Source organism: Dipodomys spectabilis, unplaced genomic scaffold, assembly GCF_019054845.1.
Source record: "Dipodomys spectabilis isolate Male_0828 unplaced genomic scaffold, ASM1905484v1 ptg000455l, whole genome shotgun sequence".
Lineage (NCBI taxonomy): Eukaryota > Metazoa > Chordata > Mammalia > Rodentia > Heteromyidae > Dipodomys > Dipodomys spectabilis.
Genome location: NW_024871132.1, coordinates 915495 through 987583, shown reverse-complemented (window position 1 = coordinate 987583; position 72089 = coordinate 915495). Strand labels below are relative to the sequence as shown.

General features: G+C 38.5%; 1 protein-coding gene across 1 annotated transcript; it reads left to right on the top strand.

Moving 5' to 3' along the window:
• Nucleotides 1–24983: 24983 nt before the first annotated feature.
• Nucleotides 24984–62772, top strand: Cdh20 (cadherin 20). Its single transcript, XM_042668546.1, has 11 exons — nucleotides 24984–25373; nucleotides 32313–32607; nucleotides 33134–33253; nucleotides 35903–36070; nucleotides 39092–39279; nucleotides 42026–42279; nucleotides 49058–49194; nucleotides 51738–51859; nucleotides 53159–53276; nucleotides 58176–58427; nucleotides 62183–62772. The coding sequence occupies exons 1-11, from the start codon at nucleotides 25131–25133 to the stop codon at nucleotides 62680–62682; spliced, it is 2397 nt and encodes a 798-aa protein (XP_042524480.1). The 5' UTR covers nucleotides 24984–25130; the 3' UTR covers nucleotides 62683–62772.
• Nucleotides 62773–72089: the final 9317 nt, after the last annotated feature.

The following is a 72089-nucleotide window of genomic DNA, read 5'->3' as shown; positions in this document are numbered from 1 at the left end:
TTTTTAAATTTTACTAATAATATCATTATATGCATTATGTTAAGCTCAGAGTTTTTTTGCTTATGCAGCACGGTTATCAGTTACTAACTTTTAAGAAAGAAAAGCTCAAGGGAAATATCTGAGGAAAAAAGTAACAGTTTAGTGGTTTAATGAGATATAAAGTTTAACAACTTCCTACAATGTAAAGTATCATTTGTTCATTGCTCTTCCTGTTCAAATCAGCCCCTGTCCCTTAACCATGGTCTTCCCTTGCAATAGAACTCACCTCCTCCACCTGACAAAGAACACTGATACTAGTATTTCTCCCCCCCATTGCCTCCAATTAAAAAATTAAAAATCTTAATTTCAACTTGTTACTTGTCACTACTAGCAAAGCCCAGGTAATCTCCAGGAAGATCCCCTTCCATCTGTTTTCTGGATGTTCTAATGCCCTGTACAGTCTGGGAACCCCAGAGCTTGCTACAGGAGCCGACAGTTCCCTGCCAAAATCATCCTCATTCCAGAATCATTGATCAAAACACTAGCTGGTATTAAACGTGAGCTGTGACTTAAAAGCCAGGAGGAGCTGAAAGCAACCACACCCATTTATCAATATCCTGAACTAGTAGAAAACATTAACATCAGAATGAAAAATAGCCAGACCTCTCAAACTTGAAAGCAGACATTAATGAGCAAGCATGGAGCTGAAGTTAAACTCAAGGCTGTGTGGAAACTAGCTGGAACTCTCCATCATGGTCCTGATAGAAACTATTCATATTTTTTCATTTAGAAAGCTGTTGACCATAGTTAGAATATCCTCAGCTCTATCCCTGGATAACAGTCGTCTTAACTCAGAGAGATTAGGAACTGACAATATCTACAAATGGAGCAGATTGATTTGAAGTAAGCCTTGTAATATCAAGCACCTTCAGATCCCAGTCCTTCCTGCAAAATATTTTAAGTATGTTCATGAAGGAGTTTGCTGGAGTTGACTCAGTAAGTCTAGTTGCCTAAGAATACCCTTTGATGTTGTTTGAAATTGAAATCTAAATTGAAAATAAGATCACTGTCCAAAAGACATTGACAGTCACAAATACTCCTACAGCTGCTTAAAAGAAAATCCAAACAAGCAAAGAACAGCATCAAGTATATTAACTCTAGACACTCTCCAACCCACTGGACTCACTTAGCCATAATTTCCCATAAGATAGTCACTACTGCCATGTCTAGGGGCACATCTTGTCCATGTATACACTCTTTGCCACGAGCACAGGTATTTTCTGTACACTGAAGAAAATAAGAGAAAATAGAAATAGCAATCCAAATCCTGGAGTTGGTTAAAGTTAAGAAATTTAATAAATGAACTGATCTACAATTACAAACAAATGATCTTGCAAACAAAAATCTGATGCTTAAGTCTCAGTAGGAATTACCTGGACTGGAAATTTGTTGAAACAAGTAAACCTTAATTATCCATTTAAAAAAATTAACATTGAAATGAAACAGTAAGTTTAGATGGCATAGCAAAGTGTCCGGAAAACACATGGAAGGGATATTTATGAGATATAATGTCAGTAACAAATATTCTTATCCTGCCTTGGTTCTAGAAAATCACAGTAACACCCCAGATATGACCCTGTCTTAAAAAGCCAGGTTCCTAGTCCCATAAACAATATAAAATTAAAGAAAACTGTATCACTAAGGAGAAGCAAATAGTGTCCTTTCACTATGCAGTGAACATTACTTCTTTTAAGTTAATGAAAATTCAATTAATATAAGAGGTAAATAATTCCAAATAATTCCTACTCTTTTTTTTACAAAAACAAAAGTCTAGCTCAGTTATCTTAGCTGTTTTAAGCTTACTGTCTAACATGTGCCATAGAAAATTAGTGTTTTACTTAAACACTCTGTACATAGTTCTTATCCTTTAAAGTTAGAACTCAAAAGTCCATTCATGACACACTCTTCTAGGCATGTAGTCACTGCTGATAATTCATCACCACACCCTCAAAAGCCATCTTAATGAATACCTCTGAAGCCTACCTCATTAATAAAGGTGTTCAAAACAATCTAGAAATCTGAGAAGTCATTCTTTACAATTTTGTGAGGCAGTTTTTCCCGGATCCACAACTCAAGGCAAGATCTCCATAGAACAGATATAACTTCTTGGTGCAAAGTTTGATCTGAGGAACCAATATTTTCACTCAAGCTGGACTTAAAGGAAAGGAAGACATTAATGCACAATTGTACCAATAACTGCCAGGATTTGAGAACAGGAAGTGCAACTCTGCAGAGAAAGAGAAAGAAAGAGAGAGTGAAACAGAGAATAAAGAAACAGAGAGAGAGAGAGAGAGAGAGAACCTAGCTCTTCACCTCTTGGCTCTCCTGCTCCTAGTGTCCCTTTTTCCACTCCAGTTTCCCACTCTACTTTTTCAGTGTATAGCATGAGTTGGCTTGTCACAATTTGAAATCGAGTTCAAGTGACCACCAGCTTCAGAACTGCTGTGGCCTGGGACAGCAGGTCAGAGGCAAAGACCCTTATTACATACAAGGCTTCAAGGTTCATCTGTTGGGGAAGAGGACCAAGACCGGACTATAAAGGGCAGACAGACATCCTTAAGTGCCTGATACAATCTCTCAGTCTAATATACAAATGAGATTATTGACCCTGGGAACACATTACTCAGACACCCTCAGCTAGTTTTTCACATCAAATCACATGTAAACTACTTTAGTAAAATACTATTCTATCTTCAGAGACTTGTGAGGCATAATCTGCCATCCTTTTCTCTTGAAAACTTCACCATTTCTACCTAGTCATGATGAAAAAGACGTTTGTCCCATCTAGGAGTTTTCTTCAAAATTTATAAGGAATAGTGTGTTCTTGTGACAACTGATGTAGAATTTCAAATCCCATTACTAAAGAGCCTCCCACTACCCCAATATAGAATTTGCAATTTCAATAATGTGGAGGAAATGTGACCTCTGGCTAATAATGGATATGAAATCCAAGCTGGAAAGACCCATTCCTCAATTTCTACAATGATGAAGAAAGTCTAACATTACAGTTTGCCACATAAAAATACTGCCTTCCTGACTTTGGGGGGAGACTGAAACTTGTACTGAGCATCTACTATCTTCTACATATGTCGCTTTGCCATTACATATATTTCACTTAACTTTACAATGCTGGGTTTTAAAAACTTTCTGGGCCCCAGAGTGATTAAATAAATGACTTGCCAAAAAACAAAGAAGCAAAATCTAAATCTAATTCTCCTTGAATCCAAGCTTATGCTGTGGTGCTCTTTTTAGTGCTAATAGCTAATATGTATCAACCAGTGACAAGTATGCCAATGATTCATTCCTGTGTTTCACGTGCCATGACTTACATAACAAAATTAGGAATGAGACAGTGTAAGGTCCATTTTGCAGATGTAAAGGGGAAAACAAAAAGGGATTAATTTACCCAACTTCACAGAGCCTGTACACAAGACAATGGAGAGCAGATTGCATTTTTCCTTCCTTGGTGGTTACTCCCCTAGGAAGTGAACAGCCTCAACTCTGTCTTTCAGAGCAACAATGAGTCCATCACAAGTTCAAAGTGAAACTGAGTTTAAGTTTTGTTTTTACATGGCATGCATGGAGAATTCAAGTGAAAATCTTTGTAAGCAGGATTTTTAAATCCTTATTTCTCCATAATACACTCATTTCTTTACAGTCCCTAAGGATTCAAGACATCAAGACATGCTAAGGGTGTTATGGTAAAGGAATATTCTGTAGGGTTGTGTATGTGTGTATATGTATGTGTGTATATGATATATAAGTGTATATATGCATGTGGAGTGTTGGTGTGTGTGTGTGTGTGTGTGTGTGTGTGTGTGTGTGTGTGTGTGTGTGTGTGTGTGTGTGTGTGTGTGTGTTTAGGGAGGAGGACACAGTATTAAAGTACCAAACAATATTGATTAACTTTTTCTCAAAATATTTCTTTTTTTTAATATTGGAGCTTCAACTCCAAGCCTCACGCTTGATAGACAGGTACTCTACCTCTTTGGTCTCCCCCTCACCCCCTCCCCCCACCCCCTGCCCAGCCCTTTTCCGCATTAGGCATTTTTCAAATAGGGTCTTGTCTTTTTGCCTATGGACAGCGCTCCTACTTATACCTCCTATGTAGCTGGAATCGGCAGGGCACACTACCACACTCGGTTCATCTGTGGAGGCAGGGTCTTGCTAACACTTTGATGGGACTGGCCTCAAACCACAATCCTTCTGATCTCTGCCTAGCAAGCAGCTGGGATTGCAGGCATTGTCTATCAACTCCAGGAAGAGTATTCTTTTATTTTACTTTTCCCTTTAGCATATTTACTGCTCAGAACTTTTAATGAACTGTGTGGCTCCAGTATTTTCCCCCTCTCTGAATGTACTCTTAAAAGTCTTCCACTTTCAGAACAGTACCACTTGCTCTGAGAATATGCTGCTCTCACACCTTATCCATTGTCTAGGGGACACACCTTAATGTAAGTGTCACTTCAATTGCACTGAACTAGCCACAGTCCATGAGCTGTAGGGCCCCATGCTGTTCACTGTAAACTACAGCTTATGGATGAGGCTAATAAAGTTCTTTAAGAAGCCACATTTACATGATTCCACATTTTGCTATTAAAATATGCTAATTAAAGGCTTACAAGCTGTTTTTCATTCCTTTTTCCCTTTTTTCTTCTTGCCTTCTTTCTACCAAGGGTAAACCACTTCTATTCAAACACAAATACTACCAGAAAACCAAATATACCTTCCCCCTAAATCAAAAAAAAAGATAAGCAAATGTGGTAACTGTCTCCCAGCTTTGGAGCTTAACATGTAAACTCTGTCGCATTCACAGTGCTAGGAAAAAACAGCAATCACACCAAGCTCCTGGAAAGATGAAGCCAATTTCAGAATCCAATTTTCAAAAGGAAATGCCATGTTTGCTTCATGTCAGCCTCTGCTTCAGATCAGAACAACAACAGAAAAGAAAGGGTGGGGGGAGCACGAACAAAGCAGAAACCGTTGGTCTGGCTAGTTGTTTCCAAGCAAAGCAGAGGGCAGATGGAAAGTCTTCAGTTGGCTGGAGCTCTTGTCTTATCTGTGTCTAGTCACCTGGGAGGCAACTGAGTAAAGTCTCGGGCCTGCTGCTAACAGCACATTAACACACACACACACACACACACACACACACACACACACACACACACACACACACACACACACACACACACACACACACACACACACACACACACACACACACACACACATTTCTAAATGAACACACAAATAGAGTTATTTTTAAAATACAGATTAGCTGTCACAGGTGGTCTGGCTGTCTTTATAATTATAATTCACTAAGCTCACTGCCCAGTTTGGCAAAGGCAAGGCCCTGCCTCTTCTTTCCTACCAACTGTCCTAGAGCTACGAACAGCGTAGCATTGGTTTTATATATGACATACAGCCCAACCCACTCTCTCATTAAGGCAGAAGGATTTCTGGAAGGGATCCTGTAGTGTGTTATAGATTAGACTCAATTTTTAGAGAAAGAGTGTGAGTGTGTGTGTGTGTGTGTATGTGTGTATGTGTGTGTGTATAAGAAAAAATTGCCTGTGCTATTCCATTTATTTGCAGTCACCTGCATATGTGTATTATTGTTTCCAGCTATCTGCATATATATAAAATTAATGAACATGTAAAAACACGTGGCTACACAATGTCTGCATATACACATGTACATAAATATGCACAAACATAAAGACGGATAGGTAGATATGCCACAACTATCATATAGAAGATATGTCAAAGATTCATGGAAATTCTAATAAAGATATATAGAGAAACTATGTAGTAGAATGCTTGTGGGTGTGCTACCAGGTTTCGAGCCCAAGGCCTTGTGCACATTAGGCAGGTAATCTACCACTGAGCTACATCAGCAGCTACATGATAAGGATCCTCAAATAAGCTTCTTTCCCCTAGCTTCAGATTTCTTACTAGATTCAGATTTCTTACCAAAGATCATTTTCTTCTCAATGCTACCTAGTGAAAGAGCTGAGTATGGTTTTTTCCTGGTCTTCACCAGATAAAAATAAGCAAGAACCCTGTGCCTCACATCTCTTCATGCTCCTCTTGCTGGCTGGCTCTTTACTTGAATAATTCCCTTGTCAAATGCTGTGATGCAGATGCCCAAAGACAGGTGGGAAAACAGCTCCAGCAGCTGATTGACTGTGTGGCTACCTCCACCTATCCTGTATAAACCTGTCTCAACTGACAAGGTGACACAGTTGGGCACTGGCTTCCTCCAATTTATTTCTATGCCATTGGTCAAAAAATGGTCATTTCCTTATTCTCCCCATTTTCCACCTGAAAAGAGAAAGGAACTGTCAAGCTTAAGCTCAATTTGTCCTGGCAATTCTTGCAAATTTCCTAATGTGAGGGAGGCCAGGTCCTTCAATTCAGGATGACAGACAGCCATACGAGGTCCACACAAAAGGGAAACCCTACTTTTCTCCAATGTACTCAGCCATGTATAAACATACTGGCTGGGGTGGCTATCCATTCCCATTTTAATGGGAAAAGCGAGAAACGAGAATCTAGGAGAGGTAAGGAAGATTATCTCATGACACCAAATAAGGGAGGGATATAAAATTGAGATTTGAACTTGATGAAGAGAAAGTAAACCACTGACATATCGCGGATACAAGCATACATACACATGTGTTTTGTGTTCCATGCTATTCAGCTAAATTATGTCTTTTTTGAAATAAAGATCACTACTGTGATGCTGAAATGTGAAATGGAAAGTTACACTTGGAGGCTGGATTCTGGGTCCTTCTCTCACTCTCTTCCCCTCCTCCACTAAGGCACAGCTGCACATTAATTCAACCAAATGAAACTGTTAGGATGAAATACCACCGAGATGCATGCTAAAGTATAATTCCTCTGAAACAAGTATGTAACTTTATTAAAAAACCAAAGTACCCGTCAAAAGGTGAAAGAAATATATTACATTATGATGAAAAAGAGGTCATTTAGGAAAAGGCTGAAATAGCACTTCTCTTTGAAATGGCATATGGAGGCTTTCCTAACACTGAGGGGAAAGTGACTTTTTCTTAATACTTGTCCTTAGTCTCTGTTCATGAACAGAAGGAAAATGTTTGCAGATAAGGTCACTTTCAATTCTAGGCTTTGGCACACATTCCTTTCTGGAACCAAATGCCCTCACTGTTCCCCCTCTTTCAACTAAGCCTAGTGATAATTATTCTGTGCATCCTATACTCCTGTCTACTATGAAAACAGCTGATGAGACGTAATGCCAGAATCAGTTTGGTGACACATTTGAAATTATTTCTCCCAGCAAAAGTCACTTATTTCAAAGAACAAAAAATAAAATGACAGGAGGAAAGTAAGTTAATTTTACAATCTATTATTAGTTGATTCTCTTTAGCCGTAATGGAAAGGGGGGTGATTACAAATTCAATAAAATATGCATGATCTATTCAGTAGATGAGCCATTAACAAATAATCCCTCTGGCCTTATAGAACTCCACACATAGAAGCAGAAAGAAAAAGTTTAAGATATAAAATATGCTATAAAATTGTTGGGAAAAGTGAACTACAATCCCCAATGAAATTACCTCTTATAGCAATTAAGGGACTGTTTGTTGGAGCATTAACAGCCTCAGGCAAACTCAACAAACCCATTCCTGGCTGCCGGTAATGACAGATTTCTTAGGGAGTATTATTTAATTAACAATAATCTGAAAGAGCAGCTCAGCTGAGAAACTGCATTTACTTACTGGAAACACTGAGGAACAGTAAGTGAAAAAGACATGCAATTTGTTAGCCTCCCCATTATCTTTTGTTTCTGAAATACGTAAGTAGCTGATAGGTATTTGCTACTGGATATTCTCAGCTGACTCTAAGTCCCACATGTCCAAAGAACTTTAGCTCTAACTGTACTAGGCTGCTAATAGTCCACTGCAGCTTGATTCCGTTAAGAACTCCCCCAGGGCCTCAAATGTTCAGGGCCAGTATGCTTTGTCCTTACCCCCTCCAGACAAGGGCAACTGCCAGCTCCCCTTCCTTGTGTACCACACTCCCTCCCACTCCCATACATCATTTGGTGCTAATCACCTAACGTAAGTGATGTCTTTTGTTCTCGCTCCCTTCCCAAGACACATTAGGTTGCATCAGCAACTTGGTGGCTGGCTGGGTCTCACCTCCCCGCTGGGGACACGTTCAGAGCCCACTGGTACTAGCAGCAGGAAAGCACAGCCTTCTCCCCTCCAAGTTATTGGACTAAATCTCTCCATCCAACAGCCTCCTTCAAAGCTGATTATAATTTAAAGACCAATTTCAAACTGGCAAAGGGTGGCCCACTCTTGAGTTGTTCTGACATCCAGTGGGAGCTGGCAGCAGGAGGTGAACTCCACCACTCAAGTGGCAAGCTTGTGGGAAATGCAAAAATAGCCCACTCCGTGGAAGAAAGAAAAAGTAAGATATAAAACTTTTCATCTTGTCTTATTTCTGTGATATATCTTCATAAACTATTCAAGACTGGTGGGTGAACTAGAGAGATTGTCTTGGGAGATAAATATGTTAATTATGTTTCTATGGGATCCAAACAAAGCTATTTGAGAAAGTAATTTTAAATTATTATTGGGTGACTGTTAATTGTAGCCACTAATGCCCACTAAAATTCCTACCAACAGAAAACCTTTTGCTTGATTTATGATAAACTTCTAAAAGACAAGTCTGAAATCCTCCCCAGTTCAGTCTCGCTATGTTCGGTGGAAGATTGGGGTGGAGTGTGTACAGAGCACTAACTTCCACAGCAGATTAAGATTGATTGCAGGAGTAAATGATTTTTCCCTTTGACTCTTTCGAACCAAAGTAGCTTTCACTCACATAATATCAAAGGCATCTGATTAAACAGATCTCCCAGCAGGATTTTATCGTCAAGCATGCTTTATTATGTACAGTACAATCAGGCTGATGTAGTATCACATCAGCCATAGAATGTCTTGTTTGAAAACAACTTGTAGAAATAGATTTTTATCCCTTTCTTTACTTCTAATTTGATGCTGTTAACCAATTCCATTATTTAAATTGACCGAAAGATTGAAAACAGTTGGGTTTATGAGGAGATAGTTCCCATGAATATGTCTATCATTTAGCCCCCCTCTTTAACCTTCATTTGCTTTTAATACTTTGCAGAGAAACATGTACAAAACCCTTTTTTTTAATATGGATTACAGGTAGCATGGAACTGGTTTCTGTTAAAAGCTTACCACATAGGAGCAAAAACTTGTGGAGTTTACATGGGTTTCCTTTAATAATTTTTATTGTATAGGAAAGACTTAAAAGATTATAAGAAAATACTAATAAATTTTTGCATAAGAACAGCCCAAATTTTTATAGTGATATAGAAAATAAACAGAGGAAATTTAACTGCTAATGTAGTTTCTACTAGTAACATCTGAACATCTCTTTGTGGCACCATGAGAAAAGAAGAAAATGTCTTGTAAGAGCTGGACAAGCAGATTATAATTCCCAAGTAACAGTCCTGTTTATAGACAGCAGAATAACAATCCTTGCCTGGCACATGTGCTACCTGAAATCAATCAGAAGGCCATTTTAAAAAGGCTGCAGTTTTGGTTTTGAAATGACACTTTACACAAGACTTAACAGAGATAGGTGTGGTGGTACACAACCTGTAATTCCTGCGCTAACAAAGCAGAGGCAAGTGGACTGTTAATTGGAAGCCAGCTTGACAAAAACTTCTTAGAATCAAATATCATCATGAATTGAGTTTGCTTTTTTTTTTAAAGAAAGTTCATTCTGTTTTGCTGTATGCTTGTAAATTTAACATTTCTCATTGGCAACTATGAGTGAAATGCTATGAATGCTTGGCAGTAAGAAAATTATGCTTGATGTCTAGGGTTTGTAGAAAGCCTGAAGACCCTTTCGTCACATCTCTCGCCTATAGCAGGTTCGTTTAGTTGGTGGGAACTTCCTCACAGCAGTCCCCTGTCCCCTATCAGGAGGACAGGGCAGGAGGTTTCTTCATCTCCCTGAGCAACCTGTCCCAATATATAAGCCTCACAGTCTGAAAACCTGTCGTTTAAATCTCTTCTGCTCCAATTAAGGATGTATTCCAAGTTCCTGGTTCCCAGTTCCTAAGAGATGTCTAGCTCCTGTGAAAATGAATTTTACCAATCTGGATATCACTATTATTACTCCATTCACCTCAACCTTTTCTTCTCAGGCTCTAAAGAATTCTTTTCCTCAGTGACTTTAAGTTTCTTCTTTAGGGCTCAGTGGACACCTTTGAGACCGCTCCAAGGTTCAAACCATCTTCTCTGCCCAGATTCCAGTTTGGCTGTAGTTCTCAGAAACTGACATGTTCTGGAAAACCCCAGTCTCATCTGCTGGTTCCTTGAATGCTACTCTTTTCATACTGCCTTGCAAATGCCAACATTCGCTTTGAATGAGGACTTCGAATTTCTACCCACTTTTTATTTAAGTCTCTTCCAACTACTATTAAATTCCTGCTTGTTACTGATACTCTGCTAATTCTCATTAATGCAGAGATGACAGCCCCCATTCTCAGGGAATTCACAGGCTAGTGAGGAAACCAAATCACAAATGTAGGCTACTGTCATAAGGCACCGTAGACAGGCCTGGAGAATTAATAATTGCTCCTTGAGGGGAAAAAAGAGTTTGTCAAGCATAGAAGGGGCTAGACAATGCCCCTTCAAATACAAAGCATGTGTCTGAACACATGCATGAAGGTGCTAAAATTCAGGTCTTGTAGTTTATTTGAGGGACATAAAAAAAAGAAAAAGAGAAAGAAAAGAATCAAGATTAGGAGATGCAAGAGAATGATAGGAAGGATTCAGCTATGTCGTGTTTTATCAAGAATTTTAGATTTTTATCCATTAAGAAACAAGAATAGAAGAGAGTGACTGGACAAGATTCTCCCTGGATGATTAGAGGAAACTAGATCAGGCAGGGACCCTGTCAGAGGGCTGCTGCAGGGTGGTCAAGATCTGTAATGTGAATATCAGAACTACAGCCATGCAGTAAAGAGGTTAGCAAGTTTTCAGAATTTGTTAGGTCTATGTAACCAGAAATGAAGTTGGAGCTGGAAATGAAGGAATCTCAAACAAGATTTTGGATTTCTACTTAGATGGCTTAAAGTGTTCCATAAAGGAGAAAAAAAAATCACAATTCTAACAATTACAAGCCTCACCATGCTATTCACATTGACCTACCAATCTTATTTCTGTAATAAATTTCTGATACCCACAGTTTGCTGCATTTGATTGGATTGGATTTATCACTTTACCTTCAAATTCCTCTCCAATGATCCATGTGTCTCAATCCAAACCACCTACTTTCCTAACACTCACTGCTTTTACTTGCCATCTTTTGGAAAATTTCAACACATCATAACTTTAGACACTCTTAGAATTATGAATAAATAGTAAATACTTGATGTAAAAATGTCTACATCAAGTATTTACTATTTATTCATAATTCTATAATAACTCTATAATAACTCCATAATACTACTTGCTACTGAATTAAAGTTAAAAGTCATTCAGAACTGAAGAGTGACATCCATGTTTTCTTGTCATGCCTTAAGAGACACATGCTGTATTTATAGCTCACATAGAATTTCCTCTTAACACCCATCTCTGCCCCATCATCAGTAGACATGAAACAAATCTACACCAGTTTTGTTTTTTAAAACCAAATATGTTAAGCCCCCCCCCTCAATCCTTTCTAAATGAGAATTTGGGTTTCTTTTTTTTTTTTCCTTTTTTCTTTTTTTTTTTTTTTTTGCTGTTGGAACAGTGTTTTCTGTGTCACTCAGACTGGCCTGAAACTCAAGATCCTCACACCGAGTCCTCCTCCTAAATGCTGGGATTATAGGTGAGCACCACCCTGGGTTTGACTTTTAATAGGGACAGCAATCCTTTTGCTATTATGAAATTACAAAAATGCTTTTTAGATTGAACTCAGTGGCCCTGGACAGCCTGGCTCATATTCCAAGTGTGGCAGAGTGTAGTTTTTTAAATTAACTACAACAATATCTCACCTCCCACAGGATGTTTTGAAGTCTTGCCAACCCCAACCCCTTATTCCTGTTAGGAAATAGGTTCTATCTAATTTACTCATTTGGAATGGCTATTTACGTGCTAGGGTCTCATAACCAATAGAATATGAGGAAGTAAAACTGGAGGCATGTTAATGTTAAGACTATAGAATGTAACATACTTTCTGCTTTAAGAAAAGATGCAGTCCACTGCAGCCCTTGGTCTGACTGTTTTCCCAGAAACCTTCATAGTATAAAGAGCTAAATGAGTGCCCGTAGAAATCACATATCACAGTCCTAAATGAGATCATGTGGAGAGGCAGAAATCCGCAGCAGCCCTAGGTCCAGTTACCATTTTGACTGCAAATATCTAAGAACCCACATAAGAACCTGCACAAGAATCACTGAGAACTCTCACACTCCTGACCCATAGGAACTGTGAGATGATTTCTCTTGAAAGCTTCTACATTTTAAAGTGATTTGCTTCACAACAATGGCTAGTGATAAGAGAAGACTCATTGCCAAGGCAATCCACTAGAAGATCAGACAACAGAGGCCCAGTATATAGAATCTGCCTTTCTTTTTCATCAATTGTTGCAAATCTAGATATGATAATTTCTTGCTCTAAAATAAAATAAATGCATACATATAATCATAAGTAATTCCTTAGGTTCAACTACATAGGCATTTTATAAAACATGATGTGTAATGAAAAATTGCTTTTCACAAAGTTTTTCTCAACCTACACTCCCATCTGAAGATCTGAACAACATATGCTCAGCAATACTGGTTAGCTTATTTTTTAATGCTTGCCAATTTAATAAGTTGAAATTATATTTGTTTACTTGTATTCCTTAGCTAATTGTGAAAGTAAAAATGATCCATATACAGTATTCACTGTTCATTTCATTTCCCTTGTTGTAAATTTCTCTGATTAACATTTGATCATTTTCTATTAGATTGATGAGATTTTTTAACATTGAGGATAAAGATTCTGGATTAAAAATAATAGGCTTGTTTTCTCATGCTTGTTAACCTAATTTTATACATAAAACATATGACAACTTCTAACAATTATTTAATTCAGACTATCAATATTATCTTCTTTACTTTTAATAATATTTTGGAAAGAATTATAAAAATGACACTCACTTATATCTTCTCTGTAGTTTTTTTTTGTTTCTCCATATGTTCTACTAATCCATCTATGGTTTACTTTCTCCCATTTGACTTCACTAAAGAGTGAATGGTATTTGGTGAAGTACTAGGTGATGGTCTTCATTTTATTCACTGTTAATTAACTTGCTGAAGAAGTTTTTCTTACAAAATATATGATACAAGTTGAACTGGAGATCATCTCTGCCTCTCCACATAATCTCATGAATAAAGAAGAAATAACAATAAAAGAAGGGATAAATAAGAAAATAGGAGAGAGACTGAACAATGACTCACGTCTGTAATCCCAGCTACTCAGAAGCTGGAGATCAGAAGGATCGTGGTTAGATGCCAGCCTAGGGAGAAATGTAAGCAAAACTCTATCTCAAAAAAAAAAAAAAAAAAAAAGATGGGCATGGTGTTGTCTATCATCATAGCTACAAGGGACATGTAAATATAAGGATCACAGAAATGTGAAATCCTATCTCAAAAATAAGCAAGCAAAAAGGGATGAGGGTATAGCCCAAGTGGTACAGCACTTACCTGCCTAGCCATCTGGTGGTCCTCAGTTCCCTCTGCAGTTCTGACCAAAGAATCTAGCAAATCCATAGCAGATCCTGAGAAAGCTTGTGAACTTCTATACTAAAGTAGGTAAATATTTGGGGAGGGGAAGGGAAATAACAAAATGCTGAAATAAGGATACAGGTTGACCCATTATAACAATGAGATGTACAGACACTATGTTGAAAACAAACTTTACAGCTTGGGGCTGGGGGGGAGATGGGGAGGTGGGGAGGGAAGGGATGGTAGGGAAAAAACAAAGGAGGGGGTAACAGCTCAGTAGGGAATGGACTCATTACCTTACTCATGTAACTGTAACCTCTTTGAACACTATCTTTACAATAAAAAATACATATTAAAATAGTAAGAAATAAAGTAGGGAAATTCCTTGAGCCATGCTTACAGTTGAATACACATCCTAAATTTAACAATTTCTGGAAAGAACAAAAGTAGTAATATGTAAGTATGTACACTGATATAAATTTCACTATTCCCTCAGAAACCCTTAAAAGCTAAAAAAAATATTAAACCATAAAATGTACTCAGTAAGTCTGTAAGCTTTCTTTTCTACTCAATTCATTTGCTATGTTCATTTTATTATCACTTATTAACTTTTTTAACCAAATCTTATTAAAAGTCAAATTTGTACAGGTAAAAAAGCAAGCAAAAATAATGAAACAGAACAAAAGGAAAAAAAGGCACTGAAAGACATAATAAAAGGAAAAACAACTCCCTGCCCCAATCCCAAAACTTAATACTAAAAGACCAACTTGAAATTCTTTCTGTAAATATTTTCCAATGTATTACAAATAACTATATAAATAGCCCTTTTTCATGTGTGCACATGTACATGCCAGTGCCGAGGCCTGAACTCAAGGCTTTACTCTCTTACTAGGCTTTCTTGCTTGTGGCTGACATTTTGCCACTAGAGTCATGCTTCCATGCATATTGCTGGTTAATTGGAAATGGAGTTCCTAAAATTTTCCTGACTAGGATGGCTTTAAAATGAGATCTTCCAGGTTTCAGCCTCAACCACTACTGTCTACCTAAATAAGCATTCTTGATTTTAATGGTTGAGTAGTTAAAGATTTAGTTCTCTTTAAATACGCCCCAATCCACTCTTCCCTACCTTATCCTCTCAGCAAAACTGTAGTCAATGCTTATCTACTGTGCACAATGTTTTCTATTGAGCAAAGTAGTATGTCAAGATTTTAGCTCCTTTATTGTAAAACTTTTTATCTGGAGATGGTTAACAATTTCCCAACGTTTTTTTCTTATCTTTTCAGTAAACATCACTAATTTTTTTCAAATACTCAAAAGATCTCTTCCATGCCTACTAATATTTTTCCAGGTAGTACAAGATTTTTCTCAGTCATTCAGCCACTTTGTTTCTTTGTTTTCTGGGCCCTCTCTCCCTGAGCCCAAGCCAGACAACTGTGAGCCTGAGGCTTATCTCCTTGCCAGTTCCCTACACTGGATCCCTTTCTCTTGAATCCAGTATCTTTCTCTTAGGTTGTTCTACAATTTTGCAAAAATATACACTGCATTTCCCAACAGTGACAGTGGATACTGGATAAAAAAAGAGTAATTCACTGCAGAAGTATATCCCTAGCCAAAATCTCAATTAATATGGGGGTAAATTTTAAAATTTTTATATGGTGAGGAATGGACTAATGAAGAGAACTATGAGGATATTCAAGAAAGAGGATTGCTAAAGAACAGTGGAAGCTGGGCACAGGTGGCTCATGCCTGTAATCCTAATTACTTATGAGGTTGGGATGTGAGGATCACAGTTCAAAGCCCACCCAAGTAGGGAAGTCCATGAGACTCTTATCTCCAATTACCCACCAGGAAACCAGAAGTAGAGCTGTGTCTCAAAGCAGTAGAGTGTTAGCCTTAAGCAAAAGAAGCTCAGAGAGAGTGCCCAGGCCCTGATTCAAGCTCCACTCCAACAAAAAAATAAAAGAACAAGTATAAAAAGTAGAGACTGACCTTGAAAAAAAATTTGATTTTTTTTAAATCTCATACTAGCTACACCACCACCAAATCAAAAAGGAAAAACTTTACATCACCAGAGATAGCATGATGGCCAAATCCCTTTAACTAAGTAATGAATAAATACTTAAGTAATGAATAAATAAAAGCTTAGATTACTGTAAATTTTCAAAGCCCAACTCCCTCATGAGAGTTGCAAGCATTTTTGCAAAGGGTTTTTTTTTTTTGGTAAAATTGGGGATTGAACCCAGGCACTTGCTAGGCAGGTGCTCTACCACTTGAACAAAGCCCAAGGCCCCTCTTGGTAATGGTTATTTGCAAGGGAGAATCTTACTATATGCCCTGGATGATCTGGGGCACCAATTTCCTATTTGTGTGAGAGGCACACACTAATGTGCCCAGCTGTTGTGCTTCCTCCACAGTTGGGATAACAATCATGAACCCAGCCATTGGTCAAGTAGAAGCTCATGAAATTTTTTGCCTCTGTTGGCCTCAAACCTCAATCCCAGTTCTCCACCTCTCAAGAAACTAGGATTACAAACTTGAGCCACCATGTTCTGATTCAAAGGTTTCTTTACACACTACACGTGATGCCACAGTTTGATAACACTTCTGACACTGAAGAGTTTATTACATTTTCTGTTCAAGAACAAAAACACCTTTTATAGAAATTCATTTCTATAATGATGTGTTTGCTTGAATTTTGTTGCCATTGTACTGCCTTTGATGAGTATGTTCATTAACTTGTTGCTGATATTAAAAATGAGTAACAGAAAATATCAACTAAATCAAGTTAATTTTTTTTGTCAGTCTCATGAACTCAGAACCTATGCACTTTCCTTGAGATTTTTTGCTAAGGCTACAGCCGTACCACTTGGAGCCACAGTGGCACTTCCTGTTTTCTGATGGGTAATTGGAGATAAGAGTCTCATGGCCCAGACTGGCTTCAAACCAGGATGCTCAGATCTTAGCCTCCTGAGTAGCTAGGATTACAGGTGTGACTCACCATCGCCCACCTCAAAAATTTTAAGACAAAAAAAAATCAATTTTGCAAATATGTTCTGGAGTTTAAAATATATTGGCATTCAATGAATATTTACTAACTGCCTAGTACATGCCAAATAGTTTCACTGGGTATGAAAGATATATGGATAAAAGATAGTGTCTGTTTTCAAGAGCTTACAATATGGGGTATAAACAAGGAAATGATCACAGTACAAATAATGGAGAGGAAATGCACAAACTGCTTTGAGGAAATATAGTAAAACAACAAACACATAGAAGGTAGAATATTTTTTATTTTTTAAAATACCCTATATAATTACCATCCATATAATCTGTGACAGCCCTTTGCAAAAGATTATTATCCTCATACTTTAGGCTCAAAAAGTTATGTAAATTGATCAATGTCCAACACTGAGTGGCAGAGCTGGAACTAGTCTTCAACAGAGATGTCCAAATTCTAGATTATGAGACACTTCTTTAAGAGATTTTTAAGGCATGTATTAGAATATAGATTTTTCTCTTTCTTCAACAAAATAAATAATAAACATCAATGAGATTTTTCTTTTGTCTTTAGTGAGTAGACAAATTCTTCCCCTTAACAGATCATGCAGTTGTCTTCTACATGTAATTTCTTATACATCAAAAGAATGAAAGATAAAACACTCATTACTCTACTGTGAGAGAAGGATCTGTAAACAGAACAGCAGCTGAGAACTGACTAATCAAAATGTTCCCTAGCTAAATTGAAGCTGAAGGTAAATTTCACCATTAGAAAGGCTGGATTCGCACAGGGACTCAGTTAGAGGTGGTGAAATTTCTTCTTTATGCCCAAAGATGCTTTGAAGTTTTGAACTATAAAGAGAAGGGTAGCTCCTACCTCTTTAAATAACTAGGCATAAAATGATACATTTTTTATCTCGAAGTCCAAATCCAAATGTATTAATTTGACTTTCACTAGTGCCTCCTCCCAACTTCCTACAGTTACTGAAGCACAGACGTTTAACTGATTGTTTTGCCTTTTACACACCTGCCTCTGTTCATGTCCAGTCAGTTGGCCAGTACTGAAAACTCTTGCCACCTCCCTGTTTCAAACATTTCCCCAATCCTTTCCTCCCTTAGACCAATTTTTCTCTCACTTCCTCTCCAGAATTCCTATTAAACAGAGTTGATAGTGTGACGTTGCCATGCTCAGAAATCTGTAGTTGCTCACTAGAAGATACAGAATATGTTCCTAATACTTCAATCCAACTTCCAAAACACATAGAAGTGACTTTTGCCATCTCCTGCATAATTCCTCTCCTAAATTGAAGCTGTTCTCTATGCATATTCTTCTCCCAAATAGGTCTTCAGCATCCTGAAAGTTTACCTCTTTGTCTATGTTTTCTTTGCCTTGAGACATGTCTGCCTGTACCTTTCAAGGCTTAATTTGGATGTTTCCTTAAACTTTTAAAAATCGTATTGTTTTGTTGGGTTTGTTTGAACTTTTCCTTCTGCAGAGAAATCATGTCCCCCTCTTTTGACCTTGGCTAACATTTTGTTAGTCATCTGTGGTCTTCATCACAAACAGATCTGTGTTTAGTCTGTCATGTGCTAAACACACACTGTGGAGTTACCCCTGTGGAAGAACCTCAACCCACCTTCTTACCAGCTAGGGGGTATCTGCTAATACCCACAGGACAGATGCCCAGTGTGGTCCACTCTCCTGAGAGCCAACAGGCGCTGACTCCGGCACACTACTACTTTGTTTCTTTGTAGAATGCAAAAATGAAGCACTTTTTGTTTGAAATTTTTAAAGAATTAAATTTTTAAAAGTAAGTTACTTAGCACAGCCTATCATTACTGTGCCATTATTGCTCATGTCTCTGCCACAGCTGCTGCTACAACTGTATCATCACTAATGATGCTACTATGTCCATGCCTGTTCCTAGTACTAGTCTAACAGTAATGATAATGGGAGTATCTCTGAGAAAACTGTAAACTCCTCAAAAGACAGAAAGGGAACTAAAATATTAAGTTCTTACTATATTTCTCAAGCACAAGACTAACTAACCATCTATCAAACACTATGCTTCGATTTTCATTTATACTTTCTTAATTTGACACTGTATTTACCCTTCCTGTGATGTCAATAATAACATGTATCTTCTTACTTAATTCTGACATTCTATCTATTTATTCATCCATCCTGTGAGGCTGTCTATAATTATCCCTAGTTTGTAGATGACAGAGACTGAAAGAGGTTACATCAATTGCTCAAGATTGCACAGATAGTAAGTAATAGGGCTAAGATACAATCTTAATTTTATCTGGCTTTGCAATCCATTATTTGATTAAACATACTTGATATTCAAGCTTAAAGCTTAATTTTAGATAGCAAACTTATCTGTGCTCCAAATTCTTCCTATAGGATAATCTTTACAGTCTAGAGGCACCTGTAAGATTGCCCTACCTCCTTAAAGTTCTGTACAAAGACAAAGCAATAAGAGAAACTACTGAGAAACAATTACTTGCAACTTCGTATCAAAGAAGAACATTAGCCAATGAATTACATTTCAAATGGATGCTTTTTTAATGAACAAGCAAGAATTTAATGCAATTATAAATGTCTCATAAGATGAAAATTAGCAAGCATGTGGAACAGTTCTCAAAACTCAAAATTGATCATTTTTATCTGACGGTAGTCAAGAGAAATTGCCCATGGACTGGGCTGTAGTTTCATTAGCTTGATTAAAAGTGAAAACTAGAGGAAGGGTAAAGTAGGTCAAAAACTTCCTAGCTCCTTGAGGATTAAAACATTTACTAGCTACTAAGTATGTGTGAAAGGATCAGTAAGAATCTATTTGCCAGTATTGGAGGCTATGGATGGAGAGATAGGGTACCCTCAACTGGAAAAATTGATTATAATGAGAATGAAAAGCAGAGAGGAATTGGGCGTGAACTCTATCTAAAGGATTTCAAAAGTAAGAACATACTTATTCCTGACTCAAGCAAGGAAATTTATAGCCAGAAGGTCAACACGTACACAGAACACATAGCAGGTTTGATGATAGGACAATCGGGGTTTTACAGTTTTGTTTTATAGTTTTACAGTTTTCTACTGTATTTTTGCCTTAGTTCCTCTCACCCATCTGTGCACATACCCACATCCAACTTTTACATAAGACCAGATACTAGTCCTAAATCTGAATTAACACACCCTATAGCCCCTCTTGTCGCCACATCAACCCCGTAGTTCCATTTACAAGATAATACTCCCTTTCATAAACTAATTTGGTTATGGGAAAGAAGGGAATAAACAAAAGTGATGATCACCTCCTATGAGCTTTATGGAAATTAAGTATTCATTGTTATTCTCTGTTCATTATTTTCAATTGAATGTTATTTTTTCTGAACTTTCAAAGGTTGTACAAGCAGGTTACAATTTAACGTGTCCAGCTGTCTAGTGCTTCTTGTGCTTTTCCCATAATTGGCCCTATCCCATCTATTCCCCCCCCTCAAGATTCATTTCACACTTCCCTCTTCTTTTATTACTTACATAAATAGAGTATTCTTGCTGTATTCATCTTCTGTTCCCTTTTTCACTCATCTACTACACGCTCATTGGCACCCCCTATTCTACAATCCATACCTGTGATCACCTGTAAAGTCATTCTCTAAGGGTTCAGCAATCTATATTAAAGGACTTCTATACTAACTCCTATGTAAAATAAATTCACATTTCTCAGAGACCCTTGGCTGAGAGGCACAATAATGCTGTGACATTGAGTTGCATTCTGATTTAATGTTGATGTAACTTTATGGTACACTGTCATGTTTCATTGTGATAGCTGAGATCTCAAAAAAAAAAAAACCTTTCTCTTTTCTTTAAGTGCATTTTTCAAGCTGTTTCTTTAAGTAAAAGTGATAGCTCAGGAAATGTAACTGCCTTAATCCAAGATGCTACATTTACTTCTGTAAGGCATTAGACCACATCAGCACATTAAACATACCATGTTCACATGGCGAGTCACTGAGTCAACCGACTGCTTTGAAGGAGACACCATTTGAGCTTTTCTGGGTAGTACTTTCCACTAAGTATGAAAAGCTCCAGAAAGCTGAATAATGAGGAAAGAAATCAGAGGAAGACAATAAAAAGCCAGTTCATTTCAAGGAGAAAGTAGTAACCATACCTCCTCCCCTACATTTTAAATATCACAAGGAATTTAAGTAACAAAATAAACAACTCTCTGAGAACACACTTTAAGTATAACTTTAATTTCTTCCTACTGTGTTCATTACCAAGCTGTTTGCTTTCTTTTAGGATTGAGGAAAGAAAAACTTTTAAAAGACTTGTTTAGCACAAAAGTTAATTTCCACTAATGTATTCGTCGTGTGGCATATGTAGTCTCCCAAAGCAGATCTATATATACAAGTATTTGTGTATCAGTTTCTTCCCTTATATGAACAATAATAATTACCATCAAATACATAACATATTCCTGTTTACAGGAAAAGGTATGAATATGAGAATCATACCATTAATAGTTACAAGTTGTTTGTATTTGTAGTATGATTGATTTCTCCTTCATTTGTATACAAATAAATTGAATTAATGTAACTAGTGGGGGCTGGGAAGATAGCTTAGTGATAGAGTGCTTGCCTAGCATGCATGAAGCCCTGGGTTCAATTCCTCAGTACCACATACACAGAAAAAGCCAGAAGGGCACTGTGGTTCAAGTGGTAGGGTACTAGCCTTGAGCAAAAGAAGCTCAGGGTCAGTTCCCAGGCCCTGAGTTCTCAAGTCCCAGGATTGGCAAAAAGAAAAAGTAACTAGTGTATAACCTGGCTTTTTCTAAACGTTTCATGCATTCCACCTAGAAGCAGAAATGGCATGCTTCATATCAACTGTCACTATCAAGATCTTTAACACAAAAAGAGTTCCTGGGCATGGTAGTCTTTGTTACTGAATCTAAGTGAATCCAGAGACCATGAACTTTGACAGGATCACCAGGGGCTTCACAGGTTCTAAAGACCCCGAAGCCCCTTTTACGTGTGTTCAGTGAAAGGGAAGAAAACAAGACCTCTGCACTAGTTTTTTAGGAGGCCCAAATGGGCAACAGCGGGAAATGAAAGCTGAGGCAAGTGAGCTGCCTACCAAACATTCATCACAAACACTCCAGTGAATACTTTTCTTCTTGAACTCTTCAGATCAGACTTATAGATAAAGACAGGGAAGTAATAAAAAAAATTAGAAAAGAAAGAAAGAAAGGAAGAAATAGGAAAGCCAGGCTCTAGTGGCTCACATCTGTAACCTTAGCTACTAAGGAAGCTAATATCTGAGGATCATGGTTCAAAACCAGCCCAGGCAGACAAATGCAGGGGATTCCTATCTTCAATTAACCAGCAAAAGCTGGAAGTGGCAGAGCACCAACCATGAGGAAAAAAGCTAAGGAAAAACTCTAGTACCATCACCAAAAATAAAAAAGAAAGAGAAAAAGAAAAGAAAGAGGAAAAAAATATGAGAACATAAACTCCTTCAAAACATCCATTTTGTTGTGTTCATAAAGTTTAGCCAGTTTAGCCAGTAGAAACAAAATAGAGTACATCTGTACATCTAAACCTAGTGCAAGCTGCTAAAGCTAGCTCACCCCATAAAAAAAAATCTCAACTGATATGTATTCCCGTGCAAAATGTACTTATAGAAACTGAGATCTTAAGGGAAATACAGTAAATATAAGATATACACACATTCTGTTTTTCCTAAGTGTAATCCCAGAAGAATTGTTCTCTACTATTAGAGTTTTCTCAAAGCTAACCCTTCACTAAAGTTCCTCAGATGGAAAAACAATGTATATGATGAGAAAATTGGGCTGAACTAGTAGTTGCTACTGAATAATACCACAAATATAGATACATATTATAGCTCACTCCAGAATTTTGGTCCCAAAGGTGTCTAGGAAATACATTGAGGTTTACCTCCATTATTTTCACACATGACTCTAATTTATGATACCTTAATCATAACAAACCACTGTTGTTAAGATATCACATGCATTATCCCATCAGAATTTAACTATGGTCCTGGAAAGATGAGATGTATGTAGATAGAACAATTGCTGTCCTTGTTCAACAGATAAGCAATCTAAATATGAGAAGTCAGTAAAAGACTCAACCAACAGAGCTGTAAATCAGAACTCTGATAACAGAAATTAGCAAGTCAGATGTAAAGAAGAGAGAAGCAGAAATCCAACTAACTCTTAATCTTACAGTGTTCAGAATATTCCCTTGTGGATTGCCATGATCCATATTCTAGCAATAGCTTTTGTTTGGTGCTGAACTTTAGTCTATCTCCTAGGCTCCTAAAACACAAAATCTGTTTCTCACTAATCTTTTCCATCAATTCAACTCCAGGTTAAGATTCCTTCTTCCAGACTATTTCCCTTTAGACAGGTTTCACAGAAACATGAGCTGGATTCTATCCAGTAGTCCAAAGAGAGAGGGAACTGTTAGTAACAAATATGTCATCTTACATAAAGTGCACCTGGCTTGCTTTTTCTTAATGCTCAATTTGCCTTTTGAGCTAGAACTTGAAAGAGGCAGGCTCTGATTCTGCTACAAAACTTCTACAGTATAAAAAATATTTCAAAAACCTTCTACAATTTCCCATCTTTTCTGTCTTTATCAGTTCTCCCTGAAGTGATTTCTACAGAAAAAAATAACATTGTATGAAGTGATTATAAGGTATTTTTAAAGTCTTTTTGTACGTTTAAATAGTATTAGCAAAGAAACCAACACGAGTTCTGATGATGACAGGCAGAACATGGGTCTTAAGCTAGCATCAATGCAATCATTTTAAGCCACTTTCAGAGAAGAAACATCATCTAGTTGCATGGATCTGACATCCCTAGGTACACACATTTTTCCTAAGACACGACAGCAATTCTTCAAATTAACAGCAGAATTATTAAGCCCACTGAGACTTTTTAGTTGTTCTGATGGAATGGCTTTAGTGCTATGCTACCTCATTAAACTCAGCCACATAAGGGAGGAAAAGGTTGATGAGGTCATAACCCAGAAATGAGGTCATCAGCTAAATCTGATTTCAGAAAAACCAACAAATATTGACTAATGAAAAGGTGTCCCTAGCATAGAAGTTAACATTCTTTCAGGTTGGGAAAGGAAATTTGTTGGGTTGGCTTCTAGCTTACTCACAGTGGCATGTGACTAATAGCATTCTAAAGTCTGTGGTGAAGGGTATAATTAACTGACCATTCACAACTTAAAAAGGTCACATTAGCAGCCCCTATCAGTTCTTCAATGCTGAAGCATAAGAGTGTGAAACTTGACTTGTGAATTCAGAGAATGATTCAAGTCAGAAGTGATCCATGGCTGTTTATAAATGGAGCCCAAGATTCCTAACATTATCAATAACAGGAGAATAGTAACAAAATAATTGTGGGCAGCAAAAGAAGTGTGATTTTGATTTTGTTACTTTTTCTGGGGTGTATGTGCCAGTTCCAGGGCTTGATCTCAGGGTGGGCCTTGTCTTCCAGTTTTTTTTTTTCTGCTGAAAGCCAGCACTGTACCATTTGAGCCATAGTTCTACATCCAGCTTTTCCGTGGTGAGGGGGAGGGATAATAAGAGTCTCATGGACTTTCTAGACCAGGCTAGCTTTGAACTGCTATCCTTGTATCTGAGCCTCCTAATTAGTTAGGAGTATGGCTGTAAACTACCAGCCTCCAGCTTGATAGTTTTTTAATAAACCAAGAAAAGCACTTGAACTAATGGAAAATTTAGTTTTTAACTATAAATTTCAGAAGCAAATGCTATCTTAAGTCAGTAGGAGGCTGCCTGATTATAAACATTTTGAAAAATAAACTACCAATGTTAAACCAATTAATGATACAGTACAACCCACAACATCATTCATTAATTTTATTCCCACTAAAACCAAATTCAAAGATTTATGGATGATTTTAGCAAAATATGTTGTCTTCCTTGTACCTAAATATTATGTATGACTGAAACATTTCGAAAGTAATAACCAGTTGACTCTTTAATTCACTGAGTAAAAACTGAATATTTACTAACATTTCTTGGAAACTTGCAACCAGTACACAAGGAAGAATCTTGTATCATCACACTGTGTTGTCCTTAACTTGACAGGAAGCCAACTTCAAGCAGATTGACTTGAATCGGAATCTTATTTGGGAAGCACCAAGTATCCAATAAACTGTGTGGGGTTTTTTAATTTTTTTAATCTGGAAAAATTCTCAAGTTCCTGTGGTTTATCTTCTTGTCCATCACTTTCTGAAATCCTGCAATCCCATGTGGACTTCTGGTAGAATGAGCAATGCAAGGAGCTGGCTTGGACTTGGCTTGTCCTTGTACTTCTGGGGATTGATGGACCTTACGACCACTGTTCTCTCCAGCACAACACCACGAGGCAAATTAGAAGAGCTCCTGTCAGACAAGTCACAGATGCATCAGCGAGCCAAGAGAAGCTGGGTTTGGAACCAGTTTTTTGTTCTGGAAGAGTACACTGGAACAGATCCTTTGTATGTAGGCAAGGTAAGTAAGATATGCCCAGGGTATCTCACATTGATGAATAGGAATTGAATATGAATGCTTACCTAGCCTGTGTCTGAGGCCCATCAGAAATTTTACCTAGTGGTATTTACATGACCCATAACTAAAATACAGATTTTTTTGCTTTGTCTGATACAAGTCAGAAAAAGGAAGATGCTTCTTGTCCATGTCTCTGTGCAGAGTGGGAAAAACCAGGAGTGGTTTTGCAGAAAACGTTTCAGATCCTGCAAGAACCTCTCAAGGCTCAGGAAAGACAGCAACAACTTTCTGAGAATGACAGGATGAAAAAAGAAATAGAAAGGCAAAAGAGAAAGTAGAAGTTTATGCTTTGTCATTTTTTTTCAAAGCATGTCAACAGATGTAGCCTGAGGCCCAAGTTTAAGGGAAAAAAGAAAAGGAAAAATGGTCTTTACTTCAGAGACTATCAATGACTATGTTTATTAACTTTATATTCAAATCCCCTTGATTTATCTATAATCATTTCATTTTTAATCCTGGCTTTGTCCTGTGTTTACTTAATTTGAATATTAATCAGAAACCATTTGTGAAAGTAACCAAGTGAGAGAATGATAGACAAAAAAATTAATTAGAAAATAAATAATTCATTCAAATGGTAACTAAAACACTTGTTTAATACAAAAGTTAAGAGCTTAGGTTTCAGATTGAAATGTAGTTCAAAGTACAACCCTGTCAGATGCTTGCCGAAATACTCTTGACAGGTCAACAAGCACCATTAGCCTGGTTCTCCTCAACTGTCCAACAGGAAGAAGAGGATGAAGGAACGGCTACTTCTCAAGAATTACCTTCCCCTCCCTTCATCCTGCATTCTCTACCTTTGCAAATTTGTTTGTCCTATGCCAAAATAACTCCAAAATCCCTCTACTGTTTCATCTCCATTTCTACCACTGTCTCAGCTGAGCAAATACTTAGCTAGCCTCCCATCAATTTCCTCCAGACCTCCTGGATTTCCTTCTCCACAATCCATTCTCCACCTGTGTGTCCCTGTAAGTCTCCCTTCTATTAAGTGGCCTGTGGGTTGCCTCACTGGAAGGGAAGAAGTCCTCCAAACAACTCCCTCACCACTTAGTGACATATTTTGTCCCCTGGAGTCCAAGTACACGCTATGCTATTTTTTTCCCCTGGTTCTCCTGCTCCAGGGATATGACCTGCAGCTCCCACAACTTTCACAATGTTTCCTATATTGTTCTTCCAGAGTAGGGACATTCTATTAGCTATTCTCTGTGGTAGCCCCTGTTAAATTCTCTTGCCATCATTTCTTTCACGACTGTAACTGTAACCTACAGTAATTGATTTATTTTTTAATGTACATGGTCATTGTCTGGATTCATTAACTAGATTAGAAGCCCAGAGAAGGCAAAATCATTGCTCCCATTTTATTTCCAAGACCTAACATGGCACCTGCCACATGGAAGATGGAAAAATGAATGAAGAGCTCATGTAGTAGGAATTAAATAAGAGAATGAATGCAGAGTGCTTAGCACAGAAGAATACTTGAATCAGGACAACCCTGTTGCAGTAAGTAGTGGCAGCAGTAGTCTAGGGGATTCATAATGGGAATTTAGCAGCTCATTAATGTATACCTGCCCATGACCTCAAATCTTGCTTTCTCTTTTCTACATCCTCTTCATCCTTTATGCACAATAGTCACTGTACTTGTCAATACTTCTTCACCAGTTTCTCTCAGATTCATCTCTTCCACTCCAAACTCATTACTGTGGTCCTCTGTTCCTCTTAATTAGATTAACTGAGCAGGCACTACAGACATGTCTGCCTGAGGAGAAGCTCTTCCCATCTCTATCTCCTGGAAACACCCTTTGTAGCATGCTGCCCATCTGATTAAGAAAGTGCTATAACCTCTTGAATGCCTAACAGAGATCCTCAAATGCAGGTCAAGAACTTCCTCCATCCTCATCAGAGCTTCTCAACACACGTCTCTAATCATCACGGCCAAGAAGATCTCCTTATAGGCCTCCCACACACCACATTTGTCCTCTCCCCATGTGCCCATGCCACAGCCCTGGCAAGTACACGCTGCCATCACTCCTCCACCCGGATCCCCAAAGACTTCTAACTTCTTAGAATTAAAAGATTTTTTTTTCTAATTAGACATACATGACTATTGGTAAAAATGAATACATTCATATTTAGAAACTGCTTTGTACACTTACACAGTCTAGGACTCTCTTCCCTCCTTCCAAGGGCAGAAATTGCAATGGCACTCCCCAAGCTTGCCTACACCTCCCAGTTGGCATAACTGATCACACAAAAGCACAGAAAGAAAAAGGTAGCTAACATTGCACTGGGCTGCTGCTGCATCCTGTGTCAGATCCTTTAATCCTTGTAACAGTGTCAGGCGGGTTGTAATAAATCGAGTCAATTAGGCTTAGAGAGGTTATATTCACTGTCCAAAGTTACACTGAAGGCAGCAGGAAAAGCCTGAATCACACTAGCCATCATTTTTTTCTTTTTCTTTTCTAGCCATCATTTTTAACCCAAAGCGATAGGCTTCCCTTCACATTCCTCTTCATGTGGCCGGCCAGCACCTTTACACCTAGCCCTGAAGATTCACAGATGCATAAGGTGGCGTCAGGAGTCTAAGGGAGGCTCACTGCTTCCTGAGCCCTTGCTCACTGATGATGGGAAGTATTTAACTATGTGGCACTCTCTATCACCATTAGTATTTTCCTTCTCCTAATTACTTTAACTCAGGTCAACAGACAACAGCACACTCCCACAGTCCTCTGCAGCAGCCGGGGAAGGACTTTACTCTGCACTGGTGTCTCCTCCACATATAGTTAGTTGTACAGTTGCCTATCAAAGCACTTACCCTCACACTTTCTTTTGAAAGAAAATTCATCCACCCTTAATTCTCTTTACCCCAGGGACATTTTGTCACCTTGAACTCCACAAGATGTCTGTTTAAAGAGCTTGCCAGGGTATTTACTTATTTCAGGAAGGAGTATGGCAACAATTATCAGCGATAATTGGAATGGTCTTATAAAATCCACACCGTGCTCTCCAGAACAAGGGAGTAAGGAGTTTAAAGCTAGCTTATATTGACATATGCAAAGGGAGGGGTGTAGAGAGCTTGTGTGTGTGCATGAATCTGTGGCTTCAAGTCCTGCCAAGGTTAACAACTACATGGACGTTGTATAGTCACAACTATAAACACTGGCACAGCGTTTATAGCTGACAAATTATATATAGCTGACAAAGTTTATATAGCTGACAAATTGGGAGGGAGCATCCCTGTTTTCAGACTCTCAAGTCAAATATGATTTTTGAGAGTCTTCATGAACTTCCTAGCATTCACTATAAGGATCTTTAGCTGAAAATTACAAAGACGACAGCCTTATTAGGATAAGTGAGATTTTAATCTGTCAAATCTGTCTAGGAGACTTTAGATGTTTCTAGGGGGAAAATGTTTTCCCAATATGTACAAAACTATGTGCCACACATGGTGTTCAGTCAGTGTTAGCTGGATTAAATATGGAGAAGATAAAACACTTTTAGGATACTGCCAATTTTCTGAGTGACTTAGAGAAAAGCTATTTATGTCCTTTCTTAGCAGTTTTTGCAAGAAAATATATATTGTGCAGGGTGAACCTGAATGTTCATGTGCATGACTACATTGGTTTTAAGCTCCTTAGTGTCCCTTACCTCATCATATTCCACTCTGATCTGGAGATGGCATTCTGCAAGCCATGCTTTCTTTTTCCAACTGGGATGTACCACAGGTAAGCCAGGAGGCTAGAAGGGAGGAGGAACTCACTTTTTCACTCAGCCAGCAGCTTGATTCTAGTTTCAACTTCATCATTCCTCCTAGGAATACTAGCACCACCAATGGCACCCCACCCTCAAAGGCCTGAGTACCAGGTAAGCAGGACTTGGGGAGAAAGGGCTGCTCTACACCTCTAAGGCCTCAGCTCTTCCTCCTCAGAGGACTAGCAGCTCAAGAGAATATCCTCCACACTATAAACGCTAGGAGCTCTTAGCCCCTGCCTCTGTTCACCCTCTACCAAAGGAGCCTTGACTTCCTGGAGTTACTAATGCTCATCACTCAGACATCTCGCTGTTTTCCTCGTTCCTTTATATTCCTTCATAATCAACTTTTTTGTTAAAATATCTGGAGGAGATTTTGTTTCCCAAGAAGTTCATGAACCACTGATACAATTACACACCCCAGGAATCAATTCTGTGTAAGTCGATCCTGGCCCTCTTTACAGCTGATACTCTTGTACATGAGAGGCTTACTCTTCGTCCCTCTACCTCCTCTCTCCTTGTAAACCTGTAAACGCACAACCTGAAGCCACCAGAGAGATGCTTAAAACTAAGGTAGCATCGTTCCACAAAAGCTTAAGCTCTGACCTTTCAATAACATTTTATTCAGAGCATACTACATGCCAAGGCCAACACAAGAGGAAGGTCACATGCTCTGTTCCTTTAAGAAATTCTGCCTGGAGCTCCTCAATTTCTTCTAATACAGATGACAAACAGAACCTTTTAGAACATCTCAAACGATCCTGAGTGCATACTTTATGTCAGCTTCATCCCTATAGATAACCTGCCATGCCCTAAGTTAACCTGCTTCATTTTAAATCCTATGCCATGTGTCTTACAATTACCAAGAAGCATACATTTCTTCTTTTAAAATTTAAGAAACAAGTCCAGGGCCTGTGGCTCATGCCTGTAATCCTAGCTACTCAGGAGGTTGAGATCTGAGGATCAGGGTTTGAAGCCAGCCCAGGAAGGAAGGTCCATGAGACTTTAATCTCCAATAAACTACTCAGAAAAAAGCCGAAAGTGGCATTGTGGCTCAAGTGATAGAGCATTAGCATTGAGCAAAAGAAGCTCAGTGACAGTGCCCAGGCCCTGAGTTCAAGCCCCAGGATTGGCAAAACAAACAAACAATAAATAAACAAATAAATAAAATTTAAGAAATATCACAAAATCTTTGCCTTCCTCCTCCTAATTCCATTCCCCTGTCAAGAAGTACAAGTTCCATTGGGAATGGTTTTGCATTTCTTTGTGCTCAGGTCCAAATGAAATGTCATTCTACTCTACATGAGCACTGGGCACTTCTGCTTTTTTACCTGTTTTTTATACTGCATGAATAGAATGTATAGATTATTTTTTAAAAAATAGAACATGGAATAAGAAAGTGTGAGAGCTTCCATAGAATAATTTTAGTAGAAAAAAGTCTTTTTTTTTTTTCCAGGGGACTATTCTATCATTTCCCTTGTCTAGATAAGATAAAGTTGATCCTCTCTCGACAGCAAAGTTGTTGTGCATGACTTGGTCAGGAGCCAGTCCAGTATTATTTCAAAGCCAGTCCCAACATCCAAAGCCTTCCCTGTCTGGAGGATTCCAGGGATACATTTCCAGGTGTCTCTTAGCTGGGTAAACTGCAATCCTCAGAGAAGAGAACCCCTCCAAAGCTTTAGGCAGACTAGGGAGCCTTAGTCATGGGACTCTGCATAACAACAACAAAAAAAAGGCCTGCTGTTTGTTTTTCCTTCTCTACTACATCCTGGAGGCCAAGTGAAGAGCTGGGTATGTTAATACCCTTTGCTCTATGCAGGTGTCTCATCATCATAACCACCCCATTTCTAGTGTCCCTATTAAGGGAAAGACACTGTGCTCTGTACTTTACATTCATTAATCTCTAATGATCCAAGTAACCCTCCAAACTAAGTATTAATGTTGTCCACAATTTACACTATAAAGAAATTAAAGGTTATAGACAGTAAATAATCAGGTTACAAATGGCACAGCCAATGTTCAGGTCAGTTATATTTGGCTCCTTGCTCAAACCCCAACACCGGTTGTCTGTTTTACAAATTAATCTCATGAACTTCATTGCTGAACTATGCAAAGTGCTAACAACACAGGAAGCAGCAGTTAGTGTTGCTGACTAAATTTAACTAATTTTTGTTGTTGTTGACCTCTTTAGAAAGATTATGTTACCTATAGAACTGCACAAAATTACAGAGTTCTTGGCAACCATACAAATTATCTTCATTTACCAATGCAGCAGAGTAGTCTTGGACTCCTTTGGAGAGTCATCATTAAAGAATCTGGGAGGAATATAGTTAGGCAGATGGAAGCCAACCCTAACTCACCCACTGCACATGAGTTAATCAGTTAGAAACCCAAAGTGTCCAACAAAAACCAGAGATACTCTGCTATGAAACACGGTAACCAGCGGTTAGATTCAATTTGACTCCTAAAACAAGAAGAAGTATAGTCCTGCCAAATCAAATCACAGAACTGGGGTTACAGAACTGAAGAGTTGAAACGGACACTGGAATATTTAGCCTTTTTTTTTTTCAGTCCTGGGATTTTATTCTCACAGCCTTGACCCACACCTTTGGCCAGTTTTTTAATAAACTACTTCAACAGCTTTCTGCCAACTTTATTGTCATAAAAATGTCAATACCCTAAAAATTAACTTCCAACAATTTTTTCAATTGTTGGATGCTTAGGTTTGTCTATTACTATTTATTAAGGAAAGGTGAAGTTCTTGCTCTTAATTACATATAATGGGATCTATATTTTCCAGAGATATTTTTCCATATTCTTCAAGAAGAAAAAATTTTAAATAAGTTCAAAATACAGAATATGGTACAGAAAAACTGTTCCCTGCTTTTTGATACAATCATGTAACTTTACAGATAGATGTTGATTTTTTTTTTTTTTTTGTAGTACTACGGTTTGAAATTCAGGGCTCACCCTACTACCTGATCCATGCTTCCAGCCATAGTGAGACTTTTTAAACTTTTAAGTAAAAATAATTTTCCTGGGCGAAGGAAGGCTACAAATCTGTACAAAATTGAAAATCAATTTCCTGCCAGTGCTTGTGAATATTCATAATGAGATTCTGGGACTGTTTTCCCACAGCTTCATTCAGATATGGACAGGGGAGATGGATCCATCAAATACATCCTCTCGGGAGAAGGAGCAGGCATTGTATTTACCATTGATGACACTACTGGCGACATCCATGCCATTCAGAGGCTCGACAGAGAAGAGAGAGCTCAGTACACTTTAAGGGCTCAAGCTCTGGACAGGCGGACAGGCCGGCCAATGGAGCCGGAGTCAGAGTTCATCATCAAAATCCAAGACATCAATGACAATGAGCCCAAGTTCCTAGATGGACCTTACGTCGCCACTGTGCCAGAAATGTCACCAGTGGGTAAGGTGGTGATTCACTGATTTTCACAAACTGCAGTTGCCCTATCAGAGATCCTCCTATGTATAGACAGAGACACAAAGAATGCGTAGAACAGCTCACAAATGACAAACATGGAAGCAAAAATTACAATTAAGTCATTTAACAGGCAGGAAGCTACATACACATTGGAATCAACAATAAATATTAAGTCTTGTATTGTTTGCCAGTTCTGATTCTATTAAAAAAATAGATGATTAGTAGATACATACTTCTAAAAGAGAAACATTTCAATATTATCTAAGTGCAAAGAAGATCCAAAAAGACTATGCTGTCCTTAGTAGTTACTAAGAATTTAAATACAAATAACTATATGATCATCTCTACTAAACAAAGACAAGAAAAGCACTATAGAAGCTTGAGATAGAAAGGGGCCTCCCCCAGGAAAGTAAAGATAACACGTGTAAATGCTTTAAGACTGACCATTCAGGAGTACATCCAGCCTTTAACAACTAGACATAAATAAGTTTTCACTACTTCTCTTCCTCAGGTACCTCTGTTATCCAGGTGACAGCCACAGATGCTGATGACCCCACCTATGGCAACAGTGCCCGGGTGGTCTACAGCATTCTCCAGGGCCAGCCATATTTTTCTGTGGACTCCAAAACAGGTATCTGATACAAGAATCAGAGGTGTTTGTTTTGTTCTACAATCCTTTGAAACCTCTACTTACCACAGAAGCAACTTTCCTTTTCAAGGACTCTCCAAGGAGTGTACTAAGCAAAGAAAACTGTTATAAATTTTAGGATTAAGACAGCAAAGGGGCACAAGCCTGAGGCTGAGAGCAGCACTATGCAAAGACAGTGTACAGGGCCAAGCTCTGCCTATCTAGAAATAGCTCCTCACCAGCCAGCCCTCCAAATATGACTACATTTATTTCCAGAGGCAAAGGCTTCTATAATTACAGTACAAGAAGACCCAAGAGATGGGATATTTGCCTAGGCACACTCTAGAACTAGAACCACATGCTCCGAAAGAACCTTCAGGAAAATCATCCAGCCTGTCACCATGTCTAACTAGCTAAAATGCTAGTTAAAGCTCACTGGTTATAGAGCTATCTCTGTACATGTGGCCCAAAGTTTTCCACTGAACTACCCAGTACTACGCAGATCACAAGGTCAGAATGAATGGCAGCTGAGCAGGGAAGTTTTGAGGGGCGAGGAAGGAGCACATAGGATATGTCTCTAAGCAGGCAGATCCTGGTGTGGAGATTCAAAAGGGAGGACAGCAAAGTAGCTGAGAGAGGAACAAGCAATGTGGCTGAAAAGGACATCTCGATAGAAGTATGACAGGTTTTTTTAAATTTCTACTTTATTTCATTTTAATTTTTTTCCTGAGGTCTTTGACTGCAAGATTTATTTTTAATCTATGAAAGCCTTTCTTTAATATGTTTGAACTGGGTAGAATAGTTATGTCATTATTTTGTTTGCTTTCGTGCCAGTATTAGGGCTTGAACTCAGACCTGTATGCTGCCCTTTAGCTTTTTCACTCAAGGCTGGTTGGTGCTCTACCACTTGAGCCACAGCTTCACTTCTAGATTTTTGGTAGCTAATTGGAGATAAGAGTGTCATGGACTTTCCTGCCCAAGCTGACTTTGAACTGCGATCCTCAGATCTCAGCTTCCTGAATGTAACCAGGATTACAGGCATAGGCCACCTGTGCCCAACCATTATGGCATTATTATCTTACATTTATTCCAGGATTCCTCCCTTTTCAGATGCTTTCATAGACTTTATTTGAACATCCCAATAATATTGTGAAGTAACAAAACCTATAGGAGTATTGTTACTCCCATTTCACATAGGGAAGGCTGCAGACCTAGGAGAAGAAAGTTGAGTAAGGAAGCTTACAGATACAGAGGTGAAGTCAGTGGTGAACACTCAAAGTCACCTCTTTAATTTGAAAGGGAAAAAAATATGTTCTACTATTAGCAATCTGATAGAATCCCCACACATATACCGAGAAGTTCTAAAGGTAGTCAGGCATTCAGAAAATTGTATCATAAAAGTAGAAAGTGAGGAAGTGTAAATTAGTAGGAAGAAAAAAAAAGTTATAGTCAGAGATTTCTATAAAACAGAGTCAGAGATTTCTATAAAACAGAAACTTCAATATCTCTGTAGTGGAAGGAGAAAGAAGTGCCCACAGGGAAAAAATATAGACAAGAAGAGGGTAATGTGTCCTTTATACCCTAAGAAGTACCTTACATTATTTTGACAGCTCCCAGAGGGCCTCTAAAGTGTTAAGGTCAAAACTACATGGAAAGCTAGTTATTGCTGTGCCCATGAGGTATTTAGCGAAAGAAAATGCTTCATATTTCACTTCAAAATGTTATTGCCAAATGCAATCTATACATTAGAAGAATAAATGTGGGATGGGTAGGTCTTCCCAGTCCCTTCTTTTTTTCATGCAAAAAGTCTATTTAGCTAAGGGTCACGCCATAAACTTGAAACCAATAAGCCTTTAATCTTCACCTGCAGTGTTTAGAAGTCAACTTTCATAAATTGAAGGGTTAAAAAGGAGATAGCACATCACTGTGCCCCTGAGGCAAGATCAGAATGAAACATTTCGTGAACTTGGGTTACACCCCTGTCTTCACGGCACTATGCTGCTGCTTACTGTCTGGTGAGCTCATCTGTCATTCATGTAAAAAATACACACCTCACAGAACATATTTCATGCCCAAACTCGTAGAATTCAGTGAGGCACAGAGGCAAGCAGGACACAACTAAATTGAATGAACAAATAACAAAAGGAAATCAAATCGGAATTCCAGCCCTACAAAGAGGTTCAGGGGAGGCAGAAAAAAGCAGAATATGAGTTTGTCTAAAGCAGTCGTTCATACTACAAGGGCTCTAGGGCCTGAGGAGAGAAAATTCTGAAAGAGAATAACCTAAAAGTCACAAATCTGCAGACATATGACACTCTGTTTTCTGGACTCCAAGTCCCAGTTTTCTTTGGATAGTCACAGCCCTCTGAAATCACCTTGGTCTGCAAGTCAAGTCTGTAAGAGAAACACTGCTGCCACCTCCTGATCCCTTTCAGTAATGTTACCAAAGGAAGTCAGCCTCTAAGCCCTTCCAGCTGGGATCTTTGTATGAATTCATTGTTTTCAACCCAGTTTTTATTTGCTTCAATTTTAATGAAACAACTGACACCCTCTAGGCATTTACCTTGCTCAATGGAGAAATCTAGAAATTGAATCTGTTAAAAAACTGTCTTGTGGTTTTGTTTTTGAAAAGCAGTCATTTCTATCCTGCAGGTGTGATCAGAACAGCACTTACCAACATGGACAGGGAAGCCAAAGAATACTACGAAGTGATTATTCAAGCCAAGGACATGGGAGGGCAGCTTGGAGGATTAGCTGGGACCACGACAGTCAACATCACCCTGTCTGATGTCAATGATAACCCACCCCGCTTTCCCCAGAGTGAGTACCTAACCAACCAAAGCACAGAGCTCAGGCCAGAGGGTGCAGGAGGTGCAGGAGGAAAGTCCAGCCTTAGTGTTAAAATTGTTTATCTTGGATTTCTTCTGCCTCCCAAGAAGCTGTGATTACAGACGTAAGCTACCATTCCTGGCTTATTTTTGAGAGAAGATACCACGAATATTTTGTCAAGGTTGGCCTCAAACTGGCAACCTCCTGTCTCTACCTCCTGAGTCACTGAAATTACAGACCTGTGCCACCATACTGGGCCCATCTGATTATCTTAACCAATCAATTCACAGATAGATAACAAGTATCTTCTTCAAATGGGTACCATACATGTAGGTACAAGATACTTGAACCAGGCCCCTGATCCTATGAAGCTGAAAGCTCACTTCAGGAGTATACATTTTATACATCGGAAAAGCTATCTATAAAGAGTATTTAGTGTGTCTCTTGGGCAGTTCACAAATGATGTGAGTTAAGCAGGTAACTAAGAAGTTGATGGATCCTGCAGGTTAAGAACAGTGTCATGGAACAGTCTGTGAAATGCATAAGGATTGTTTTATTCATAATAAACTAAGATGCAGGAATTCTTTATAGAAGGATTAGACTTTGACAGAGGATCAAAGAATCTAAAAGATCCTTCAAGAAACATCTGTTCCACTGAGAGGAAACAATAAGAGGATGAGTTCAAGGCCACTTTCAGTTACATAGGCAGTCTGAGGGAGGAAAGGACTTAAATTCTAAGTATGGGGACATAGAGCAGTGTACAAAACATCTGAGAAGATGAGCAAAACATACAAATGGTCTCTCCCTCTCGCTCTCCCTCTCCCTTTGCCTCTCCTGGAAATAAAACTGGTTGTTATTTTATGCTCAAAGACTCCTACAGCTCTTTCAACTATGTTATATTTCTAGTGAAGTCACAGAATAATTTTTGAGGAAGAGATACATAGAGAGCTAATTTGGTAGCCATGTACAGGCTTGGCTGGGCAAAGCATACTGAGAAAGCATGGGAGCTGCTAGGAGGCTTTCAGAAGGCTCAGAATGGAACTGATATGGACTTGAGGAAAGGCAGGAGGAGTAGAGTGGTACAAATAAGAAAACAAGGGCCAGGTGTTGGTGGGTCACGCCTGTAATCCTAGCTACTAAGGAGGCTGAGAACTGAGGATTGTGGATTCAAAGCATGAAAAGACCATGAAACTAAAGAAAAAGACCGTGAAACTCTCATCTTCAATTAATCACAGAAAAAGCTGGAAGTGGCACTGTGGCTCAAGTAGTAGAGTGCTAGCCTTGAGCAAAGGGAGCGCAGCACCCAGGTCCAGAGTTCAACCCCCAGGACCGTGAAAAGAAAAGAAAAGAAAAGAAAAGAAAAGAAAAGAAAAGAAAAGAAAAGAAAAGAAAAGAAAAGAAAAGGGAGACATGGACTTCTGCCTCTAGATTCCTTGACTAAGGAAACTAGATTTCTTGACTGAGGTTGACAACAGTGCTTTAAATTTGGGTGACAAGGAGAAAGATTGTACTACTGACAGAAAGAGCGAGTGCATAATGAAACTAAGTGGCAGAAAGGAAGAAGACAAATTCCAATTTGAATATGAAGTGACAACATAACAATCGGGTTGAATGTCTTTAAAAAAAAAAACCATGATCAGGGCCCAGGAATGGAGACATGACAAAAAGTAGATGCCTGACAGAAGCAGATATAGTTCCAGTTGAAAGACTCAGCCAAGGAAATAAGATTTTAAAAAAAAAGCTAAAACCAGAAAGCCAGGCACTGGTGACGCATACCATTATCCTAGCTACTCAGGAGGCTGAGATCTCAGGATCACAATTCAAACCCAGCCCAGGAGAAAAATCCATGAGATTCTTATCTCTAATTAACCACTAAAGAGCCAGAAGTAGAACTGTGTCTCAAGTGCAGGCCTTGAGCAAAAAAGCTCAGGGACAGTGCTAAGGCTGAGTTCAAGTCCTAGGACTGGCATGCATGCATGCGTGCACGTGTGCGCATGCGCACGCGCGCACACACACACACACACACACACACACACACACACACACACACACACACACACACTAAAATAGAAAGAACTAAGCCAGATTAGCTAAATAGCTTGCATTTTCAATCAGCCAGACCAAGTAAACCTTCTACTTTATCTATGTAAATACAGAATGTGAGTTCAATCATTTACACACAACAGGTATACACAAAATCCCTATGGACATTCATGAAAGAAAAGCATTCTTCAAATAGTACAAGTAAGTCATTCACTAAATTGATCCATCCCACATTACTGGCCCTCATGAAAATGTTTGTGAAAGGCCACATGTACTATCCTTTTGGAGAACATTACCAATTCTGAGCTTCTTAAACATGTGGGATCTCTTTTGGAATTTTAAGACAAGAAGCATCAGGAAGCAGTGAGAGGGTCCCAGCTCTAAGGACTTATTATTGGACCATACATAAAAAACTAATGAATCTAGCTGTCTATAGCTATTCTCCATTTATAGATCACTATTCTCCATCAGCTCTAGATAGGTTGATCATAGAGGTGGGAACAAAGCACACTGACCTTGCCATGGAACGAAGGCCTTTGAAATATAGTTAAATAAATACATACTTTGTGACCACAGTGTTTTACTATCTTTTACAGAAGGAATTGACATTTGGGGAAATATTCATACCCATTAGGAAATACTAAAAGTTTAGGAAGCAAGATACTTTCCACCAGCCTGAAGTATGACTGGGATGAGAAACAGTTTCACATGTAGCTTGTACTACCCTTAGAGTAATACAATAGTGAAGTAATTTTAATTTTTCCTTATTGAACATTCACTGTAGTCTCTGACCTATAAGACTTGAGTGACAGTCTCTGTGGATCTCCATTTTGGTCTGAAAATCTCAAGCTTTCATTTTTGAAGCAAGGAAGAGATGTTTCACATATAGCATACTTGATATAATAATTACAAGGCCTATCTTTGTAGCAACAGATTATCAAGGATGCATGTTCTTGTTTTTCTCCTCAGAACATTATCAGATGAGTGTATTGGAATCGGCTCCAGTGAGTTCCACGGTGGGGAGAGTGTTTGCCAAGGACTTGGATGAAGGAATCAATGCAGAGATGAAATACACTATTGTGGATGGAGATGGTGCAGATGCCTTTGATATTAACACAGATCCAAATTTCCAAGTTGGCATCATAACTGTAAAGAAGGTAGTCCAACTCCTTTTTCCAGCTCATTTTCATGGATGCTTTATATATAACATGCTAGTGAGGGTTTTTGTACTAAAAATATATATTGATTTAAACCCTCTGATAAAAGCGATCTCCAATTATTAAAAAAGGAAAAAACTTGCCTCTATTCCTTGGTCTTACATGCTAATTCTGGTCATATCACTTTAAAGAAAGGTTGACCAGATACAACAATACGTATATTAGGTAAAATATTCTTCATGCATGTGTGCAAAATCACAGTGAAACTTCTTTAACAATTAGCATAACCACAAAAATGAATAATAAAAATATTATACAGGTTCCATCAGGGTGGGGGTCTTAGTAAGGAGTCATTGGGCAAATGGAGAAGGTAAAGATGGATCAATATGATCAAAATGTGTATTGTGAAAATAACACATTATAGAATTAGAAAAGCTTACTAAAAGTAAAAGTACCAACTTGGGGTATGACACAGGATTGAAAACATTCTTTACTACATGTCATACCTCAAGTAAACAATAATTCATTGTTAACTTTAATTAGTAACTACAGATGCTCAAAGTTTTTAATTACTTAATTCTTGAATGCAAAAATTCCATTCAAAAATTAATCAGAAAAGAAATTTTAAGTATACTCAACAGTTAAATTATATTTTGTATCTTAACATAATTCTAAGTCATAGAAAAACAATAACAATCTATGTTAAATTTCACAGTATACCTTAGCCCTTATTACAAGCAATTCATTTCTTGAAAATCTATTAATATTAAAATTTAAGAAACTGCTCCATTACCTAGGGGTAAAAACCCAAAGGACAGAACACTATCTCTCACTGTCATTATCAAAACTATATCCATGTTCAATCAAAATATGTATCAATTTTAGGGTCATTTTGATTTGTTTTCTGAATTTAGAAGCTGCTAGAAAATAGGATTATGAAAGAAGTCAATAAGTTGGGCAGACAGACCAGTCACATAATATAACAAATATTTTGAAGCTTTTGACGGTTTAATCCATAATTCTAGAACAACATTCACTTAGATGTATGATTCACACACATTATTCCTACTTTATCATTAACAGTGTTATATAAAATTGAAACAAAATTTTGCTTTTGTTTTATTTCCTTTAGGCCTATTATTTGTCTAAAAAGAAAATTTTTCAAGAAGAAAAATTAAGTCGAATTGATAGACTCAGTCTTCATAAAATCACATTATAACTACCTACTACCTTGAGTGTCTTTTTGGCTTTTAAGCAATCAATCGATTGATTGCTAGTCTCTTCAATGCTTGAAATTACAATTTTCAGAATGCGCTTTATTCTGTAGGAACATGATATTATGTCAATTGCTAGATGTCAGCTTGCCTTCCATCTTCCAGCATACAATAAGCAATTTTGGAGACCCTATTTTCCTCTAAAGTGGTCACAAGAACAAAATTGTAAAATCTACCAAACCTAAGAGAATTTTAAATTCTCAATTAAAGTAATTAATAACTAAATCCACATTACCACTTTGAACTGTAATTTTTATGACTTCATTTTTAGGAATCCAATCATTTTTCATTTTTGAATGCTCCAACTCTAGGAAATTTCTTGAAACTGGAACTTGGGTTTGTTACGACATTTAAATACACCGTTCTGAATGTAGAGATAGTCATATGTTTAGGAAAGTAAGAAGCTCATGTTAAACTTGCATCAAGGTTGGGTAACTTTAAGCTGAGGATGCTGGGGCAGTATTTTCTTCCATTCTAAAGGTAGCTGTGAGAGAAACAATAATCTTAGTTTGAAAATCATGAAGTAACTTATTTAAAAAAGAAATGTCAACAATAATTAAAAACTCACTCTAGTCTTCTCAACAGATGGTGCTAGAACAACTGGATGCCATATGCAAAAAGAAAATAAACTTCAATTATACCTCACAGAAATAAACTTAAGGTGGATCATATGCTTAAGTCAAAACTAAAACTTTAGTATTTGTAGAAGGAAACATAGGAGACAATCTTTTTTATTCCAATTCGGCAAAAAGTTTCTGCAACATGACACCAGAATTCCAGTCTAAAAAAGAAAAGTTGTAGGCTGGGAATGTGCCTTAGTGGTAGAGTGCTTGCCTATCATGCATGAAGCCCTAGGTTTAATTCCTCAGAAAAGCCAGAAGTGGTGCCTGTGGTTCAAGTGGTAGAATACTAGCCTTGAGCAAAAGAAACTCAGGGACAGTGTTCAAGCCCCAGGACTTGCAAAAAAAGAAAAGGAAAGGAAAAAAGAAAGAAAGAAAGAAAAGTTGTTAAGACAAAATTAAAAGGTTTTATTCTTCAAGATGCTATTAAGAATGAAAATGTACTAGTTTACCAGGGAGAGAAGGGGTTGCGGGGAGGAGAGGAGAAGCCATCCATTTTAAAACTGAGTAGTGTCAAGCAAAACCTGAGCCAGGGCAGAGAAGGTTCCTAGGAACCTCTCAAGACCATGCTGCTTATTTAGTAGACAAGTTAAAGCCATGCTTGCCTGGAATAAAATGGTTTTACCATCCCACTGACTTCCTTAACTACCTCAGAAGTTCTCAAATCTTCCTTATCTTCCTTACCCAGGGTGAAACTGAAATCAAAACCATTAACTGTAGAAGAAATTATTTCCTCATTTTTATGTTTATGCCTTTTCCATCATTTCATTTAATTTGGAGGTCTTCCTACTAGTGATCAATATTGAACATCTACTAGTGGCTAATCAAAATTTTCCTGTCATTACTTTTTAGCCCCTGAGTTTCGAAAGCAAGAAAAGCTATACCTTAAAGGTGGAGGGAGCCAATCCTCACCTAGAGATGCGTTTTCTGAACCTGGGCCCATTTCAGGACACAACAACAGTGCACATCAGCGTGGAGGATGTGGACGAACCCCCAGTGTTTGAACCTGGCTTTTATTTTGTGGAAGTACCTGAGGATGTAGCAATTGGAACAACCATACAAATCATTTCTGCCAAGGACCCAGATGTGACCAACAACTCAATCAGGTTTTTCCACAGATTTCATCTTTTTTCTTATATCCTGGAATAGTTCTTTCTCTTGTATGCAATTTTCTAGCACTTTTCCCTTCTATCTCATCTCTGTTGTTGCTTAAATAACATGCTTTGTAAAGATATCTGGAAATGAAATATCATTATGTTTACAACTCACTTCCATTTGGTATACACACATGCCCTAAGTTCTCAGTCATGGTTCCACTGATATCTAGGGTTGTGTAACAGTTGTTGTGGGAGGCAGCCCTGTGTACTAACAAATATACAACAGTATCTCTACCTTCACCCACTAAATGCCAATCATAGCCCCTGAGTTCTAACAATCTACAATGTCTCCAGATATTGCCAAATGTCCTGGAGAGGTGTTGCAAATATTACCCCAGTGGAGATCTGCCAATTCAGATAAAGAATAATCAGATGCACAATGTTAAAAATATTTTAAAAAACAACAACAAAAACCATTGTCACAGAGGTGAATGTAAGTGACCACAGCCAGGTGCCAGTGGCTTACACCTAGCTACTCAGGAAGCTGAAATTTGAAGATTGCAGTTCAAAGCCAGCCCAGGTAAGGAAGTCCGTGAGACTCTTATTGCCAGTTAACTACCAATAAGCCAGAAGTGGAGCTGTGGTTCAAGTAGTAGAGTGCTAGCCCTGAGCAAAAAAGCTGAGGCATAGTACCCAGCCTCTGAGTTCAAGCCCAAGGACTGGCACAATAAAAACAAGTGATTACTACATATTCTCTCAACCACTATGAACCTTTTGACGTTTTTAAATTTTTAAATATAAAGATATATATAAACATATACAGGATTGTATCTGACTGAAGTAACAGTACAGGTATATACGATTTACCACTGTGACTAATTACCAACACAGTGAATAATTAGTACACACATGAACGAAAATGAAGATTAGGAAGTTGGAAGATGCCTTGTCTGGGGTGCAAGTACTAATCAGTGATGGAGCAAGAAATGGAGAAAGAAAAAGAGGTCAAATGTGTTCAAATATATAGATGCATGAAAAACGGAACAAGAAAATGTGCTGAGACTGATATGGAAGCGGGGGAAACAAAATGACAGAGGGGGAGACTGATCATGAGGCATTATATATATAAATGTAAATGTGGAAATGAAACCCTTTGTACTACTAATTGATCATTTTAAAACTGAGGAAATAGCATACACTACATATGTATGCTATTTCTATTACTGCAGAAAGAGTACCTAAAAGCTATTCCTGATGTCAATGGTTGTGGTGCCCTGTAAACTGGTCAGATAGTGCTCTAAATTGTAATGCCATATATCTACTTCTCCATGGTATATTTTGAAATTAAGAGTCCAACCAAGATGCTCAAAAGGAAAGAGCTGTTCTGATAACTGTGGCCATTTGCCATCAACACTGGAACCAAAGTTTAACAGCTGGTGGACAGGTTGACACCTCAGCCTTCAGACCAAATGCCAAGCCTCTGAAGCCTGACACAAAAGATCAGGAATCCAAGGCCATTTGAGGCCATCTGTCACATTTGTTGTTGAAAACCACACAGTAAAATGAATCTGGGACTATAGCAGAGATAACACATTTTAAATACACTTCAATCTATCAATTGGCTTTTTTGTTACCTGGCTACTTTCATCACCTGGCTGCTTTGTACTTAATGAAAATGTATTTTTGCAGTTCTCTACAGATAATTACTGAAGGAAATCTGTTTTTTTCTAACCAAGAAGTAAACATGTTACATGTTCATGTCTTAAAAATGGCTAAAATGATTTATTTGAATTCTTCTGGCTTCTTTTTTAAAGACAACTAATCTTTCTAGTTACCAACTTCATAAATGTAATATGCCAAAGAAGTTGAGGAACAGGAATATGGCGAAGATGGTGAATTTTTCCAAGTACACTATGTGCATGTATGGAAAAAATACAACAAAACCCTTCATATGCTGGGCACCAGTGGCTCACCTGTAATCCTAGCTATTTGGGAGGCTGAGATCTGAGGATTGTGGTTCAAAGCCAGCCAAGGCAGAAAAGTCCCCATGATACTCTTATCTCCAATTAACTACTGAAAATCTAAAAGTATTGCTGTGGCTCTAAGTGGTAGAGTGCTAGCCTTGAGCAAAAGAGCTCAGGGACAGCACCCAAGCCCTGAGTTTAAGCCCCACTACTAACCAGAAAAAAGAATCCTCATATTATAAATATATGTCAACTCATAATTTTAAAGGATGTTGATGTACAAATAAATTGAAAAATATTTTAAAATTTTTAAAGTGATACTTCAACCTTAAGGTTATTAAACATAAAATAGAATGGGAAGTAACCTTACTATCCCCAAAACAATCACAACAAAAGAAGCAGATTCTATGGCTAATTTGCATTTCAGAAAACTAAGGATATGTTTTATTATGGTCTAATTTGTATTACTTAGTCTATGCATATCAAAGAACAACGTTAGAGGATAAAACTTTATAAATATAATGGAATAAACCAGAAGCTCTAAAAACTTAGTGCCCATTTCTAAAATAGTCACATTTCTAAAATGTGCACATTTCCATTTCTTCTTTCTAGATTTTAATGCTGTCCCTTCTGTGTTGACATAGGAAACAAAGTCTTGTTAGGATCATGACACTGAATAATAAATGAGAAAAAAGAGACTCATCACAGGATAGATACACAACAGAGAGATACACAACCCAGCCATAGAGTGTATGTCTAGTATTCAGGACTAAAGTCATTATTATCTCAAAACTGAACTAAAGAAAAATACTAGTGGTTCTAGATCTACTACTAACATATGGAAACATCAAATAGACAAAATGAAGGAACCTGTCCAGGCAAATAGAAACTGCTACTTCTTAGGCCACTTAAAAGCCATCAGTTGGTATGAGAGAAGTCAAAAAGGGAGTGCCTGGCTAGTCTAATAGAACCCAAACAGGATAAATCCACAAGAAAATAGGCCAGAGGCAAAGGGAAGGATCTACTGGGATATTCTGAGGCAGGACTCTTTACTTTGAAGATTAAGTTTTGTTTCCCTAGAGAATCTGACCATGCATATGGAAAATGGGACCATAGTCTGCTAGTCAGGTGCCAGAAACCTGAAGCCAAACTTCAAGGCTTTATTCCTTGAATAGCACTGTGATCTTGAACAACTAGTTTGACCTCTACAAGCCTCATTTTTCTCCTTTCAAAAGAGAATCTGGCAAGAAGAAGACTAGACTGACAAGAGCTCAGGTACAAAGATCAAGGCAGACTATCATAACTATCCACTTTCCTTGATTAAAAAAAAAAGTATGGAGTTCATTTTTAAGATTATTTGGGGGCTGGGAATATAGCTTAGTGGTGGCTTGCCTAGCATGCATGAAGCCCTGGGTTTGATTCCTCAGTACCATATAAACAGAAAAAGCCAGAAGTGGTGCTGTGGCTCAAGTGGTAGAGTGCTAGCCTTGAGACAAAAGAAGCTCAGAGACAGTGCCCAGGCCCAGGGTTCAGGCCTCAGGACTGGCAAAAAAAAAAAAAAAAGTTATTGGGACATTTATTATCTCTTTAAATAATCTTTAAAAAGATTATTAGGACTTTTGTAAAGTTTGTTGTGTGCTTGCCAACTTTAAGCTGGCTATCTTTTACTGATAAACCTCAAAATGGTATCTCCAGATTTAGTTTACGTGTATATGAAAAATTACAGTGCTTAAATCCCCTGAATTTTTAATAAAATCAAAAAATGTCTGGCAAGCAAGATGCTGAACCACTGGCAAATGAAATAGGCTTCTGCTGGTGTGGAAACAGCTTGCCCTCCTATGCCATCCTAGGGCATGTGGATTTAACAAGCCTGCTCATGACAATGTCCTCACCCAAGCAAACAAGCAGGGAGCCCAACAAACACCAGCTACTGTTTCCTTCAGGCCGTTCTGCATGTGTGGTTTATACCTATTCTGCTGAATGTCAGCTAGAATATGGTGGTTTGAGAAAGGAAAAGTAGCTATAAAATTCATTAGTGTGTCCCAATTTCCTTATTCTCCATATGTATCTATACCTTTAATTTACTCCTCTGCCTTCTGGAAATTGGCCCAGTGCCCCATTCAGAGAAATGAAAGCCATTATTCCCTCAGCACAAGTCTAGTTTGGGAAATTGGAGAGGGATTGCACTTAATGAGGGAGGCTTCCCGCAGCAGGCTCCTGCTGTGTCCACCACACAGTGCAATCTGGGTTCCTGTTGCTTTGTCATTTCTATCACTCCATTTCCCATACCATCTGTGACATTTGCTATGGTTTTAAAGGACCCTCCCTCCATTCTTACTGAATCTCACAATATGGTGAACAAGTGAGATAATATAGGGGAGCAAAATGCAAAGAAATCAGATTGCCAAATCAGATTCTACTGGAATTGCAGACCTTACCCAGTACTGCATTAACAAAAGTCTCAAAGGACATATACACCACCAAAATAAACTTTAATCTCTTGAAAAGCTGAAATTATCTTGCATAGGAGCCTATAAACATTCTTTTTTCCTACACAAAGATGCATGTTGGTTGAGGAAAAAAAACATAGAAAGTAGAAACAATAGATGAGGTTCATTGCTTCAACAGAAAAGGCCACATTTATTATGGAATGTGTTTATTATACCCTATTACTAACATAGTTTACATGACATTTTCCAGCAAGCTGTACCCCATAAATACACAAACTTCAGACTTACAGTGAGCAATTTTAAAAGGTGAGGTCCAGCCTGCTGAAAGTATTCTAAAGAATCTTCACTAGAAATGACACCTCGTAACTTGAGGGTATAGGTAGGGATACAAAGATGGGGGAGAATGATGGAAGGGGTGACACTGACCAGGATGTATTTTACTAATAAAATGAATTGCTGTACTAAAGACTTTTTAAAGCATTTTTTAAAAGGAATCTTCACTAGTGAATTGCATTATTATAATTTTCTGTAATCAAATCATGAGTATGTTTCTGCAAAAGGCTTTCTCTCCCCATAAGTGATACTAATTACAAGAACTGGAACTACTAAACTATACCATTTCCTTTTTCTTTTTTAGTTCAGATTAACATATGACAATATGATGAATGATGATTACTTGTAGAGGTTGATATTTAAGATATCTCAAAACTCTAAGATACCGTTTTAAGCTTTAAAATTGTATAATTGATATTTTAAATAGATTAAAGCTGACCTAATTCTTGGCATCCTGTTTAGTTCGTCCTTTCTTCCCTCCTTCCTTCCTGCCTTCTGCTTTTCTTTCTTGCCTGCCTTCTTTCCTTCCCTTCCTTCCTTCTTTTTTTAAATTTTTATTGTAAAGATACTATACAGAGGGTTACAGTTACATGAGTAAGGTAATGAGTACACTTCCTATTGATCATTGGTACCCCCTCCATTGTTTTCCCCTTATTATCCCTTCCCTCCCTACCTTCCCCGAGGTTCTTTTTTGTTTTAAATTGTGATTAAGTGATTACATAATTTCCCAAATTTCACAGTACTGTGGAATAATGATGCTCATTTAAAGTCACAAGCTCATTCTAACTTTCCTGGAGCAAATTGTCTATCACGGTCTATAACATATAACGGTATACACATAGACACCATACATGTGATCAGCAGCATGGGGATATTTAGTAGTGGTTCGACCAGATGAGTGGGAGTTGTTTCTCAAGTCCTGTTAATTTTGTCGTATCACCTAACATTTTGGATTTAACATCCATTTATCAGGGAGACCATGTACCGTTTGTCTCTTTGCTCCTGGCTTACCTCGCCCAACATGATTTCTTCTAGCTCCATCCATTTCCCTGCAAATGCCATTATTTTGTCATTTCTAATGGCTGCATAATATTCCATTGTGTATAGATACCACAATTTTTGGATCCATTCATCTGTGGTGGGGCATCTGGGTTGTTTCTATATCCTAGCTATTGTGAACAGTGCTGCAATAAACATGGAGGTGCATGTGTCCTTGTATATTGGTTCCTGTTGTTCAGGGTAGATGCCTAGAAATGGTATGACTGGGTCATAAGGGAGGTCAATCTTTAGCTTTCTAAGGACCCTCCAGACTGCTTTCCAAAGTGGTTGTATAAGTGTACATTCCCACCAGCAGTGTAATATGGTTCCTCTTTCTGCACATCCTCTCCGGCATTTGTCGTTGGCTGATTTGTGGATGTGGGACATTCTGACTGGGGTAAGGTGGTATCTCAGGGTTGTCTTTATTTGCATTTGCTTCACCACCAGGGATGATGAACATTTCCTCATGTGTTTCTTTGCCATTTTTATTTCTTCATCTGAGAAGTCCCTCTTTAGTTCCCTTGCCCATTTAGTAATTGGTTTGTTAGGTTTGGGAGGGATTAGTTTCTTGAGTTCCCTGTATATGCTTGATGTTAACCCCTTGTCTGATATATTGCTGGTAAATATTTTTTCCCAATAAGTTGGTTGTCTTTCTAGCTTGGTTGCGATAGATTTAGCTGGGCAGAAGCTTTTTATTTTAAGGTAGTCCCATTTGTCGAGTCCCTCTCCAATTTGTGACCCTGGGACTCTGTTCAGGAAGTTCCTTCCTGTGTTTCCTTCCTTCTTAAAAGAGAAAAATAAAAGCAGTAATAAGTTTTTAATTTGGGCTTTTTGTTTTGTTTTGGTTTGGTTTTTGAACTAGATAAAACCATAGACTTTTAGGTATTCACCATTCAACCTGCTCAAGCCTTGTTTCACATGGTATACACTCAGTTATCTCTAGTAATGTGCTGTCCTATATTTAGCCAAACACAAATGATGAACATATTCATGTTTTTGCAGGTATTCCATTGACAGAAGCAGTGACCCTGGGAGATTTTTCTATGTTGATATTACAACAGGTGCCCTGATGACTGCAAGACCCTTAGACCGTGAAGAATATTCTTGGCATAATATCACTGTCCTTGCTATGGAAATGAGTAAGTAACATAATACACTAGTCTTCATATATGACAAAAAGTGTCAAAAGTGGAAGTTTTTGGAACTTACAACAAAATATATATATAAGGGGAAAAACTGAATCATGTTTTATGCAAATAAGTGAATGCCTTCACTACTTGTTAAGTATTTACATTAAGTATTTAATTATTTGTATTAAGTATCTACTGGATGTATAATGTTGCAAACAAAGCTTGCACACAAAGCATGTAAAACAGAAAAAGATATCATTTTACACCCAAAAATACCTACAGGGAAAAGAAAGTATTCCTGAGAATTCTACATTTTCAATCCTCAACAAGATTACAAATGCACAAATAGTAGTACAAAATTGTATTAGTGGATGAAAAAATCAATATCACTATCTTTTTATTTGCCTAACATACACAAGGTCCTAGGTTTGTCACCATCACTGGAAAAAATAGACTATATATTATGTTTTGTAAAAAAAATGTAATACTAATGGTAAAGACTCGTGAAAACACAAGTTCGTTATCTACTAGAAATATAACTGGGCACAGCTACTTAGGAGGGCAATTTGTCAATGTACTAAGATTTTTTTTAACTAGTTACGCTTTTCTTCAGATAGTCTCATGAATACAGCTATCGATTTCAGCAAAGATTTGTTTTTTTTTGTTTTTTTGTGGTTTTTTTGGTCAGTTGTGGGGCTTGAACTCTGGGCCTGAGTGCTGTCCCTGCGCTTTTCAGCTCAAGGCAAGCGCTCTACCTCTTGAGCCACAGCGCCACTTCCAATTTCAGCAAAGATTTGTGTAATAAATTTCCCACTGTAGTGTTGTAAGGTGAGAAAATGGAGAAGCCACATTTTGTTGGAGTGTTTATTAAAAGGCTAGTGACTATGTGGGGGACTCCTGTCTCAAAGACCAGCAGTCAGCAAATACACTTAACACTGTTAAGAAACTGAGCCTGAAGGCCAGAGAGGAAAGAAAGAACAAAAACAATACCAAATATCCAATTCAGCTCCAATGGAGAGCTGAAGTGGGATGCCATGGTGACTGGAGAACAGCCAGGAGACAGGAGGCAGGAGACGGAGAACACAAACACAGAGACATGTGACATGGCCTCCTGGCACCTGAGCTGGGCCAGGTCAGGATGCAGGGTCACAGGAAACTCCCAGTCCCAGGCACTGGACTGACAGCTTTAGTAACCGATCGGCCAAGTGCCCACTCCTGCCTCCAGGGATTCAGACCTGTCCATCACTTGGGAGGTGGGGGAGGGGGGAAGGCTTCACCTTCCCCCACCATGAAGACAAGATACCAGATCTTACCATCTACCATGTCGCAAAGATGGAGCCAGCCAGACCCGATGGCCCTATTTCAGTAGTAGACATTTCTCTGTATTTTAAATAGGAAGAAAACAGGAATTACTAAATCTCTGATCCATGGATTTGACTAAGTAAATTATGATACAACCTACATTAAAATGAGAATATTAGCTAATATTTTCATGCTTTTAATTATTCAAGGGCAATAATTTTGGCTTAAAATTATTCTAAATCCATTTTGTTTATTTTGCTTACCTGCAATTTCTGTGTGTATGTTTTGCTACATATGTTTTACACATTTAAGTTAAATATACAATGGGTATCTATGATAGGATTACAGATCATAATCTTGTTTTTTCAAAAATTTCATTATTCTGCCTATAAATAATCATGTTATAATGAAAGTATAAATTTTAATTATATCAGTGTTTTCTGGTAACCAAGGAGTACCAGCATTTTAGGGTACAATACTGTAGAGAAAGAAAAGAAAAGCTTAATCACAAGAACAATGTATTATGGGATTACTTACTAAGAAAATTTCTGTTTCTTGTAACATGTTTTATCCTTGTGTTGGTAATCACACAGTAAAAGATAGGAAGGGCACCACTAGAACTATGATGCTATCCTTGTGTGGTAATGCCAAGGAAAAGACACAGATCAAAAAAGACCCATTTCCTCATGAGAGTTTATAGCTTCCACCCTAGCCAATGATACAGATTTAGTATGCATATGACCCTGTAATGTCCTTTCAGCCCCTAAGCAGAAATAACTGTGCAGTGTTATCTCTATTCCAGTGAACAACTTGAGACCTTTTTTCCACCGTAATTTAAAGAACTGATTATTCTACAGGAATAAAGCCAAGTAGTTACACACAGCATACATCCAATTATAGAAATGTGTGGTTTTAAAGCCCAGAACACAGAACTGACCTACCTTTAATTCTAGAACTGAATGTGTGAGCCAACAAGAGTCAAAATCTTTTTAAGACTTGTTTTGTGATACTTGCTTCCCCTCAGTCTCTCCTGCTCCTCACATTCCTGATATCAAATACACCCCAGCAGACATCTCTTTCTAGCTACACTCTACCAGGCAATGCACACATCTATGCCTGTGCTGTCATTTCCATGTACTTTATCCATTCCTTTATAAACCAGACTGACCAGACAAGTACCTACTTTTAGCAAATTGCTGCTTTTTGCATTACTGAACTCTCAATTCTGGTTTTCTTTCAATTCTCTCTAGACAATCCCTCCCAGGTGGGAAGTGTTTCTGTCACAATCAAAGTCTTAGATGTGAATGACAATGCTCCAGAGTTCCCCAGATTCTATGAAGCTTTCGTCTGTGAGAATGCCAAAGCTGGACAGGTAAGGAGGCCTGGGCCTGGGCATTAAGGAACCAGAAACAAATCAGATAACCAACCTCACCACCAAGGACATTTGTACTCAAGAAAGTAAGTTTCTAAACCAGCTCCCTAATTTCTTTATATCACATTTCAATAGTTTGTCAAGACAACTCTTTGGAGCCTACATCACATTTTATAATCTAACCAGTATTTTAATGGTGGGATGATTCACAGTGTATCCTGTATGAGGTATCCATCCAACTTGAAACTCAACCATATCTAACCTTAACTCCCTGGATTCCCCAAAGATTGACACAATACATCTATACTCAAAGCAAAAGTGATTTCTAGTGCCTGGAGAAAACGAAGTGTCCAACAATAATTATGATTTAAACTCATTTCATTCATTGACTCTTGAAGTTTGGTACAATAGTCTATTAAGTTCATAAATGTTTTTTTTTCAAGCTCAGGATAATTCTTCTTCCACATCTATTAAATTTCTAATCTACATAGAACTAAAATATTATGCAGCTAAGAAAAGCTACCGTGAAGCCAGATGCTGGTGTGGCTCCCAGCTACTCTACAGGCTGAGATCTGAAGATACCAGCTCAAAGCCCAGGCAGGAAGTACGAGATTCTTATCTCCAGTTAACCACCAAAAAAGCTAGGAATGAAGCTATGGCTTAAGTAGTAGAGCCCCAGCTGTGAACAAAGAAGTGAAGGGACAGCAGGCAGGCCCTGAATTCAAACCCCAGTATCAGCACAAAGGTTACAGTGCAAACTTCACAGCCCAAGAAATCCATGTTATTACAAGTATAAAGGAAAAATACAAACTACATTTGCATGTTTGTTGTTTTGTAAAATCATGTGAACATGATTGGAAAAAAAAATACAGGTTACTAAGAGTCACGGGCCCAATACTTAGAAGGTCTTAAATTCTGCTCTTGATCTCTACCCTAGGAAACATCTTGAAGGCAATTTCAAGGCATGAGGCTCAAGAACAATCCAAACAACATAAGAACAATTATAAACAATCAGGCTCCTTGCTCTACACACTTTCCTCAAAGTTTTGTGGTTTTCACTATAGAGGTTTTTCACCACCTTAGTTAAGTTTATTCCTAGGTATTCTGTTAACCTATTATAAATGGGGTAATTTTCCTGACTTCTCAGCCTGTCCATCAGGTGACTTTCCTAATGAGTACCATGATACCTTTGTCACTAGGTAAAACTATCTGTCATCAGATTCAAAGTTTGGGATTATGCTGGGCTCTGAAGCTTTTCTTCTGACAGTCAACTTACCTGATTCCATGTCTCTCCTTTAGGTAATCCAGACAGTGAGTGCAGTGGACCAGGATGACCCACACAATGGGCAGCATTTCTACTACAGCTTGGCTCCTGAGGCTGCTAATAACCCAAACTTCACTGTAAGGGACAACCAAGGTAATGAGGTGAACAGACAGCTATCTGTACTTTGTTCTACAACACAGGCTGGATATTTTTGGTTACTGTTCCATACAAATGGTGTTAAAGTTTGCCTGCCCTGTAACAGCTGATACTAACCGGAATTCTCTTTTTAAAAAGGCAAAGAGTGCCCTCTGCTGACTAAATTTTCATTCATCAGTAAATTGACAAATGTTTACTGATTGTTATGTGCCAGAAACACAAAGGCACATAGGCAAAGTCCATCCTTTATTCCTATTCATGAAAACATGTTTATGTGTTCTTTCATGATGGTAATAATTCCGAGGGATGACAAGAAGAGACTTAGAGAAAGAGAAAACTCTTAGGGATCATTTCTAATTAAAGATCAGAAGAGGAAGGGGTGAAGAGTTCTCAGAGCAAACAGGAGGCAAAGGCTAGATAATGAAGATAGATAGCAAAGGGCAAATCCAACAGTTTAGTTCTTGAAACAACTTTGTGATTTAGGAAAGCAAACTCAGGAAGGGTTTCTACTGCAGAAACTGCTCTCTGGTGGAAATGGGATTTTAGGCCTCCTGCAATAAGCACTAAGGTTACCAAAGGGATTTATGTACTCAGAATATTCTTCTTAGACAAAAATGAGAAGGGGGTGGCTTTTGTTCTTTAGTCAGATGGTGTACTTCAAAGAAAGGTCAGAGTAATTGGAAAAAGAAATGGAACCAGTCAGATGAACACCTTCTGCTGCTAACTCTGCTACTATCTAGCTGGCTTGGAAAGGTTATCACTTCTCTGGTCTACAGTAATCTCATTTCCATTCCAACAATCTAAACAAAGAGTAGCAAAAATGCTAGCCTCAGCAGGGCACTGGTGGCTCATGCCTGTAATCCTAGCTACTCAGGAGCTGAGAACCGAGGATCATGGTTCAAAGCCAGTCCATGTAGCAAAGTCCATGAGACTCTTATCTCCAATTAACCACCAAAAAATCCCGGCAGTGGCACTGTGGCTCAAGTGGCAGAATGCTCACCTTGAGCTGAAGAGCTCAGGGACAGCACCCAGGCCCAGAGTTCAAGCCCCACAACTGACCAAAACAATAAAAGTCTCAAATATCAGTTATTTGAAACACTAAGTACAAATTCAATGGCATATGATAATTTTGAGAGGAAAAAAACAACAACATAAATCCTAACAACAGAAATACAATTAAATATCCTGAAGTTTTTATTGGTTAAAATTTTTGAATTATCAGTTATCTGCTTCAGAGGGAAACTCTCCCTGTGATTTTGCTCGGCTCTATGGGGTTGACTTTACAAAGGAAACCCTAGAGTGAGGAGAATAACCCATTATGTTGTTTCTTCATATTTTCAGCCAAATACCACTCTGTTTCTTCATCCTCATACTTGTCAGAAACAATATGTACCAAAATGCTCCAAATTTCTTAAGATGACTATGAGTACCAATTCAGGGAACCAATGTGTTACTAAGATGGGCCAAGGGAATACAAGTAAAACATGACTCTCTTTTGGAAAGTTTTCCATAATATAGTTAAGCACATCTTCAACAGAAAACATGAATTGTTGATCATCATATAACAATTTAGTTCATTATGGGCTGGGAAGTTGGCCCAGTGGTAGAGCGCTTGCCTTGCATGCCTGAGGCCCTGGGTTCGGTTCCTCAGCACCACATAAGCAAAAAGAAAAAAGCTGGAAGTGGCGCTGTGGCTCAAGTGGTAGAGTGCTAGCCTTGAGCTGAAGAGCTGAGGGACAGCTCCCAGGCCCAGAGTTCAGGCCCCACGACTGGACCCCCCCCCAAAAAAAAACAATTTAGTTCATTACTATCATTTAATGATGTATGTAAAAGCTGACTCATGAGTGATATTGTTCACCTACTATCAGCAGAGTCCTCCACCCCACTCCCACTCCCATCCCTGAAACATGGTGTCCTTTTATGAACACAATGGGGCACTATCGCAAGTACAGCTTTTTTTCTGGTCTCAAAACATGTGTGTATATAGCACTTCACAGCTTCAAAGCATTTTTCTATATTTTTTATTTGATTTTTGTAATAAAAAGCCACAGTCTTGAGGAAATCACGAATCCTTCTGATTCTCACTGCCTCATTTGACACATGAGGAAAGTAGGCAAATGATCACAGAGTAAGGAAGCATTAAGACTGGAACCAGAAGTTGATCCTATTGTAATGCACACATGTTGAACACGCATGCACACATACACTTGTTCTATGTCACCTTTAGAAACAAATATTCTTTACAAACAAATTGCTAAAACCTTTATTATCATATTCAACAACAACAAAAAAATTCCATATGGCTCTGTAACTGGCCCCCTCTGCAGGCTAGACTCAGAAATGTAAAGCTGTTTTTTTTTTTTACTCAACTAATTCTTACATTAAGAAATATGTATTTAGGGCTGGAAAGGTGGCTCAGTGGTAGAGCACTTGCATGCCTGAGGCCCTGGGTTCGATTCCTCAGCACCACATAAGCAAAAAGAAAAAAGCCGGAAGTGGCGTTGTGGCTCAAGTGGTAAAGCACTAGCCTTGAGCTGAAGAGCTGAGGGACAGCGCACAGGCCCAGAGTTCAGGCCCCACGACCGGACCCCCCCCCCCAAAAAAAGAAAGAAATATGTATTTAGTAGACATCTGTAACACTGGAATGAAATGCAACCCAGTGTCAGTCTTTCTTAAAATCATTATCATCTAGCCTGGATTAAAGAGAAATAAAGACCATTCCCTTTAGAGAAAAACTTGATTTCTAAAGAAGCAAACACTTAAAGCTATAAAGCACAATTAAGAATACTAAGCTATGAAGTCTGGGAAAAAGTGTCCAGTGGAGGTTATGTTATAGGTGGACAGATGAATGGCATCCTTAGCTTGGTAACCACTTATCTTACACTACTCAGAAGGAAAAAAGAGAAAAGGAAGAGATTACACGTATCTGAGTAACTTTGGAAAGTTAGTACATCTGAACTATATAAACAGCTGAATGGAAGGTATACTTTAGAGTCAGCAGGAACAGAGTTCAACTCTATTAACTAGGTCTGTAACTTTGAAACAATTGCAAAATTATCCAAGCCTTAATTCTCACTATAAAAAATGAATTATTATTATCTCACCAAACTGTGAACGTTAAACCAGGCACTACGTGTACAGTGAAGAACAAGTACCTTGCATCTGAGCATTCAAAACACCATAGCTGCTTCCATAAAAACTGGCCAGGAGGAGGAGAAACAGAAATACTGATGACCACTAGTGACGTTTACTGTGGTTAGACTTTCAGAAGGCTTTGTGGTATTCCAGGCCCTGCCCTGTGAAATGTGAAACACACCTAGTGAATCTTCTTTATTGGCAGTATTATCTTTGAAAGTCTCTAATTCTGTGTCCTACCACATCTCTCAAATTGTTCCTCTGCTGTCTAAATTCTACAAAAATATATCCTTTAGAATTCAAAGCCACTCCAGAAACTTGAAAATGAAGAGGTTTTTTTTAAATTTCAAACTATATCACTGGACAAATATAAACATAAATCCACATACTAGTTTTCTAGGAATACATTTAAGAATTCAAACAAAGGAGGAATAAATTCCAGTATTCCACTATATAAAAGATAATTATCCTCAATAATATCACATAATTCAGGCTTTTTTTTGGGGGGGGTCCGGTTGTGGGGCCTGAACTCTGGGCCTGGGTGCTGTCCCTCAGCTCTTCAGCTCAGGGCTAGCCCTCTACTACTTGAGCCACAGCGCCACTTCCAGCTTTTTTCTTTTTGCTTATGTGGTGCTGAGGAATCAAACCCAGGGCCTCATGCATGCAAGGCAAGCGCTCTACCACTGAGCCACCTTCCCAGCTTTCACATAATTCAAAAGATCTCCATTGGGTGGGGGCGAGGGGGGGGGGCGGGGGAAGGATGGGAAGGGATGGGAAGGGGAAACAAAGGAGGATGCTACAATGCTTGATAAGAAATGAACTCATTATCTTGCCCATGTAATTGTAACCCCTCTGTACAGTATTTTCACAATAAAAAAAGAGCTCCAAAAGAGCTGTCATCATAAACAAATGACAAATGTATAAGATGATGGTAGCGTGAATATCCTTGTTGATTATTATACAATGTACGAATGTACTGAAATACAGCACCGTATCCCACAAAGATGAATGATTATCTCTATTCTTTTTTTTAAAAAAGGAGAAAATAACTAGTTTTGCTAATTAGGATGAAATTTTCACTAAGTTCCTATTAATTGCATAAACTTAGCCCACTGAGCCAGGAGAAATAATAGAATATGTCATTCTATTATTGAGGGATTTGAAATAAGCTTCTGCTAAATGAGCAGGTTCTTCAGGAAGCCGGTGACTGTAATTCAGAGGCATAAAAGAAAATGGCAAGAGACATGAATTCCAACTAAAGTGGCAAAAATAAGCAATCTGCCGCATCCACATGGGCTTCTCGGCATTCTTTTCCTGAAGGCACAAAGCAGCATTGGGGCCTTGGCAAGCTGCTGAGCAGGAACAAAACAGGGACTTCAAGTCGCCAGTGATTGTTCATTTCTGTCAAGCTTTCGCAGGGACTCTTTGGTTAGATCTGAAGGCTGACAGTTTGCCCTGGGCATTTTATGTCATGAAGGGTAACACAGATCCTCAAAAAAGGGTTTCTTTCCTAAGCCTTGGGGTTGTGCCTAAGAGCTGGTAAAAATCTTGGCTTCTGAACCTAAGTGCTGATCTAGGCCAATGTCGCATAAGCCACAGCTGAATACCTCTAGGGAATTTTGTCTACCCTGTTCTCTCCCTTTGTCCTGTCCCTGTCTCCTTGCTTTCCTCAAATCAAAAAAAATAGCTCATCTAATTGTTTCTATTGTTTTCTTCTCCCATCTTATTTTTTTTCCATTCTGGAATCCCTTGCTCCCTCAGATAACACTGCCCGGATTCTAACTAGGAGGTCTGGCTTCCGGCAGCAGGAGCAGAGCATCTTCTACCTGCCCGTCCTGATAGCAGACAGCGGACAGCCAGTGCTGAGCAGCACCGGCACACTGACCATCCAGGTCTGCAGCTGTGACGACAATGGCCATGTCATGTCCTGCAGCCCTGAAGCCTACATGCTCCCAGTCAGCTTGAGCCGGGGGGCCCTCATCGCCATCCTGGCCTGCATCTTTGTCCTCTTAGGTGAGTTGGGAGCCCTTTCCCATGGTTCAGAGTCCTGAAAATGCTTGCAAAGAAGCAGATGTCCCTGTAACCCCGTTTTTCCCAACTGGTCTTCCCCTGCATGCTTACAGAAAAGGTGGTATGAAACTTCAGGAAGAAAATGTAGACATCACAAGCAGATATTAGGCAGATCAAAGGCCTCCTTGGCAAGATTAAAGCATGTTTGTCAAGCATCTACTAGAAGTCCGAATATCATGCTCTGGGATTGGGGATTTTTGTTGGTGGTGCTGGTGGTGCTGGTGGTTTAATAAGTCATACATCCCCGCCTTCACAATTTACTTCCAAATGAAGCAAGTTTATTTTTGACATCATAGTACCCAAACTGCAGGTTTGAAGTACATACAACAATCATCTCTTCTAATTCCTTCATTCCAGATAAGTATTAGCTAAATCATAGAGGAGCAAATGACAGGTCCAAAGCTAAACCTAATGGGCAGAGCTAAGGCTGAATTCAATCTCCTGGATTCTCATACCTCATTCTAGAGGTAGTAATTCACAGAAAGGAAAGAACAGGGTATCTATCTGGGTAGGACTGGGATAAAGAGGAGACAGAACAGATGGTCAGTGAAGCCTTAACCGAAAATGAGAACTCAGGAGCAAAGATTTGAAAGCAGTGGAAGAACAAAGCAATGAATTGTCAGGGAGTTCACTGAAGGCACTGGTATCCCCTAAGCCCCATCTGATAAGAAACAGTGACTACACAGGGCTTGTTTACCTCTGCTAACAAATGAAAGAGGTGACAATAATGTGCGTTTAATTTTGTTGTTCTTCAGCCTTTGATAGAGAGAGAAACGCATAAATAATGACTCTTTCTAAATGCTTGTTGGATCCCTGGATCAGAGAGAATTACTATGTTGTCTGGTCTTTCTGACAATTAAAACCTGCCTGTAATTTCTGGAGTGTCCATAAGGTGGCATTGGGAGTCCTTGAGTACAAAACAGGAAAAGCAGTATGCCTTTGACGAAACTTGCTTCTAGAAGAAATTTCCAGATGGCTTTTCTTTGAAAAAAATGTGTCAAGTTCATCTTGGCCCACAAAGAGCCATCATTACAAAAGGACTGATTTAACGAGAATGGCTTAGAAGAGCTCTTGAGTTAGAAATGGTGTGCAAGGAATACTTTATTTTGTTTTTCCTAGGCACAATCTGTCTTCTCTTTTGAAGAATAAACAGTTTTCAAGAGCTAAACTAAGCAGAAATATCATAAAGTCATAGTTTTACACATCCTTGTTTCTGAGAGAGCACTTCCCATATTAGACATAATTCACAAAACTGTTAAGAGTTGAATTGCAGTTAGCTCATTAACCAAGCACTGTATTTTATGGACAATTCAATAAACTTATTAATTTTGAGTTTCCTCTTTACAGGACTTTTTACAAGTCTTAAGTGTGCATATAGTTTCTAGAAAATCTCCTAAGCCCTATACATCATACCTATAGTATCAAAAGAAGAAACCGCTCTAGCCTAGAATTGATTCTTATCTATCAGGGGATCAGGAAAGCTTGTCAGCTACATAAGATCATTTCCACAAATCTGATTTTCTTGGCATAATACAGTATTATTTAAGTTAGAGTATCTAAAAAAAAAGAAGATAATGAGCAATCTTTACTTTTGAAAAATAAACCACTTAATCTCTCATGGCAATCAGACTTCCACTCAGAAGATATTCAGACTTTATGGTTTGTTTGTTTTTTTAATTTTTTTTTCTTTCAAGAGAAAGAGTCTTGCTATATTCCCAACCTGTGCCCAAATTTCTCAACTCAAATGATCCTCCTAGCTGGAACTACAGGCTCCTCCTACTGTTCCATGTAGCTGGAACTACAGGCTCATCCTACTGTTCCAGTTAACTACTTTTGTTACCTAGGCACCTTACAGAATATAATTACCACTCCAAGATCACCTGTGTAAATCCCTTCTATTCTTCAAAGCAGAAGTCACTGGTCCTGCTACTGTACCCCATGGCAACACTTGTGACCCAATGAAAACGCTTATCACTGAATTGGATTAATCATCAGCATCTTTAATCTTATAAAATTGCAAATCCCTAAAAGTTCTGCTCCTGAAGTAATCACTGTTGTTTCCCTATTGCTTATCAGAGAGGACCAGAAAATTTCAGTTTAATAACTGTTTATTGAATCCTACAAATACAGCATATTTACTTAGAATTCCATTTCTCTATCTCACCTTTAATCAAAATTACTATTCAACGTTCAACACTCAGTACAAGCCCCATTTCCTTGGAGTCTTCTTAGTCTCTTCTCCTGAAATCTCAATTCTAATTCCATGCCTCACAGTTTTACAAAGAAAATGTACATGCGTTTATGATGTGTGTATTTTGTAATCAAAGCTACTCATGGAAATAGAATTAACCCAGATAACTGTAATTTATACAAAAGCCTCATCCTATATTAAAATACTTTAAAAATCATTGTTTTTTTACTGGTCAGTCTACAATCTCTTACTACACATCTGTACTCCATTTCCAACACCTACCTCTTAGATAGGCTGGGGTCTTATGCCCTACTATTGTCAAACTGTCACAGTTCACCAGCTGTGACAAAGCACAACAGAAGGAAAAAAAATCAATAGCAGCTAAAGCTTCAACACACTTCCTGGAAAATGTTTTCAGTCACAGAGATAAACAGCTCAATGGGATTGTCTCTATCTCTCCTTTAAACCCCAGTGAACATATCCTGGGGAAAAAAAAAAAAAAAGCATTCGTTGGGAAAAATTTTACCCAAACCTACAAGGGCACATCAGTGTGGTGCTTCTTTGATAACACAATGAGTTATATAAAATGTCATTGCTTGTTCTCTCCTTTCCACACATACACACAAAAAAAGGCTATAACCATCTTTCTATTGAAAGGATTTTGTGACAGATCTTAGATTATTATAGAAGCACAGTGTTCATTTGTGCTTTTATATTTTGGAGGAGATATAAAAAGGCAGCGATTATAGTTGAGGTGTCTATATGTATATTCATTAATATATGATTGTATTTATAGAGTAGAATCCCATTAAAATGCTAATGTAAGAAAGTAGATTCCACCCACATAATAAGATTTTCACATTGTAATAAAAGAAATGTGCATTCATTATATAAACCGTACATGATCTGATCCTTAGCTTGCCTTACTAAATATCAGGCTGTAGTTTTTGCACTTAGTTGGCACATGTGTACCCACAAACACACACAATAATGTAAAAAGACTATATGCTGAACCAACAGGCAATTTCACTTGCAAGCTCTCAATCTAACATGGCTGATTGAGAATAGAGGTAGTTCAGTTAACTACCACGTGTTCTTGGCCAATGCTTCTGGTTAAGTGACCATATTTGTAAACTTGGAGCCAGTGGTTCAAGCCTGTAAGCCGAGCTACTCATGAGGCTGAAATCTGAGAATCATGGTGTAGCTTGAAAGTCCATGAGATTGTTAGCTCCAACAAGCCAGCAAAAAACCAGAAGTGAAGCTTCAAGTGGCAGAGGTCTAGCCTTCAGTGAAAAAAGCTCAAGGTCCGGCCCAGGCCCTGAATTCAAGACCATTACCAGTAGTGACAGCACGCAAGCACACACAGTCACACCTGGTTATCTGTTGATCGCATTCTTTCACGCACGCACACGTAGCACGCACAGTACCCGTTGGCACGCATGCGCATAAGCTCACTCACCCACACTGAGCCTGGCCTCACCAGTCCTTCCGCTCCGTGTCCCCGCAGTGCTGGTGCTGCTCTTCCTGTCCACCAGGCGGCACCGGAAGCGGCCGTACGTGCTGGACGACGAGGAGAACATCCATGAGAACGTGGTGCGCTACGACGACGAGGGCGGGGGCGAGGAGGACACCGAGGCCTTCGACATCGCCGCCCTGTGGAAGCCGCGCGAGGCGCAGGCGCGGCCGGACGCGCGGCAGGACATGCTGCCCGAGATCCAGAGCCTGTGTCGCCGCGTGCCGCAGGCCTGCGCCGTGGGCAGCTCGGTGCATGGCTTCGTGCTGGCCAAGCTCTACGAGGCCGACGCGGACCTGTGGGCGCCGCCCTTCGACTCCCTGCAGACCTACACGTTCGAGGGCGACGGCTCTGAGGCCGGCTCGCTGAGCTCACTGCAGTCGGCCGCCTCGGACTCAGAGCAGAGCTTTGACTTCCTCACGGACTGGGGGCCTCGCTTCCGGAAGCTAGCGGAGCTCTACGGGGCGTCGGAGGGGCCAGCGCCCGTGTGGTGACGGGAGCTTCGCGCATGCGCGATGGATGGAGCGACGGTGGGCGGGGAGGATGAGGCGCGGCCAATCGCTGGAGAGATGGCGATGGAGCGCGAGGCCGGGATGAGGATGGGCTCGCTCTCCCTTGCTCTCCAGATCAGCTTTACTTGGCTATAAGAAGTTAAAGAATCCAAGGAAAACCGGGAAGAGGAAGAAAGACACTTCACGTGCGCTTTCTTGTTGTTTTCTGCTCCTTTCCTTCTTCTGACATTGTGTCCATAGGTTTGGAATTCAAGGTATTAGGCATTTTCTTTTTTGTGTTTTTTCTCTTTTTCCTGTGTGCTTTTTCTTTTTTTTTTTTTTTTTTTTTTTTTTTTGGGGGGGGGGTCCGGTTGTGGAGCCTGAACTCTGGGCCTGGGTGCTGTCCCTCAGCTCTTCAGCTCAAGGCTAGCGCTCTACCACTTGAGCCACAGCGCCACTTCCAGCTTTTTTTTTTTGCTTATATGGTGCTAGGGAATTGATCCCAGGGCCTCAGGCATGCAAGGCAAGCGCTCTACCACTGAGCCACCTTCCCAGCCCTCCTGTGTGCTTTTTAAAGGTGTTAAGCAGAGGGTTTTTCTTTTTCCTTTTTATTTTTCTTCAGGAATTCAAGGGGTTTTTTGTTTAATTTCTTTTTTATTTTTTGTTTTGGGTGTTTCTTTTTTAATCAAGGTAATTAGACAAAAGCTTTTCTTTTCCTTTTTATTTTTCTTTAGGACTTCGAGGTGTTAGGTGAGAGCTTTGTCTTTTTTGTTGTCTTTTTCTTAGGAATTCAAGGTGTTGCTTTTTCTTTTGGGGGTTGCTTTGACTTTTGCTTTTTTATTTTTTTTTTGAAGAATTCAAGGAATTAGGTAAAAGGTTTTGGGGTTCTTTTTCTTTAGGAATAAAAGGCATTAGGTGAAAAGTTTTCTCTTTTTTTTTCTTTTTAGTAATTCAAGTTGTCAGAGGAAAGTTTTTTTTTTTTTTTTTTTTTTTTTTTTTAGGAAATTCAAGGTGTTAGTCGACCTTCTGTCTTGTCTTTTTGTTTTTTTAAACCACTTTGTCACTACACGAAGGTTCTGATCTTAGATACTGAGATAAGTGAACAGAACTGGAAAGTTCAACTTATTCCTGCTTTTTTTAATGTTGTTGGTTGGCTTTGGTGTTTAGGTTTTCTTTTTTTTTTTTCTTTTAATCTAATTTTCCATTTGTTTAAGAGTTCTACTGGATCATCAAACCACACAGAAACCTACCCACACAAAAGAACACTGAAAAATTGTTCCTCAGTGAAATTAACCTACTTCTGGGATAGATGAAATTTCTTTTAACCCTTTGAGACAAGGTGAAGACTGAATCAGCCTTGCATGGGGGATAGGTGGGAGGGTGGGGAAAGGAAGAGATATTGATTTTGTGCTCAAGTTTAATAGCTGAACCAAGAGTTGTTGGCACAACAGATAATATGGTGCCATTGAGTTAGAATGCTTCTATCCTCTCAGCTCTTTATTCGGCCCCTGCAAAAGTGTTCAGAATGAAACCTGAAAAATCTGCCTCTTTTGCACTGTAGATGTTTCTTCCATGTGCCAAATGTGGAGATTAGATGCTACAAATGGAAGCCAAATAAAAAGAAGTATCTGATAAAAGCATGGGTTAGAGGGCTTTCCTAATCTGTGTGAGGTCAATCCAAGGGATGTTTACATACTGTAGATACCTACTTGAACAAAAATCAGAATTATAGAGAATGGATGTAAGAAAATTACATGTATAAGTTTTGTATATTTGTTAATAATTTTGGTAATAAATATGATGTACTGGCATCTCAGTACCTTAGCACTTCTTTTAATAAAAGTGAAATAGAAGGGACAGTCTATTGAAAATCTGTTTTACTACTGAGCAGATAGAAGATGATTTTGTGACCCTGCTTAGGCTCATGTTCCTGGGGCTGGGACTAATTCATAAAGTGGAAACAATGTCAAGGAAGTACAAGGCTATGCGTTCTATTTTGATCACTGAACAGTTGAATGTTATGGTTTAAACTTGAGTTCTCAGGAATATTCTACATTCTTTTGTCTCAGAAAAGAGAAGAATGTCATTTAATACAGATAATACAGTAACAAGTTTAGCTCACATTTTTCATTTTGTGAGGAGATATTACACAAAACCACCAGGAAAATACTGTTACTTTCGTCTTCATTGTCAAATCAAATGTGATCAGTTCATTCACTCTAGATAAGCTCATAGATTAGAGCCATATTTTATTCATATTTTTATTGCCTATAGTAGTTAACATAGTCCTTTACATGCAGTAGATGCTTTGGGAATATAATAAAAGAATCTCATTGACATCCACTTGCTAAATTTTGAACAAAATAGCTTTCTGAGAATCTTGATTCTGGTAGTGGCCTGCAAATTTTAGTGTGTATCAGGATCAAATACAGCAGTTGGTAAGCTACCTCGACCACAATTTCTGATTTGGTAATCTGAGGCAATTTGTCTTTCTAACAAGTTTCTGAATAATACTGATGATGCTGATCCAGGAAACACATTTTGATAAATCTGATATATCCTTGTGCTTTCTCTCTCTCTGTCTCAAACAGGAAGATTAGATTATCAGCCTACTTGAGGTCCACCCTATCAATAAAATAGTATTAGGAATATGTTATAGTTTTTAAAAATGACAGTTTGCTTATAAAGAGTGCTGATAAAGGTATGAAAAAGCAGACAAGGGTCTGATAACCAGTGGCTGGTTTTCTTTTCTTTTTTTCCCCAGTGGCTGATTTTCTATAGATTACACCAACAGCCAGGCAAATTCTCATCTTCAGCTTTTAACATACTAAGAAAGGCATTTAGCTCTTACCCATCCTCCTTGAGGGTAAAGTATAATGGAAATATGTATAACAAAGAAAAATTTGAAAACATGAACTTGAGCCCAAACTGGACTTTTCAGCATACAAATTATGTGAATGTGGGCAAATTAACATCTATAACATTCTTCCTTTCTACCACAACTCCTGAGAATTTCGTGACTATTTCATTTTGTGTTGCATGCTTTACCACAGAGAACAGCTGTTATTCTAACCACAGGGAGTTATCGTGTTCTGCATTCTGCAAATGTGGTCCCCAAGACATTGGGCATGAAGTGATTACACAGAATTTTCTGGGTCTTCTGGTCCCTGGGAGAGTGTTTAATTGTATGGTACAGGAAGTGTATAAAAGAAGCACAAAACAGAAGATGCATTTCAGCCTACTCTGTAAGCTGGAAGACATTGTTCTCCAAATGAATTTTACAATTCTTCTGCTGCTTGTAGAAAATGCTGCTTCCTGGATGGGAAAAGAGGGAGGCAGGTTGTGGGAAAGAGGTTGTGGGAAAAGAGGGAGGCAGGCCACGGGTGGGAAAGAAATCATCACTGCCACATAGTGTGCTAAGGTTAGGCCAGAGAGTTATAAAACAATTCCTCTATTTGTTAACAGGTAGAGCAACTAGTCTGTGATTGACATGTTAAAGGGAAATAGGCCTCTGTAGGAATCAATTGATTTCTTGCATTCAGTCTGAAACTATCCATGAATAAGAGCACCATGAATAAATTCACCAGGACTTTGTGAATCCAAAAAGGAAGTCATTTCAGCATGGTAGATAGCACAGCCAAAACCAAAGTGGCTCATACAAGGAAACAGAAATCAGACAAGTGAGTATCAATGTGGGAATAGTGTTTAAAGGCTGTCACCAGCTCACTGGTAATAAAGAACAAGACCTGGGTTTCAGAATTTACAGTAGTATGGCACTGTGTGAGGAGTGGATACACTCTAGATGTAGATCTCACTATAGATCAATTCATACTCAAACATTTATCATTTTTTGTAACATTTCTAAGATACTACTATATGTATATACCAGAGCTTGGGGACCTTATGCTTAATTTTTAAAGATCAAGGTTCTTGTGCAGGGAGTGCATAAAATTAGGTCAAGTTGTCTTTTAAAAATGATCAACTGGTGCCAGACACTGTGCCTCATGCTTGTAATCATAGCTACTTAGGAGACTGGGATCTGAGAATTGCAGTTCAAAGCCAGCCTGGGCAATAAAGTTCATGACACTCTTATCTCCAATTAATTACCCACAAGCTAGTAGTGGAGCTGTGGCTCAAGTAATAGAGCACTAGCCTTGAGAGAAAGAAAAAAACCTCAGGGATAGCACCCAGGCTCTGAGTTCAAGCTCCAGGACTGGCACAAAAAAAGAAAAAGTCAACTGGCCTGGCACTGGTGGCTCATACCTGTAATTCTAGCTATTACAGCTCTAACCTTAAGAGGAAAAAAACAAAACCTCAAGGGCAGTATTCAGGCCCTGAGTTTAAAGCTCTAGGACCAGAAAAAAAAAGAAAACAGAAAGAACAACTAATAAGACATATGTCTGTTATGACTCAAGTTATCAAAGCAACATAAATTCTAATTTATAATGCATGTAATTAATCATAATACCAATTCAAACTGCAAAATTTTTAAACTTTCTTTTCCAGGGAGGGAAATCTGGCAAATCCTACTCCATTTGTTCAGCTCCCCTGTTGGTTTTTAAAGATGATCAGATGGCTGAGGATGAGAGAATTTCTTCCACTCCAGTACTTCAGCCATGTGGCACCTTTTTCATACCTATGCTGCCAAAGGCAGCACCTCCTATCCCAGAAAGCAGTAGGCCACTTCTCTACAGTATCCAATCTTTTCGATTTTTTAGGAGATCCAGATCTTAGGTTTTCTTCTCTTTCTTTCCTGTCACCTATTTCAGTTACCTTTGCTTCATTTAAAAACAAAATCTTGGTGTTATTAAATGATAATTATATGATGCTCAGATTCTTCCAGCCAGAAAGGGCACACCAAAGACAATTGATGCTCAAGATGGAGAAAGAGCTAAGGGTGATTCAAGGACTGAGAATAACTCATTAGAAGACTTGTTCATCCATGCGTCTACTATTTGGGGCTGGCTATCAGCTGGGACCAGATGGAACTGCTGTCATCCCCATCTCCTCATCTGGCTTCTTGGACTTCCTCACAGCATGGAGGCTGGGATCCAAAAGAGAGTATCACAAGGAAACCAGGCAGAAACGGAATCACCTCTTATAACTTCAGAAATCATGTAGCATTACCGCTATGATACTCGCAGGGACAAGCTCATTTTGAGAAAGAGGAAATATAGACTCTACTCTCAACAGAAAATGTCAAGAGATAACATCAAAAGAAGAAAGAATGCTACTACTTTCAGAAGTAAATTCATGCTTCATGAAAATGTCTTACAAAATATTTGCTATCACACAGGCATAAAATATATTTTATTGAGGAATAAGTATCATTCAATAAACTGTACATATACATACTTAAATACAGTTTGGTGAGTTATGACCCAGTTATGCACACAAGAAATCATTACTACACTTGAGATAATAAATATGTAATATACCTCTAAAAGTTTTTTCAGGCCCTCTGTAACACCTACCTCTCATCTTGTAATCCCTTCAACGTTTTTCCTATTCAAAAAAACATCAATTACTGAAATTCTTTTTATACTGTGGTTTACATTTCCTAGACATAGGAAACATCTTTTCTGGATTTCTTTATATTTTCTACACATAAATCCCTAACTAGATTCACACTTTGCAAAGATATAGTCCAAGTCTGTCTTTCAGTCTCTTCACTAGATCTTTTAAAGATCTGAAAGTTTATTGTTTGCTGTTTTTTGTTTGTTTTTCAGTAGCAGGGTTTGAACTCAGGGCCTTATACATGCTCAGTTTGCTTGCTTGCTTGCTTGTCCCTGGCACTCTACCACTCTGCCCATACCTCCAGCCCAGCTTTTGCTAGTTGTTTTAGAGATGGAGTCTCCAAAGACGTTTTTGCCCAAGCTAGCTTTGAGCGCCAATCATCTGATTCTCAGCCTCCTGAGTAGCTAGGACTACGGGCATCCAGAAGGTTTATATAAAATCCAGTTTATTCATTTGTTCTCTTACATAGCCTTCCTTTATTGTGATTCTAAGAAGTTTTCACTCAAATCTAAGTCACAAAGATCCTTTTCTGTTTTCTTAAAATTCTGTACACTTAGGTTTTATATTTAGGCTTACACTCCCTTCTCAGTACATTTTTATAGATTGTTAGGTATGTTTGAGATACTTTTCTTTTTTACTTGCATATATATATATATATATATATATATACATGTATATATATATGTGTGTTAGTATAATCTGCTAAAAACAAGATAATCTTTTTTTACTGCATTGTCTTTGACTCTTGTTTGGGTGGAAATATGTCCCTTTCCCAAGAAAATTTGTTCAAGATCTAACTCCTTGTGTCTATGTCCATGAACTTTTTGAAAATAAAATCTGTGTTTATATAAATGCAATTTAGTTAAGATGAGGTCATACACGATTAGAGTGGAACCTAATCCAATGGCTGTCCATCATTCTTATAAAAAAGAGAGGTTTGGAAAATGAGATAGAGACACTGGAGAACATGTGATGATGGATGATGTCTCTACAAGCCCCAGAAGACCAAGGATTGCTGGTTACCACCAGAAGCTGGGAGAGAGGTTTGAGACAGAGTGTGAACTCCAGAAGAAACTAACTCTGTCAGCACCTGATTTCATACTCCGGACTACCCGAACCATGAGAAAATAAATTTCTGTTGTTTTGCAATCCCCAGCGTGTGGTCCACGCAGTTTGTCATGACTGCTCTAGGATAATTACATAATGTATACATAAGTATATGGAATACATGTTTTAAGCTATTATAACATTAAATAAACTCAGAAGGATCTGGAAATGTGGCTCAAGTGGTACAGCACCAGCTGTCAGTAAAAAAGTCAAGTAAGTGTGTGAGACTCTGAGTTTAAGTCCCAGTACCAGCACAAAAATACGTAAATAAGCAAATAAATAAATAAGAACTCATTTATGTGAATGCCCTTGTAACTCTTAGTCTATTACACACACAGAGAGCAGTTTATTAATTACTGTGTTCATTGTGTGGGATTATTCTTTGTTTTTTGAAAGTCTTGGCAAGGATCTCATTTCAAGTCAACAGTGGCACATGATTGATACATAGATAGGACCCATGAATATGCTGTTGTTCTCTGGCAAGTCAGAGGTAGCAGAAGCCCTCTCTAGCTGACTTGGCAGTGTGTGAGGAGCACTCTTACAGTTCCAGGCAAGGGGTAAAGAAAAATGAATCCCCAGATGGATGAAGAGAGACATTTCATGTGGCTGCACTAATGTGAGCCATGCAAAGAGGTTGAGGAGAAGGGAGAGAGGGACTTCAGCTTGCTGGAAGCAGTATTAAGTACTCATTTGTGCCCAGGCATAGCCCACACTGAAATGCAGAACCTGTGGCAGGTTGATGAATTCCCCCTTTACAAGACTGTAGAGTTAACCTTCAGAGAGAAGTCGGCATGCTTGCCTTCTCTCACACTTGGCATTCCCTGATGTACGCTGCATTTCCCTTCCGTCCCATATGCAATGAAGTTTACTCATCCTCATTGCTGTCCTTCACCAATCTACTCTGGGGCACTTGTGGTCTATCTAACATGGTGTGTGTCTCCACGATTTGCATCATCAACCACATTTTACTTTTATATTTTCAAATGACTTCCTGGAACTTGACATGGATTTTATGATGACCTGTGCAAGGTGAGATTCTCAAGTGAGAGACCTTATCCATGGACGGATATTAAATAGACCCAGGAGGCATCCTGGGCTTCATCAGCATACTCAAAGCTAACATCCTCGCTACTGAGCTGCAGAATTCACAAATGGGAATGCAAAGCTGACAACTCTCAAGCACCTACTGTATGGAGGCATGGTGGCAGATGCTTTTCCATATATTACCATGTTAAAATATAAGCAAACCAAAAACAAAAAATTAGGACAGAAAATAAGAACTGTATATGAAGCACTCACCTTGGATGAGAGGCCATTGGCTCCTGGAAGAACAGGAACATATACAGTGATCTCTGAAGACATTTGTAGTCATTGAAGAATGGAAGACTGGCTTTAACAATGGACAGCACAATCAGGTAAGGATGTTGGCTCTGAACCATCCAAGAAATACTGAGTGAACATACTTACATTCTTTCCTGAAAGCATGATGTCACTGTAATACATAAAGGTGTTTTCTTTTTAAATAGATGAGATCAGAAAGGACTTAATGAGGGAGGAGCTAACTTTAAATAGAAATGTGCTTGTTATTTGTATAACTATAACCCCCTTCCCCTGCTCATCACCTTTACAATTAAAAAAAAAAAAACAACAGGACTTTGTTAGCAGAACCTGATACCCAGGTTAATCTCCTCTCAACAGAGCAGGAAGTTATTCCTTTCCAGAGAAGGCTGGCATCCTGCCACATTTACAGTATGTCCCATACTTACAAACAGGGTACAAATGCTCTGTAAACTCAAGGCCACTTACCACATCCAGACACCTACATTGATCTAAGCATATGCCATGTACGTCTCAGGCACATTTGGCCATCAGGTTATTTATGGGACTTGGCAGAGAAATCTTTACTGGGGTTTTTAGTCAAAGTCTCTGTGACAGCACCCACTGTGTCATTGAACAGGTAAAGTGAATAATAATGTATCCAACTTGGAAGGTCAATTCCTGCTTATATTTCTAATTCTTAAGTACATCATTATTGAGGAACCCCTGTAGTAGTTCCTGCTGTGAAGGTAGACTGTTCACTATTCAAAGTTGTTCTTTGGTTGCACGTAACCAAAACAGTACCGCACAAGCAGAAATCCTACTGCTATTATTAACCAGAGCATCCCTTTTCCAAGGGTAAGAGGGCAAGATTGTATAGCCTGTTGGAACTGAAGAGTGCTGTTTATTTCTTTCCATTTCAGTGTCATCCTCACTATTAGAGTTCATTGGTATATCTGAAAGCTACATGAAATAAAAAATATACTTAGTAACACTCTAATTGGTTTGTTTTCTCTCTGACCAAAGGAAACAATAGAAATATCCCATTTGATCTGAAAGAGAGCTCTGAGCTTACAGAAATAGAAACTTATTGCAAAAAATTCTCTGTAGGCTCCCATTAGCCAAAGATAAACTATATTTTAAAATGCCAAAAAGGAGGAACATGAGTGTTCTAAACGAGGTTCACTACTTGGCTGTCCTTAGACATGTTTTCTAATAAAGCCTAAATGGATAAACTAGACTAATAGCAACCTTAAGGAGACATCATTGTTTTTATATTCTTTCTATTAACTAACCACACTTGGGAACACTACATTACTGAGAATGTATCATAGGACCAGTCAAGAGATGGCCATGTATCCATCCTTCTAAGTCTTTGCTTATTAATAAAGTTATTATTGAAGGGTCATCTTCTAAGAGTTTTCTCAGCAACGTAGTTCCATACTTCACAAGGAATTCTTTCTTTCCCA

Coding starts and splice junctions, on each gene's coding strand:
- Cdh20 (XM_042668546.1), top strand. CDS start 25,131: ATGTGGACTTCTGGTAGAATGAGCAATGCAAGGAGCTGGCTTGGACTT. Junction 25,374..32,312: donor ATCCTTTGTATGTAGGCAAG/GTAAGTAAGATA, acceptor GTTTTCCCACAG/CTTCATTCAGATATGGACAG. Junction 32,608..33,133: donor GCCAGAAATGTCACCAGTGG/GTAAGGTGGTGA, acceptor TCTCTTCCTCAG/GTACCTCTGTTATCCAGGTG.